This window comes from Eucalyptus grandis, chromosome 7, assembly GCF_016545825.1.
Source record: "Eucalyptus grandis isolate ANBG69807.140 chromosome 7, ASM1654582v1, whole genome shotgun sequence".
Classification (NCBI taxonomy): domain Eukaryota; kingdom Viridiplantae; phylum Streptophyta; class Magnoliopsida; order Myrtales; family Myrtaceae; genus Eucalyptus; species Eucalyptus grandis.
In genome coordinates, this window is record NC_052618.1 from 10,888,888 (window position 1) to 10,960,447 (window position 71,560).

At 39.2% G+C, this 71,560-nt stretch overlaps 4 protein-coding genes and 1 pseudogene across 8 annotated transcripts; 4 read left to right on the forward strand and 1 right to left on the reverse strand.

Moving 5' to 3' along the window:
- Nucleotides 1–5,800: 5,800 nt before the first annotated feature.
- On the forward strand, nt 5,801–12,131 carry LOC120295553 (mitogen-activated protein kinase kinase kinase 9-like). Of its 2 annotated transcripts, XM_039316782.1 has the most exons (8): nt 5,801–6,152; nt 6,775–6,859; nt 7,059–7,121; nt 9,020–9,177; nt 9,626–9,698; nt 9,957–10,016; nt 10,124–10,237; nt 11,750–12,131. In XM_039316782.1, exons 1-8 carry the CDS (start codon nt 5,884–5,886, stop codon nt 11,927–11,929), a joined length of 1,002 nt encoding a protein of 333 aa, XP_039172716.1. In that variant the 5' UTR covers nt 5,801–5,883; the 3' UTR covers nt 11,930–12,131. The 2 variants fall into 2 exon arrangements, with proteins under 2 accessions (XP_039172716.1, XP_039172717.1); XM_039316783.1 differs by lacking the exon at nt 7,059–7,121.
- Nucleotides 12,132–18,423: 6,292 nt separating this feature from the next.
- Nucleotides 18,424–25,673, forward strand: LOC120295252 (mitogen-activated protein kinase kinase kinase 1-like). Its single transcript, XM_039316246.1, has 8 exons — nt 18,424–20,049; nt 20,550–20,634; nt 20,834–20,896; nt 22,618–22,775; nt 23,241–23,313; nt 23,554–23,613; nt 23,717–23,830; nt 25,346–25,673. The coding sequence occupies exons 1-8, from the start codon at nt 19,781–19,783 to the stop codon at nt 25,550–25,552; spliced, it is 1,029 nt and encodes a 342-aa protein (XP_039172180.1). The 5' UTR covers nt 18,424–19,780; the 3' UTR covers nt 25,553–25,673.
- A 2,576-nt stretch (nt 25,674–28,249) lies between these two features.
- On the forward strand, nt 28,250–35,565 carry LOC120295251 (mitogen-activated protein kinase kinase kinase 1-like). 3 transcript variants are annotated; one of them, XM_039316243.1, is made up of 8 exons: nt 28,250–28,833; nt 29,420–29,504; nt 29,706–29,768; nt 31,604–31,761; nt 32,273–32,345; nt 33,359–33,418; nt 33,522–33,635; nt 35,066–35,565. In XM_039316243.1, exons 1-8 carry the CDS (start codon nt 28,457–28,459, stop codon nt 35,255–35,257), a joined length of 1,122 nt encoding a protein of 373 aa, XP_039172177.1. In that variant the 5' UTR covers nt 28,250–28,456; the 3' UTR covers nt 35,258–35,565. The 3 variants fall into 3 exon arrangements, with proteins under 3 accessions (XP_039172177.1, XP_039172178.1, XP_039172179.1); XM_039316244.1 differs by lacking the exon at nt 33,359–33,418; XM_039316245.1 differs by lacking the exon at nt 29,706–29,768.
- Nucleotides 35,566–45,884: 10,319 nt separating this feature from the next.
- LOC120296332 lies at nt 45,885–52,366 on the forward strand (annotated as a pseudogene).
- A 7,910-nt stretch (nt 52,367–60,276) lies between these two features.
- Nucleotides 60,277–66,624, reverse strand: LOC120296331 (mitogen-activated protein kinase kinase kinase 1-like). 2 transcript variants are annotated; one of them, XM_039318182.1, is made up of 8 exons: nt 65,692–66,624; nt 65,369–65,444; nt 65,161–65,223; nt 63,232–63,389; nt 62,684–62,756; nt 62,371–62,430; nt 62,156–62,269; nt 60,277–60,728 (listed from the first exon to the last, which is right to left on the reverse strand). In XM_039318182.1, exons 1-8 carry the CDS (start codon nt 66,000–66,002, stop codon nt 60,549–60,551), a joined length of 1,035 nt encoding a protein of 344 aa, XP_039174116.1. In that variant the 5' UTR covers nt 66,003–66,624; the 3' UTR covers nt 60,277–60,548. The 2 variants fall into 2 exon arrangements, with proteins under 2 accessions (XP_039174116.1, XP_039174115.1); XM_039318181.1 differs by having other exon boundaries at nt 60,277–60,731.
- Nucleotides 66,625–71,560: the final 4,936 nt, after the last annotated feature.

The following is a 71,560-nucleotide window of genomic DNA, read 5'->3' on the forward strand; positions in this document are numbered from 1 at the left end:
TTTGTTTTATATCCTCAAGATCCATGTTATGACAAGTTAACTAAATAAGTTGAGCGCATGTTGTGATGCGTCTATTAAACCGTTATTGTGAGAAAACAAAATGAGCAGAGTGCACTACATAGAAAAGAGAGAAGACAAAGATTATGATCGTGTTAAAGGATATGCATAGTATTATGGCTGACGGTTGGAATTCTTGAGCAGATGGTTAGTAACATGGTCTCAAAACTTGGTTGAATATATCAACCTTGACTTTCTCCTTTAAGTAATTTGGCTTGGTTTTCTATCGAAAAATTAGGAGAAAATCTCAGCATAGGAAATTTTTTGTTTCGATTTGATTTTGAGCACAATTTCACAATTTTATTTTCTTTTATTTCTAAATCCTTAGAATTAGGAAGTAGATTACTAGAATTAGCAAGTAGGAAATCTGATTTTTTTCTTGCTATTTTCTAGCTGTCCCGGGCCATAAATATGTTATCTTCTTTGAAAGTATGATATGCAATAAGATACAGAATAAATCACTTTTCTTCTTTGAAATCCGTATTGTCTAATACTTTTAATTACTCGTATAACTGTACAGTGAGTGTACGGTGGCTTGCGTTCAGATAATCGCCCATTGTACATGTCTTCTCTAAAAGTATGACATGCAATTCCCTGTTTTCCCCTCTCTTTGATCTTTTTTGTTCACAAAGCACAAATGCCGGAGGGAAGCCCCAAGTCGATGGCCACTTCTCCTAGTACTTCCACGATATTAATTGATAAAATGGCCACAGCACTTTATTGGGAGTGTTTTAGCCAAAGTCAACATGCATACTGGATAAATACAAAATCAACCACATTACAGTTCATATCTCCCCGGTTGACAACATACCGTACGTTCGGTTAATGTTTCTTATCTTGGTTCTTCTTTTGCATATACATAGTAACGAGGCCAACACTTAATTACGACACGAATGTGTAGGAAGATCATATTGAGAATTGATATCCACCTCCAATCTGGAAGAAAAGAAAATGGATTAGTCGGGTTGGGTTGGTCCTTAAATCATGGAAACATGTTCGTATGATGTCTCACTCACTTTCACTCTATCATTAAGGCTACATTTAGCAATCGAATAAAATTTAAAATATGATAAAATCTATCATATCCTATATTTGGTGCATGCTCATAATATGATAAAATTGCATATAAAAGGGATATAGGCTGAATAAAATTATCTCATCTAAAACGTGGATAAAGGTAGATAAAATTTTTAATATCAATAATAGGAAAATTATTTTCTCGAATAACAAACTTCTTAAATTAAAAAATTGAAATTATATTTCAATATATATAATATTCGAATTCTACCATAAGAAACTCAAAATATAAAAAAATAACAACATAAGAAATTCAAAATAATAAAAAAATGTTAATTTATTTAATTTTATATTATCTTTATTTATATATTCGAATTTAATTCTATCTTATAATATAAATTCAATATATAATGTAAATATATATTTATATTCATTAGATATTTTAGGTAATTTTGTATTTTAGGTATCTTAGTATAGTTTACTATTTAATAAAATTTTATTAGAGAATATCGAAAGGGAAAAAATAAATAAAAAAAGATAATAATTAAAAAAAGAGAAGAAAATACAATTGAAAATAGAAAAAAATAAATTGTTGCGAGAATTTTTTTATCATCTCTATTTGTAAACTTTTAGATTCATTTACATTGATTTAACATTTTATATCGAAAAAATATGATATTATGTGAATATATCCAATTTTATTATTGTGATTCACTAGATAGTGGAGTGAATATGATATAGTAGAATATTTGAATTTCATATTTTATCATATCCAGTTCTATCATGACTAGAAATTTAGACAACCAAATGTTGTCACAATTTGATCTTGTTGCCCTCGATCCTCCATAATGAGGAAAGAAAGGGGAAAATATCGGGTTTTGAGGTACTCGATCACGAGAGTTCCCTCACGGCTTGCGTCCCAAAAGACCTCATTACCTCGCTTTTCGGGTCAAGCCTCTTGTGAGTTCCCTCTACGAGATCGCGAGCTCTCCTAAACTTGTACCCCACATGACAGCGAAGTGTTGCGATTCATATCCACATAGGTACTTTATCATGGTAGCCCTTTCGATAGTATGTTTTACCCATAAGAATGTCATCACTTCATCCTTTGGGGTACTCCCACATCAAGTATGCTAAAAACCATGGTAAATTTCATCGAAACTCGTACCCCGTGCAACGGGTTCATTTATATGGTCTAATTGTTTATGACAATCTAAAAATAAGATGGGAGTCGTAACTAGCCTCGTTTTTAGGGATTGATTAGAAACTACTCAATCGAGGGTCGGGAGTATTCTCTCGATTCTTATGCAACCAGATATTTAAATCCGATGACTTGGGTTACGTTAATATTTCTATTAGGGCCATTTTAGTACCTAAATAGTATGTTGTATTTACCTAACGTGTCCATGCATTTCTTCTTACATTTTCAAGACCATTTGTCCTAAACTAAGTGATCATGCGTGATTAGTCATTTTCATGCTAATCTATTTCTAAAGAAAATGAAAAGGAAACACCCACTTGAATTGAAAATTGCGAAGTAGTAAGTAAACGATCAAGGAAAACTGTAAATCTATTATGCAATTCTAGAAAATATAAAAGAGAAACACAATTGAAAAAGATAAAAGGAAGAGAGAACTTGCATCTTGTTGGGCTTTATATAATAAAGAGAACCTGAGACATATGTCGGGAAAATGAATAGTACATGATAATAGTTGGAATGGACATCGATCTCCACTATCTTTGCGCTTTTGCCATCTTCAGGGTCGTATTCTAAACCCAATCTATGAAATCTATAACTACATGTATACAATAGAAAGAGACAAACATATACATCAAAACAGTCAAAAATACAACTTCATATTAAGATCAATCACTTAAAGAAAGTTCAATACAAATGACCAAGCTCACAGGTCTGAAAACAGACAAAGCTCCAGAAAATCCAGTCATGAATTATTTTCGGTGATATGAATAGTGACTATGAATAGTGATTTTCCTAGCCTATTGATACAGTTTCCTAGCTATAGGCCTAACTTCCGTCACAAGTATTGTAGTCACAGTCTAAATTATAAGAGCTATGCATTGCAAGAATATGTTCTTCGTATTTCTATTCAAGTTTTGAAAGTTTGATATTAGAGGGGCTTTAGGTGACTTGTGCTGTCAGGGCATTCCACATGTTTATGTCGCTTGATGATGATGCTTCTTCATGAGTCCTGAAGGACTCGGAGTGCCAGCATGCATATTTTGCTAAGGCCAATTTGCTGGTTGAGTATAATAAGATGTGTCTAGTCCGAGGGATAAGGATAAAAGTCCTTGATCATAGGAGTCTTGATGTCAATTTGAGGAGGTATATTACCTTTTTCCTTATGCTTGCCATGGCCCTTATTCTTTCCTTGTGTTGCCAAATGAGCACTTTCTCCCGATTCCATAATCAGTCTTTCTTCCTCTTAAACACATATGGTCATGAGTTCATTAATTGACCATTTATTCTTATATGTGTTGTAAGAGATATTGAAAGGTGCATACTATTACGGAGAGTGTTTAGAATATAATACACAAGAAATGATTCGAATATCTCAATTTCAAGGTTCTTAAGCTGAGCTGTAATGTCGCTCATCTTCATGAGGTGCTTACGCACACGTCTAACACTAGTGAGTTTCAACAATAAAAACTTCATAATTAGGATCATGGCATATGCCTTCTCTGAAGTCTCAAATTGCGCAATAATGGCCTCCAATAAAGCCTTAGCATTGCTATGCTCAACAATTGAACCATGGATACTATGAGATATTTTAGCCCTTATAAACATCGCACTAAGGCAGTTCGATTGCTCTCACGGATCATAAAGGGCTATCTCAGCTGCAATGCTTGAATCAGTAGGAGCTGGTGGTTTGTCTTTCTTTATAGCATAGTCATCATCTATTCACCCCAATTGAAGAAGAACTAACTTCTTTCAAACTTTATAGTTTTCACCATTCAAAGAATTCACAGTTTGCAAACCTGCACATTAAACAATCATGCTTATGTCACAAAATTTGAGGCAAAATATACATAAATCATGTTTTACCAATGTAAACATATTACGAATATGGATCACATAACATAAAAACTGCATGTAGGCTAATTTTTTTAATTTAAATAGATTCATAATTATATTATGAAGAAACTATCATATTATATATCATTTCTTAATCTCTATGGGTAAATTAAGAAAATAATATGATATTTCATCATAATTAATCATATTAATATAATGAAAATTCTTGTGGGATAAAATTCATCACATTAATATAATCAATTACATTCAATGTTCATTTCTAAATATGATCCAAAGGCTCTTAATATATAATTTAATTAATTAAAGATATTGTGGCTTCTCTCTAATTAATTAAATATGTGAATCATTGGACATTTAATTTCATGTATAAAATATTCATAAAAATGCATGAAATGGCAAAAGAGTAAATAAATGCACCATGGGGCAAAACAGTAAAATAAATTCGGCCAAGGATAGAACTATAAATTACAAATGCCAAGGGTAGAATCGCAATAACGGCAAAAGAGAGGGGCAAAACATAAGAAAAGGAAAAAGGGGGCGGGTGTGTGTCGTGCACGAGCCTGTACCATCGCCTAGGCAGTTCCGCACGCGCGTGGCCCCACGTGCTTCTTCCTCTATGCGCACAGAAGGCCTTCTCTCACCATTTTTCGCCCTGACTTCTGCCGTACTTCTCCGGTAACCCATCTCAGACCAAAATAAATAATCGGTTTTAAAGACCACACCGACGGAACCACATAAGTCAAGTTTCGGTGTAAATGACCAAGTAATTGGCCTCGAATCAAATAAAAATTTCCCAAAACGCAAATCCTTAATCACCACGACTTCCACTGCTCGATTAGCATTCGGTGAACACCGATATGCCGAAATAACTTATGGCTATTCTTCCTCATGATGGTGCGACTGTATTAGTCCAAAATAGAGCAGGTCGCCAGAATTTGCCTGGAATAAGCGAGTTTCTCTCTTGGCCCCAAAATTTTGAATTACTGTTCATCTCAAAATGCCCTAAAAAATACACCAAAAATCGACAAAAACAAGGTGGAGGCACTAAACTTGCTTAGCTACCAAATGTTAGACATAAAAAAAGCAAATGTGGAAAAATAGGATTAAATGTAAACAAACTTCCAGCCATTGTTCATTGGAAAATTCATGGAGATTCAACGAGATTACGGACACACTCTACTAACCAAATCGCCTCACGTTGAGGAACCCGAGACGCGTCCCAGCCGACTTGCCCTGTGCTCCCTCAATCCCTGGTGAATCGCCCAGTTTCGGACATTGGGGCACCCTTTTACGTAGGTACATGTGAGCGTGGCCACATCCAACCGAACAAGTAAAACAAAACATAACAATGACGTATAAAGGTCGCGTTTTTCCCACTCTTGATTTGGCTAAACCACTCCCTAACAAAGTTATGTGACCATTTTGTTAATTGGTGAGTCCTAGGTTTCAGCATGCCTTGGCATTTCTTGTTGTGCGAGTCCCACTTGAGCTTGAATTTACATCCTCTGATAGATTTAGTATTCGGATTTCGTTATTTTCTTCTTTAAGTAAATTAATTAAGGAAACTCATAGAAGGAACGAAGGGAAAAGGACATAACGGGAACAAACTTCAATGATTGTCTCCCTTACCCTTTTTTCTCGCAACTTTACATTTTTTTTTAACATTCTTGAAGAGAGAGAAAAAAGGAAAGTGGGATATCCTTTCGATCCTCTAGAAAGGAAAGCGCCAGAAGACGGAGCGAAGCTCCAAGCCAATGGCCACTCCTCCTCCTGCCACGATCTTCTACAGCTGTTCTTCGCATGGAGTGGATCGGTTGGATGGAGATGATTCCGACTGTTTTTTGTCATTTGAAGATGAGTCTAAGGATGAGAATGATGTAGGAAACATCCCGTCTGCCAGCAATTTACAACGATGGCACCCAGTTTCTTCCCACGGCAGTTTCAAACAAAAAATCACCTCATGGAGAAAGTGCCGGAAGTTGGGAAAAGGGTCATTTGGAGTTGTCTATGAAGTCAACACTGAGTGAGATTCCTTTGGTCCTTTTTTTTTCTCCTTTATAATCATTTATTCTTGGTATAAGCAAGCAATCTTTGGGGGCGAATCGGTGTTCTCCCATATTGATGTTTTGTTTGAAGTTCTGATGGCACTTCTTGGTCTGCAATTTTGTGTTTAGAATTAGGAACACTTTATGCAGTAGAACATGTAATCCTTTGACATAGGAAGCGCATTTAAAGAGACATGACAAAGTGTTTGATCTTCATGTTGGGAATTGGAGAGCATTACCGGTATGATACTTATTGAAGACCACTCTTTATTGTCTAACAGATTGATGAAGTAAAGATTCTGTATTTCAAAAATCAGGTCAATTTAGCAGTCCATCATTTTTATGTGACTTTACTAGCTTGAAAAGTGTGCATTTATTTTTCTTTCTCTCTCTATATCATCTGAGTACACGAATTGTCTTAGCCATGTCTGGTCAAAAAACATAAAAAGGTTGGTTTTGTCCCGAATACGATAGACTGTGGAAAAGATATGTTTTCTCCTGTCTGTGGAAGAAGGACATCTCCCCTTCTTCGAGTATGTGTAAGACATCATCACGAAAGACTTGGCATTCATACTCTCTCATGCTTCTCTATATCCACAGGGATGGATCCTATTTTGCTGTAAAGGAGGTTTCTTTGTCAGACCAAGGACACCAAGCCCAGCGGAGGTTATTGCAGCTTGAGCAGGTAACTGCTCATTTCTTTCTTTATCTTGTGAAGTGGCCTTTAGGCATGACTACTTGACTAACCTCATCTTATAACTTCCAAGCTGATGTATATGCAAAACTATTTATAAGACTGCCGTATATACAACCATAGATCGGGTGTGTGTTTAATAGATTTTCTTTTGAATCTTTCTTTCTGTGATACTCTGCTTTCTTTTCAGGAAATTAAGCTTTATAGACAGTTTGAACATGAAAACATAGTTCAATATATTGGCACAGACAAGGTGCGGTTCCTTCTTGCTAAGTTGTTTTCTGTAGTATCTATCACTTTGGCATCAATTATGATATCACTGGAACTGAGCAAAATATTTAGGGGAACATGGCTGTGATTGCAGCCACAATATAGTGGTGGCATCATCATTACTGCATGTGTTAGCTGCGATTATCCTGTGAGTAAGATCATAGCAGTTGCAGCATTTTAGCAGTAATGGGCCACTCATGACAGAGACAAGCATTTTTAGGTCTCCTCCACCAAAAGAAAAGTTTGTGATGGATTGTCTATTAGCCATAATAGTAATTATATGAGACAGAAAATATGTAGAGTAGATGTCAGTTTATGGAGTCTCTCTCTGTCTCTGTCTCTGTCTCTCTGTCTCTGTCTCTGTCTGTCTCTCTCTCTGGGTCTCGCAATGAAAGTAATTTATTTTCTTCCTTCCAAAAAGTGCCTGTTTTGCAGTCAATTAACCCTTTTTTTTCTGGTGGTGAATAATTTACAATATCTTGCAGACTAAACATTCAGGTCAAACTCTGAGGACTAATAAAAAGGAATCAAAGGATGAGAAAGTGAAGTCATTTAATTCTTCATGGGTCATTTAATTGACCATCTGATGGTCTGCATGACTAATGCGCCGACCTTTTCTTCTTCAACTATAACTAGTCATGGCTGTAGCAATAATAATGAAGTTCCTGCACGAGTTGATTTTTTCCATCTATTCTAGTCCAGCATGTCTTTTATTCCACTACTCATTTTTATGCAACATCATATAATTCTTACCTCTACAAATAGAGAAAACTGAAAATGGAACTAATCATTGTTCAGGTGAGGGAAGTAGTTCCCATCTTAGTGGCTTAAATGTTCAAGTACCTGTCTTTTTGTTCTTTTCTAAACATAGTTTGGCAAGAAGCATCAGATTCTAAGAAAGTGCCATGACATAACTTCTATTTGGAAATTAAACATGCAAAAGATTGTTGCTTTCAAACCAAATTAAGTTTACTACTCCTACATTCCACCACGTTGTTTTGCGGCAATGAGGGATTGACAAAATAGGACCTCTCCTTCTTCTGCGCGCTATGCAACATTTTTTGTTGGCACTGTTGCAAGTCAAAACTGGGGTGAACGCTTATAACTTGGATATTTGTGTTGTAAAAGGAAACCAACAAAAGAAGAGCTCGGTCCCATGCGTTCTTGCCTTATTTTCCTATTTAAGTTCACAGAGTTACTTTTAAATTGTCATCTGATGTAAACTTTTACTGAACTAACCCCAATCAAGCAGATTCTCACTAGACACTGATCATTTATTGAGGAGGTCGTCAGTACCAAAGTGCAATTCAACAAGCATAATCAACTTAAGAAAGATTTCTAGTCCCTGTGAAAGTAATTTCCTCAGGGCCTAGTCTAGGAACCTCTGGTCTTCGTACACTTGATTGCTGTGGGAAGGGTGTTCTCTTGATCCAATAATTGGTTAGGCGTTAAAAGAGGCCTAGACGTCCAGGATCATTGGGATGAGAAAACGTAAATGTCACTGATGTTTTTCATTTTATTTGCTATCTGGTGTGGTTGTCTCTAAATTATTTTGTTAGAATATCCTGTACAGTTTGTTTATGGGGTTTTGATGGGCCTTGTGTACATGTAGTCGCCTTTCCACCTAATAGTATAATCTTTTGAGTTCTGACACAATTTCAGAACCAAGTTCTGCCACATTTTATTTCCATACATGACTTCTTTTTCAGCATTCCACGTGCCGTTTTCAATCTGTTTGCACATGAGAGGGGATTTTATAGCAATCCACATTGATTGTTTCTGTAGTTTCAACATGCCTTATATACTTCGTCTCGTTCCACCTAATAGCGTAAGCTTTTGGAGTTGGATATTCTAACGTATATGATTTTCACTCTCTTCCAGGATAAGAAGAAGCTTTACGTATTCCTTGAGCTCATGTCCAAAGGTTCACTTTCAACTCTTTATCGCAAACGCCCCTTGACGGAATCCCAAGTCTCCGCCTACACTAAGCAAATTCTAGAGGGTTTAAAGTATCTTCATGTCCAGAAAGTGATACACAGGTAGGAGAAAGATGCTTGACTTTGCATTAGTAGTTTTGAATAATTGAAATAGTGATTCACACTTCACATTTCTGATGGAAGGTTGATTTTGTTAGGGAAAGAGATCATAACCAAACAAAGAGCACTTTGAAATTTATATATTTTGTTTCGGACACACCCCCATGGTGCCTTTTGAATAATGCATTCTTTTACTTATTCAAATACTTTTTGTGGATTTAAGGGAGTTGTCAAATCTTTTGACCAGAATGTTGTGTTATGAGAATTAGATTTCTTGTGATAATTAGTAAACAACGAAGTAACATTACAAGCTTGTCCAGCAATATTTAGCATAGGCAAGATTATTTTGCTATGTCAATGGTTGAAGGTGGAAGTTGGTTGAAAATTTTAACTTTTTATATATCTTACTTGCATCTATGCTGGTTTCTCATGCTTCCAGTTCATTCTGTAGGGATCTTAAATGTGCCAACATACTCGTTGATGCAAGTGGATCTGTGAAACTTGCAGACTTTGGATTGGCAAAGGTATGTCCCATCAGCGAAAGCAAACTCTCACTCTCTCTCTCTCTATATGTGTGTGTGTGTGTGTGTGTGTGTGTAGAGCAAAGGCACATGCTCAAAAACATATGCAAGCACAAAGCGCTTGTGAGCAACAAAGATACATGTACAAATACTTATGCATGCGCACATGACAAACTCACGTGTAGACATGCACAAAGTGAAGCATGTGTTGTCCTTTACTTTTCAAGATAACATATCACCTTTCTGTGTTTAATCATACAGGCCACCGAAATGAGTGCTGCTAAATCTTTGGAAGGAACTTTTCACTGGATGGCACCTGAGGTTTGCACCCTCCGCTGCCATTTCCCTTTTTTTCCCGTACTATCATTGGCTGTAGAAGGTGCATATCTTTTCGATTTCTTTTTCATCCTTGTTGGCTGTAACTGCAGGTCCTCAATAGTGGAAAGAATGGAAGCTATGAGTTGAAAGCTGATATTTGGAGCCTTGGGTGCACTGTTTTAGAGATGTTGACGTGCAAGCCTCCGTATTCTGACACTGAACTGGTATGTAATTAAGTAACCTTCTTTTTATGTTTTATATCCTTAAGATCCTTGTTATGCTGGAGTTACTAAATAAGTTGAGCGCATGTTTTGATGAGTCCATCACGCTGGCATTCTGAGAAAACAAAACGACTAGGTGCACTACATAGCAAAGAGAGAGGACAGAGAATTCAATGACAGCTATCGAGAGTATGGTCATGTTAAAGGATATGCATAGTATTTATGGTCGCTAGTTGGTTGGGATTCTGGAGTAAATAGCTAGCTAACATGGTATGAAAACTTGGTTGAATATTTGAATCTGGACTTTCTCTTTTAAGCAATTTGGCATTGTTGTCTAATACTTTTAACTACTACTACAAGTGTACACTGAGTGTACGGTGGCATGCGCTTAGATAATCGAATATCGTATGCATGTCCAACCTATAGATATTTGGTACATGTATGACCCTACCATTCAGTCTCAAGAATCTCTCCATCTTCTCCTTCACCGTCACGTGGTAATTGAACAGCCAAGAGAGATTGAAACCCCAATATTGTTATCGCCATCTCTGATCCAGTTCTGGGAGCAGCACTGACATTGATTGCTTTGTGTTCTCTTCTGCGTCCTTTCATCGTGTGGTTGTCCTCTGATCCGCCATTATCAACCTTGGTGATTCCTTCATTGATTTCGTGTGTTGAATCTCCACTGCTCTTCTCTGAATCAATTGTTGACGTGGATGGTTGTCTTCTCTGCTAGGGTTAGTTACTTTGGATACGTTTCAATTTGGTTGGTAACTTTCTGAATTTTGTGACAATTTTCATGTTCTATTACAAGTTGGCAACTTCTCCGTACACATAGTAAGTTTTCCAATAGGAATGGTAATTAATGGCTCTAGCCAGTAAATTACCCATTGATGTTTGAAAGTTACCAACCAATTTTAATGTTCTATGTCAAGTAGGCAACTTCTCCATACACGTAGTAAGTTTTCCAACACGGATGGTACTTACTGGCTTCTAGCCTGTAAATTACCTACTGATGCTATCCCTTTTTAGGGCACGACTTCACAGAAACGCTCGTGTTGATAAAATGGCTGCTGCTGAAGTTTGGAGTGTTCGGGTGAAGGTTTCATTGTTTTGTGCTTATCTTTGAATATTATTTACTATAAAGGAGAAAAAGTGTACCATTCTCCTCAAAGCCATCATAAATTATGCAACTGACGCCCAGTTTCTTTTACTTTTTGGTTAAATCTAGGACACTTAAGAATTTTGAGCAAAAAGCAATAGATATTTTTGCTTCATTGGCAGTAGTTGGAAAGCATTCACGCATTGATCCCTGCAAACTGTTACATATCATCCATGTCTCCCACTTCTGCAGTATACATGATTCCAGAATGATCAATGCAGATGATTGCCTGAAGCATGATGCGCTTAGATTTGTCTACAAATCTTATTGACTTATCCAGCTGTCATATGTTAGCTCCCCTGGATTTGTGATTAACACTAGCCTCTGCTGTGCTTTCGTTCTTGCTGTGGCAGTGGGAAGTATTGAAGAAAATTCGCAAGGGTGAACCTCCTCAAGTTCCCCAATTTTTATCAGAAGATGCTCGAGACTTCATCCACAGATGCTTGCGACGAAACCCGAAGAAACGCCCTTCTGCAGCAGAGTTGCTAGACCATCCTTTTGTGAGGGATCCACCTACTTCTGGTTTTGCTTGACCTCGTTACAAAAACAAATTGTCATGAGGTTTTGCCATGCCATACCTTTCCGGTTCATTGCTCTGAAGGTCTTCCTTTGGGCTAATGGGAAGACATGTTCGTCAACTTACCGCATTTGTACTGTATACTCCAAAAATTCATAACATTAACAGCCTACTCTAAACTTTTAAATAGAGCAAATAGTCCATGTATTTATAGTGTCTATGCTCCATTTCCCGATTCCCTAACAATTTGTCACGTTCTACAGCTTTCTCCATAAGTTTTAATTATTCCCCCAGATCGTCCTGGAACTTTTCATAAAGGTTAACTGGTACGCGATAGGTTAATTGGCATTTCCATAGGGGAGAGGTGTGTGCAATTGATCGTCAAGCCATGAAAACAACCATAATTGCAGTTTCCCATAGCATATATTAGAATCTAGGAAAATCAAAATGAAAGTTTTGGTAGCGTGATGGTGATGACGACAATTTGAGAAGTTTAGATTCTTCCTTTTGTTGTTTTGGTTGCAAACCAAGTCCTCCCAGCGAAAGAGTTTTAACTCATTATGATAGACATTCAGCTGTCTCTGGTGTTTGTGTAAATCTTATAAGCCAAAATGCGAGGGTGTTATCGTAGTTTCTCCTACTTAAATTGTTGGTAGCACACTTGAAATGCGGCTTTAATATTGAACTATTTGATGGTCAGTGAAAAAGTTTTAACATAACAATGACACGGATAATATAAATAGAGGCCGCGATTTTCCCACTCAAGACTCAAGCTCCCTAACAAAGTTTTGTCACCATTTTATCTGTCTGCGTCCCATTTTCCTCCATCTTCACCCTTCTCTCTTTCTCTCTCTTGCGAGAAAAAAGGGCCAAGAACACCGAGATTGAATTTACATCCTCTGTTTGATAGATTTAGTAATTAAAATTCGTTATTTTCTTCTTTAATTAAAATAATTAAGGAAACTCATGGAAGGAAAGAAGGAAAAAGGACAGAACACGAACAAAACTCAATGCATCGTGATTGGCTTAGTCCATTTGACCGGCAAAAGTTGCGTGACATGTCCTGACCCTTTTTTCTCGCCACTTTACATCTTTCTTCAACCTTCGCCAAGAGAGAGAAAGAAGAAATGCAGGATATCCTCCCGATCCTCCGCAAAAGGAAAGCGCCACAAGGAAGATTCGCACAAATGCCGAAGGAAGCCACTTCTCCTTCCACGATCTTCTACCGTTGCCCTTCACATGGAGTTGATTGATTCCGACCATTCTTTGTTTGTTTTCGGCCCAGAAAATGTCTGGCCATATATTTCAGCGACCAGAATTCGATGATTACATGTCACGAACAATGCTTGTTTCTGAATAATTTTAATTAAGTAATTGTCAGCACTCCACGAGCCAGTCTCGGGTTTGAGGTCCCAGCCTACTTGCACTACCTCCCCCTAGTTAATATAGGGGTATTCGCACCGTGCTCCCCATGCCGGACGAAATGTGAAATTTCAGGCACCAAGGCACTTTTTATTATTTATGTAGTTGCATGCTATCACACCCCAAAACCACAAAGAGTGGGAATGACATGGCCGTCCTTCTTTACAAAGGACGCAACCTCAAACACAACCAACAAACTAATATTAATATATATATCATATAAACTAACAAATTGATTGCAACATTAGAGTTTCTATAATCCACCAAAAGAGAAAAGAGATATACGTTTAAAACTCAGACGATCCAACTACTAGTAAGTATCATTTGCACCACTTCCTTAAATCATACCAAAAACAAAATAGAACTCCCCAAAAGTTTCCCACCGACTACGCACTCACTCTATTCGCCGTTAGCTGAGGAACCTGAAAAGATTAAAGAAATAGAACTCCCCAAAAGTTTCCTACTGACTACGCACTCGCTTTATTCGCCGTTAGCTGAGGAACCTGAAAAGATTAAAGGAGGAATGGGATGAGCAACCACAGCTTAGTGAGTAGTACATATCTTCTAAGCAGATCGAACAACCACTATGCATGTATACAAAATAATACCAAATTCCATAATGCCGATTCAATATATAAAATACAAATCGAATCATATAAAAGTTACTTCTCATCATCAAAGATTTATACTAATATGAAAAACTCATTTAAATCGCCATCAAAAGTTAAGTATCAACGGTCGAATCCATTGAATAATCTCCATCAAAAACACATATCAATGGTCTATCCATTGATCAATCTTTTGCTCAATAACTAACCATGATCACGACACTTGTGACAAGGCGACCAAGATTCTCCCCTTGGTAATATCTCCACCTACAAAGTCGGTGGCTAGGCCCAGAAGGATATCCTAAACTTGGTATGCATACCCCAAAAATCCCTTACTGGGTTCACGGTCATATTGAGCATAAATAACCATTCTCTAATACCAGAAATCCAATCCAGAAATCAATATCTTAAATCAAACAAATAACATTTTGCAACATAGCCCATTATCCATTTCATATCCGTTTCTTAAATCATCATAAACCTTTCCATAAATAAGTTGCAAAGCAATTTCATATATATTTTTCCACAAACCTTGTATAACATGCTTTTCAAACATTTACAATCAATCAAAGAGTAGCAATTGATCGATATGGCTTTTATGCAATAAAAATGCTCTTCTTGATTCAATATATATACATACATACTTCAAGACATGATTTTATAAAACCAAAGGAGATATAGTATCACTCACCTCGTCGTCTATGACCAAACGACGAACAATACTGTTATCGTCGAACTCAAAGCTCTATCAAATAACCGAAGAATAATGTTAAAATCTATTTTATCTTGATTACAAAATGATTAAGTTACGCCTTAACTCTAACAAAAGGACTTCTGCGCGCTAACAAATCGCATAACCAAAGCGATTGTTCAAGCCATTCGCAACATGAAGTTTAAGCGCAAAACTTGATCAAGCCTTAACTTTTTCTTCCGAACCCCGATCTGAACGTACTTATAGTCAATAGAGAGCCCTTGAAACATATTACAAGAATCCCAACTTGACCATCCCAAAATCAAGCCGAAAAATGACAAAATACAAGCCCAAAGCTGCTGGACGCGTATTGTTTACTGCGCGCGGGAAACTTTGAAATTTTGTTTCGGACAAACCATAAGCTCAAATCATGATCCGTAAAATCCCACGGCTCCACAACACCCTAAACTACCATTCTTACAAAAATACACAGCTCAAAGACTTCAAAATTAGACTTCGCCGATCGATTTTCCAAAAATTCCGAATTTGAGTCCTAAATCCAAAAATTACTTCAATCGAACAAACAAGGGGCTTGATCTCTTAGCGGGTGTTGTGTTATGGAGTCGAGTCGGCTTGGCGAGGCATTCGAGGCGTGCACGTGCCAAAATTCCTTTCCTTTCTTCCCCCTTTCTCTTCTTCTTCTTCTTTTCTTTCTTTCCTTTTTGGTCGAGGGAACTCTCAGCTTCTATTTAGCCGAGCCCTCTCCCCTCTCCTTTTTGCTTTACTGACTTTTCAGCTTCTTTTTCAGTTTATTCTTTTGGGGCCCACTAACATAATATTACACATGCAGCTACATTAACCTAGACAAGTAAAATAAAACATAATGATAATGCAGAGAATACAAATAGGGATAAGTGTGTAAGAAGTTTTAAAACTTATCAACAAAATGCAATTTAGTCCTAAACTTTTAAAAAGTACAATTTAATACTTAAACTTGTTACGGAAGTGTAATTGAATTCTAAAACTTTAAAAATTGTAACAAAATTCTAAAACTTATCAAATTGGTCAAATTAAGTTATTTTGTTAATATTTTTTTTTTTGAAAATTTAGGATTCAATTGTACTTTTGTGATAATTTTTAATATTAAAATTTCATTTTTTGAAAATTATAGAACTCGTTATACTTTCACGATAAATTTTACATTTTAATTATACTTTTGTAAGTTTTAAGACTCAATTACATTTTTGTAATAAATTTATGATTTCTAGTATATTAGGCTCGTACAAATAAAGGGCCGTACTTTTTGCACTTCTAATTTGGCTAAAATACTTCCCAAAGTGTTGTCATTATTTTATCGTTGTGGTTAGGCTGCGCATGACAACGCTTTTGTTTTTTCGAATAGTTCTTTTCTATTTTTGCTCCGGAACAATTTCGAGTAAAAGAACCCTAGTTTAGTAACGACACAAAATTTCTACTCCCGGAATAAAAAAAGAATAGAAATGTGTTTGGTAACGCAACAATTTCTTTTTTGTATTTATTCATTTTTTATTTTTGCCGACGGATCGCCGCCGCCGCCGACGCCGGCTCGCCAGCCGCCGCCGTTGCACGACCGCTGGCTGCCGATCGTCACCGCCGACCGCCACCGGAAGCCCATCGGAGGCGGCCGGGCGGCCGTGGGGGGGCGGCCGATGGGCTTCCGGCGGCGGTCGGCGGTGACGGTCGGGCGGCGGTGGTGGCCGGCGACGGCGGGCGGCAACGGTGGGCGGCGACGGGCGACGGCGGGCGGTGACGGCAACCGGAGGCGGCGGCGACCGGCAGCGGCGGCGACCGGTGATCGGCGGCGGCGGTGGCGGCGGCGGCGGTGGGCGGTGGCTCAGGCGGTTGACGGTGGTCGCGGCAAGAAAATAAAATTAAAAAAGAAAATCAGCTTACTTCTAGAAATTGTTCCCGGAACAAGAAACAACTTTTTTGCTTCTCAAGACTGTTCCCGGGAACAAAACGGGAACAAAAATTGAGAAATTGTTCCTGAACAAATGTTTTACCAAACAGGTTTTGTTCTTTTTGTTAGGGGAACCAAAGAACATAAATTTTAAGGAACATAAACGTTGTCATGCAGGACCTTAGCATCCTATGCGTTCTCTTCATATCCTTAAGCCTGGTTTCTATTCCATTCTTCTCGTGTCCCTTCGTAATTTATCTTCAACCTGCTCTCTCTCTCTCTTGCTGGCAATTATCTTCCTTCCACGCTGCCTCACAACTCCAACTCTCTCTCTCTCTGCATCCTTCTAAATTCGCCGGAGGATACAAGATTTATCAAAACAGTGTGCCTTGCCAAAAATATTAAGTGGGTTGCAAGCGCCACGTCATTCGCTAATGTGATATGCATTTTTTCATCTTAAACCAATTACCATTAAACATGTATATACTAATGTAATTTAATAAACAAAACAAAATAAAAAATTTCTATCCACCTCACTTTTCTCCTCCATCTTCGGCCACTCGAGCCCAGCCCAACCTCTTGTCTCCGTTCACCCATCGCCACTGGCAGAGTTGCCAATGCCAAGTCCTAGGATAGCACTATCGGGTGGAGTTGCAGATTTGCAAGTCAACTAGGGATGATCGGGTCCAGGGTGAGTAGAGTCTAGACTTGGACCCGACCTCGTTATAATAAGTTCCCATTTTCTGGACTCTATACCCGACTCTGTTTGTATTGAATCCTGTACCCGATCCACCCCGTTTTTTCAATCCGGTTCCAAGGTCAACTTGTTTTCACTGGAACTTGTTTTGCAATCCCCCGATATCATATACGACTTTGAATTTTATATTAATACGCGAGATAATAATGTAATACTCATAATTTGTATTGAAACATTAAGCACCTCTAATAAATAAATACATGAATTTTTTGACTAAAGGAAAAATTAAGGATCCATAGGTTTTTTTTTTTTTTTTTTGGGAAGGGATCCATAGGGTTAATTATAATAAATAAAATCATAGGGTAAATAATTAGCAACAAACATGGATATAATATTAGTCTTATTTTCACAGTTACTGCATGAAGCTACTCAGCAGGTATAACTCTTCCTACAAAAGAGAAATTAGGTGAGTCAATCCATGTGATACACAAGAATTTGACAGCGACGAATATCGTTTGTCCATCAGATAGTGCGAGAGGGAGCCGGTGAGGGAGGGAATGACAAAGGAGGAGCGTTGTGCGTGTTTGAGAGAGCTAAGAGAAAAAACGTTGTGTGAAATAGAAATCGAGAGAAAAAAAAAGGGTTTTGGACCTCTGCTTCCAATCCGGGTCCGGAACTAAGGTTTCCGAGTGGGTAATCACTCGGAATCTGTTTCCGGACTGGTTTAAATCGGTTCTGAATTTTGGGAATCGGTTCCCGATCCTGTGTTTCGGGTGGGTCGGTTCGAGAACCTGGTATACTAGGTTTGGTTGCAGACCACCGTCACTCGTGGCCATGGACAAGCCATTGTCACAGTAGAGTGCGCAGCTTTCACTCTGATACTAATTATAGGGTATGCGACCTTGTAGGATATGCTGAAGCGTTGTGGTGGTTATACGAGAGAATTATAATAAACAATTCAAGACACTTATTATACTTAAACTGCGCTACAAGTATTATACTCTAAATGATCACTCTCGCACAACTATTACAATATACTTCTCTCTTACCACATTCAAAACACAAGCAAGCAACTATTCTATCTTCCTTTCTTGTGATCACGGAGGGACAATTCGCTCACTCAGAGCTATTCTCTTTTATCATCAGGCTGTGTTGCCTTTCTCTTGTACTTCCTAATCCGAAGCTCACTTCTGGAGGCTTTCCCTGAAGCTCACATGCGCGTGGCTTTCCCTGCTGGCCTGAGGCTCTCTGCTTGCGAGTGGCGTGAGACCCTCTCTTTAGCCTGAGGCTCTTCGCCTGCGTGTGGCTGGCCTCTCGCACATTTTCTGTGCACTCCAAGGTTGGCCTTGAGGCTTCTTGGCCTGAGGCTCTTTGGCCCTTTGAGGCTTTACACCCAACTTCAAATGGTTGATGTACTGCCATATTCATAGGCTGAAAGTTTCAAATGATGGCTCATCATCACTTGTGTTCACGTGACTTGGACTTCTCTTCTTTTGCCGACTTCATTTTGAACTTTATCCAACCGCAACTTTTTCTTCAAGCCAAAGTTCAAGCTTTCTTTCTTCTTTTGATTTTTCTTTCACCAATTTGTCAACAATTGTGGCCTGCATGTCCGTTAGCCGACTTAATGGAGAATGGACTTCCATTCTCTTCTTCTTGCAGACTTTCTCTAGAATTCTCCCGTGTGCAGTGGAGAAATCTTTCTTTGCTTTCTTCATGCTTGCAGCTTTTGTTTTCATTTTAAATGTTGACCGCAACAGTCACTGGAGCCATGGTTGCAGTTTTGGAAGTCCCGTCGCGAGCAACGACGGCTCATGGACTGCCATCGTAATGGGAGTGGCCCACCCTCTGCTCGTGGTCGGCCCCGTCTTCCTCCATAGTCGCCCACCCTCTGCTCGTGGTCGGCTTCGTCCACGGCCGAGCCACCCCTCCATCGTCACGGCGGCTCATGGTCTTTACCTGTCCAGATCTGGAATGGAGTCGGGCCTCCAGATCTGGTCTCGTTCATGGCCACAAGCCTAGCTCGTCCATAGCTCGCGAGGAGGTGGCGAGTTCGAGATCCCGACAGCCATGGATTGCGAGCTCAAACAGCAAAAGAAAATACAGAGGAATAGATGTCGGGGGAGACGATGGGAGCTTGATCGCAGTCCATGGCCGGCGAATCCGTCGGTGGGGTTCAGCCTAATTAAGGCGCCGGCGGCGACGGCGGGGCAAGAACGGAGGTCGGGCCAGATCTGGACGAAAGGAGAGGGCGGAAGAGAGAGAAAACCTATTTTTATGTGTTTTTCTAATTCAAATTCGATGTTTACGTGTCAATCTCTAATTGGATATGGATAGAAAGACACGCAGCGACATTTGAAAATCACTAAATATTTTCTACTGTAGAGAAAGAGAAAAAAGGAGGCAGGATGAAAATTAAGGAAGGTGGTACCCGCAATTTCCTTTCTTTCCCTTCTCTCTGATCTTTTCCATACCCAAGCGCACTGCGGAGAGCGGGAAGCTCCGAGTCAATGGCCAGTCCTCCTTCTTCCATGATCATCTGCATCTGCCCTTCGATTGAATTGAATTGGTCGGATGGAGATGATTCTTTTTTGTCAACGGTTGAAGATAAGGAGTCTAAGGATAAGAAAGCTTTGGGGAACACCCCTCTTGCCGGCAATTTAGAACCATGGCGTCCTGTTTCTTCTCAGGGGTGTTTCAAACGAAACATCGCCTTATGGAGAAAGTGCCGGCTGTTGGGAAAGGGGTCTTATGCAGATGTATACGAAGTCATGACTGAGTAAAATTGCTTTGCTTCTCTCTGTTAATGGTTTAGTTATTCTTGGTATAAGCAGTACAATCGTTATCCTCCCATCATGTCTTCTGAATTTTCGCTGATAATTTAATTCTGTGCTTAGAATTTAGAACGCTTGGGCATGCGTATAAACATGTAATTTTTTTTGTTAACGGGAGTTTTAATCTTTTGGTTGACGTAAGAGGAGAATACAAACGGTTTTCCAATTTTTTTGAAAAGCTCGATCTACAGAGTTCTAACTTGACGAACTTATTGAAGTCCTTTCATTCTTATTGAACAGATTGACGAAGCAAAAATCTTTATATTTCAAAATTCACTTCTCTCTATCATTTTTCTGTAACTTTACTAGCTTTAGGTTATTTTTCTTTTTCCTCCTATCTATATGTCATTTGGAGTGCACGAATTGTCAAACTACGTCTGCTTAAGGCATGATTCACGAAAGACTTGTCATTTACATTCTCTGTCATGCTTCTCTATTTCCACAGTGATGGATCCTTTTTCGCTGTAAAAGAGGTTCCTTTGTTAGATCAAGGAAGCCAAGGCAATCAGAGCTTATCGCAGCTTGAGCAAGTAACTGCTGGTTTCTTTCTGTAAATTGTGAACCGGCCCTTAGGCATGACTACTTGACTTACCTTGATATTACAACTGCCAAGCTGATGAATATGCAAAACTATTTATAAACTGCTGTATATATAACCAAGATCTGGTGTGTGTTCGATAGATTTTCTTTTGAATCTTTCTTCCTAGTGATACTCTGCTTTCTTTTCAGGAAATTAAGCTTTATAGACAGTTTGAACATGAGAACATAGTTCAATATATTGGCACAGACAAGGTGTGGTTCCTTCTCACTAAGCTGCTTTCTGCAGTATCTTTTTCACTTTGGCAGCAATTATGATATCATCGGAACTGAGCAAAATATTTAGGGGAACATGGCTGTGATTGTAGCAACAATATAGTGGTGGCGTCATCATCATTGCATGTATTAGCTGCGATTATCTTGTGAATAAGATTACAGCAGATGCGGCTTTTTAGCAGTAATGGCTTCTCATGTCAGAGACAGGCATTTCTGGGTCCCCTCCACCACAAGAAAAGTTTGTGACGAATTGACTGTTATCTGTAATAGTATTATATGAGAGAAAATATGTAGAGTAGACGTCAGTTTATGGAGTCTCTCTTTCAAACTCTCTGGACTAATAAAAAGGAATCAAAGGATGAGAAAGTGAAGTCATTTAATTCTTCATGGGTCCTTTCATTGACCATCTGATGGTTCGCATGGTCATGCGCTAACCTTTTCTTCTTCAACTATAACTGTTCATGGCTGTAGCAATAACAATGAAGTTCCTCCAGGGGCTGATTTTTTCCATCTATTCTAGTCCAGCATGTCTTTTAGTCCACTACTCATTTTTATGCAGCATCATATAGTTCTTACCTCTAAACTGAAAATGGAACTGATCATTGTTCAAGTGAGGGATGCAGTTCCCATCTTAGTCACTTGAATGTCCTAGTACCTGTTTTTTGTTCTTTTCTAAACATAGTTTGGCAAGAAGCATCAGATTCTAAGAAAGTGCCATGACATAACTTCTTTTTGGAGATAAAACATGCAAAAGATTGTTGCTTTTAAAACCAAATTTGGTTTACTACACCTACAATCCACCACATTGTTTTGTCGCAATGAGGGATTAACGAAATAGGACCCCTCCTTCTTCCGCCAGTACACTACGCAACTATTTTTGTTGGGACTGATGCAACTTGAAACTGTGGTAAATGCTCATAACTTGGATATTTGTGTTGTTCAAGGAAATCAACAAAAGAAGAGCTTGGCCCCATGCGTTCTTGCCTTATTTTCCTCTTTAAGTTTGTAAAATTACTGTTAAATTGTCACCTGATGTAAACTTTTACTACATTAACCCCCATCAAACAGATTCTCACCAGACACTGATTGTTTATTGAGGAGGTCGTCAGTACCAAAGGGCAATTCAGGAAGCATAACCAACTTAACAATGATTTCTACTCCCTGTAAAAGTAATTTCCTCAGGGCTTTGTCTAGGCATCTCTGGTCTTCGTGCACTTGATTGCTGTGGGAGGGGTGTTGTCTTGATCCAATGATTGGATAGGCGTCAAAAGAGGCCTAGACATCCAGGATCATTAGGATGAGAAAAATGTAAATGTCACTGATGTTTGTTTCATTTTGTTTGCTATCTGGTATGGACGTCTCTAATCTATCTTGGTAGAATATCCCATATAGTTTGTTTGTGGGGTTTCGATGGGCCTTGTATACATGTAGTCTCCTTCCACTTAATAGCATAATCTTTTGGGTTCTGACACAATTTCGGAACCAAGTTCTGCCACATTCTATTTCAGTACATGACTTCCTTTTCAGCAATTCCATGTGCCATTCTCAATTCGTTTGCACATGGGAGGGGATATTATAGTATTTCACATTGCTTGTTTGTGTAGTTTCAGTGTGCCTTATATATTTTGTCTTGTTCCACCTAATAGCTTAAACTTATTGCATTAGATATTCTAACGTATATGATTTTCATTCTCCTTCAGGATAATAAGAAGCTTTACGTATTCCTTGAGCTCATGTCCAAAGGTTCACTTTCAACTCTCTATCACAAACGCCCCTTGACAGAATCCCAAGTCTCCGCATACACTAGGCAAATTCTAGAGGGTTTAAAGTATCTTCATGATCAGAAGGTGATGCACAGGTAGAACAAAGATGCTTGACTTTGCATTAGTAGTTTTGACTAATCGAAATAGTGATCACACTTCTCATTTCTGATGGAAGGTTGATTTTGTTAAGGAAAGAGATCATAACCAAACAAAGAGCACAATGAAATTTGTTATTTTGTTTTATGGCATTCCATGGTGCTTATTGATGATACTTCTTTTACTTATCCAAATATTCTTTGTGGATTTGAGGGAGTTGTCAAATCTTTAAACCCTAATGTAATGTTATGAGAAGTAGCTTTCTTGTGATAAACAGGAAACAATGAAGTAGCATTATGAGCTTGTTCAGCAATACTAAGCATAAACAAGATTCTTTTACTAAGTCAATGCTTGAAGGTGAAAGTATAAATTTGCATGTGAGGGATGAAAATTTTAACCTTCTATATATCCTACTTGCATATGTGGTGGTTTCTCGTGCTTCCAATTCCTTCATTATTCTGTAGGGATATTAAATGTGCCAACATACTGGTTGATGCAAGTGGATCTGTGAAACTTACGGGCTTTGGATTGGCAGAGGTATGTCCCATCAACAAAAGAAAACTCCCTCCCCCCCCCAACCGCGCACGCATGAGCAGCAAAGACACATGCTCAAAAACATAGGCATGCACAAAGCACTTGCAAGCAACAAAGATGCATGTACAAATACATTTGAGTGCGCTCATGACAAACACATGTGTAGGCATGCACAAAGTGAACCATGTGTTGTCCTTTACTTTTCCAAGATAACATATCAACTGTCCGTGTTTATCCGTTCAGGCCACTGAAATGAGTGCCGCTAGATCCTTGGAAGGAACTTTTCACTGGATGGCACCTGAGGTTTGCACCCTCTGCTACCATTTTTTTTAATGTACTATCGTTGGCTGTAGAAGGGTCATATCTTTTCCATTTCTTTTTTCATCCTCATTAGGTATAACTGCAGGTCGTCAAAAGTGGAAAGAACGGAAGCTATGAGTTGAAAGCTGATATTTGGAGCCTTGGGTGCACTGTTTTAGAGATGTTAACATGCAAGCCTCCGTATTCTGACTCTGAACGGGTATGTAATTAAGTAACCTTCTTTTTATGTTTTACATCCTCAAGATCCTTGTTATACCGGAGTTACTAATTAACTTGTGCTAATGTTGTGATGAGGCCATTAGGCTGGCATTCTGAGAAAACAAAATGACTAAGTGCACTACATAGCAAAGAGAGGACTGAAAATTGAATGACAGTTATTGGGAGTATGGTCATGTTAAAGGATATGCATAGTATTTATGGTTGATAGTTGGTTGGGATTCTGGAGCAAATGGCTAGCTAACATGGTATGAAAACTCGGTTGAATATTTGAATCTGGACTTTCTCTTTTAAGCAATTTGGCATTGTTGTCTAGTACTTTTAATTACTACTACAAGTGTACACTGAGTGTAGAGCAGCGTGCGTTTAGGTAATCAAATATTGTATACATGTCCCACCTATAGATATTTGGTACATGAATGACCCTACCATTCAGTCTCGAGAATCTCTCCATCTTCTCCTTCACTGTCACATGGTACTTGAGCAGCCAAGAGAGATTCAAATCCTTATATTGTTATCACCATCTCTGATACAATTCTGGGAGCAGCACTGACATTGATTGCTTTGGGTTCCCTTCTGCGTCCTTTCATCGTGTGGTTGTCCTTTGGTCTGTTAATTTCCATTATCAACCTTGGTGATTCCTTCATTGATTTTGAGTGTTGATTTTCCACTGCTCTTCTCTGAATCAATCATTGACCTGGATGGGTGTATTCTCTGCTAGGGTTAGTTACTTTGGATACGTTTCAATTTGGTTAGTAACTTTTGAATATTATGACAATTTTCATGTTCTATGTCAAGTTGGCAACTTCTCCATACATGTAGTAAATTTTCCAATAGGGATTTTAAGTAATGGCTTTAGCCAGTATATTACCTAGTGATGTTCGAAAGTTACCAACCAATTTTAATGTTCTATGTCAAGTTGGCAACTTCTCCATACGTATAGTAAGTTTTCCAACAGGGATGGTAAGTACTGGCTCTAGCCAGTAAATTACCTACTGATGCTATCCCTTTTTAGGGCACAACAGCAGAGAAACGCTCTTTTGTTGATAGAAAGGTTACTGCTGAAATTTGGAGTGCGCTGGTGAAGGTTTCACTGCTTTGTGCTTATCTTTGAAATTTATTTATTATAAAGGGGAAAAAAGTTATACCATCCTACTCAAAGCCATCGTAAATTATGCAACTAATGCCCCGTTTCTTTTACTTTTTGGTTAAATCTAGGACGCTTGAGAATTTTGAGCAAAAGGCAATAGATACTTTTGCTTTATTCGCAGTAGTTGGAAAGCATTCACGCATTGATCCCTGCGAACTGTTACATATCATCCACGTCTCTCACTTCTGCAGTAACCTTGATTCCAGAATAATCAATGCAGATGATTGCCTGAAGCATGATGCGCTTAGATTTGTCTACAGATCTCATTGATTTATCCAGCTGTCATATGTTAGTTCCCCCTGGATTTGTGATTAACACTAGCCTGTGTTTTCGTTCTTACTGAGGCAGGCGCAAGTATTATATAAAATTCAGAAGGGTGAACTTCCTCGAGTTCCCAAATTTTTATCAGAAGATGCTCGAGACTTCATCCGTGAATGCTTGCAAGCCAACCCAAACGAACGGCCTTCTGCAGCGCAGTTGTTAGACCATCCATTTGTGATGAAGCCACCTCCTTCTGGTTTTGCTCAACCTCGATACAAAAACAAATTGTCGTGACTAACTTACCACATTTGTACTGTTCACTCAAAAAATTTATGACAGTAACGGTGTACTCGAAACTTTTAGATTGGACGAACAGTTCATATATTTATAAAGTCTATGGTCTTTAAACTTGTTAGCAATGTACAAAGTGCATTCTCTGCTGGATTTGAAATGATGGGTTCGAAGGAAAATATTGAGGAGTCAAAGATCGATGGACGAATGAATCTTCTCCGTCTCGGAAGCGAATCTCAATTGCTACAATAACTGCTCCCGTGAGAAAACTCTAAAGGCTACCTCACAACCCCAACCCTCTCTCTGACTCGTGCTCTGGATCCTCCTCACGTAGGAGTTGTGGATATGGGGAAGAGCCGTTGATTGGTGACGTGCTGATGTTGACTTCGCGCTTCCTGTTTCCTGAGGGATGACAAAGCCCTAGAAGAGGCGGCTAGGGTTTTTGGGATTTCAAGGTTGCTCTTTTAATTATAGGAAGAAGAGCATAAAAAAGTTTTAAAATGGGGATGCCGGGAGGAGGAGGAGAAGGCGGCTAGGGTTTTTGAGTTTCCAAGGGCGCGTTTAGCAACGATTCTGTTCTAACCGATTCGACAAGAAATGATTATTTTTGATTCTGTTCCTGAACCGATTCCGAGTAAAAACGTGTTTAGAATCGTATAAAATTTTGATTCCGGAATGTAATCGTTTGATAACGTGTCCATTGATTCTGCTCCAAATTATTTTTTTTATTTTTAAATAATTTTTTCTACTTTTTTTTTCTTTTTTTTTTTTTACCTTTTTCCTTTTTTTCCTTTTCTTTTTTTCATTTTTTCTTTTCATTTTTTCATTTTTCTCCTATTTTTCTTTTCTTCTTGTGGCCGGTCGCCGAACCGGGCGACCACGGATGAGGGCTGGGCGACTCACCGAGCGTCGCCGCCCCCGCGAGGCCGGGCCCTCGTCGGCCGAGCGTCGCGGCACCTCGCCCAAACCGCGGCGATTCGCCCAGCCTCGCGAGGCTCGGCCTCGCAGTCTGGGCGAGGCCGAGCGTCGCCGGTGGTGGATTGGCGGGCCTCGCCGGGCCGGGCGAGGCTCGCCGGGCCGGGCGAGGCCCGCCCGGCCACCGGTCAGCTAGGGCGAGCCCGGCCGGTGGCTAGGCGGGCCTCGCCTAGCCCCGGCGAGCCTCGCCAGCCCCGGCGAGCCTCGGCCTCGCCAGATCCGGGCGAGGCCTCGCCGCCGGTGGACGGGCGGGCCTCGCCGGGCCGGGCGAGGCCCGCTTGGCCACCGGTCGGCTAGGCGAGCTCGGCCGGTGGCCGCGGGCCTCGCCCAGCCCCCGGCGAGGCTCGCCGGAGGCTCGGGCGAGGCTCGCCAATGGTCGGGCGAGCCTCGGGCGAGCTCGCCGGGACCTCGCTGGCCGGGCGAGCCTCCGGCGAGCTCGCCGGTCCGGCGGCCGGCAGGAGCCTCGGCGAGATCGCCGGACCCGCCCGGCTGTGCGAGCCTCCCGGCGAGCTTCCGCCTGGCCGGCGCCGGCGACCGGCGGCCGGCGACGGCGGGCGGTGGCAGCGGCGGCGGACGGCGGAGGGCGGCGGTGGGCGACGGTTGCGTGATGGATGGAAGGAAAGAGGAAGAGTTTTATCGTGTTGATTCTTTTTTGATTCTCGGACGTAGAATCAAATTTTTTTGATTCTCAAATCTACTCCAAAATCGATTCTGGGGAACAAATTTGTTAGGGAACAAAATTTTTACCAAACGCGATTCTCGTCCCAAACCGATTCTAACAAAAATCGAAATAATCACTGTTTGGAGTGTTGCCAAACAGGGCCCAAGTTCCTCTTCTATCTTTAGGAAGAAGGGCAGAAAAATAAATTAAAAATTAGAATGCCCACTTGGCAGGATTGATTCCTTTTCTTTCCTTTTTTGGAGGGAGGGGAGGGTGGACGGTGGAGGGTGATTTAAGAAAGGAAGTGACAGGTGATGCTAGAGAAGAAACGAGAGGGTCAAATAAATGGATTGGGTTAAAAAGTGATTTCAAGAAATAAAAGTATTGAATATTGAATAATAATAAATTTCGTTTATCATAGAAGATTATAGATTTATTTAAATAAGTTGACTCCAATCTTTACTTTTGTTAAAGTTAGAAACACATCTCCAAACATTGATATGCATTTCTTATAAATATGTCTTTCAAATTTCTTGCAAATAGATTTATTAATATTATTAATATAAATTTATTTAAAGCTTTTTTGTATTATTTATTTATTCCAAGGGTGTTAGCTTCAAAAGACGTCTTGTAAGGTGAGGGAGTTGTGGTAATTATTAACAAAGCTAAAGGACTTCTCCCAAGTGATGTAGGACATTTAAGATCCTTTTAGCATGCACCTAAATGCACATTGACTTGGCTCTAATGCCAATCTAGGAGATGTCACTCCTAAAAGACGTCTTCATGTACATATAAAATATTTATTTAATATATAATATGTTTGAATTCTTTATTTTATGAGAAATGAATTATTGACATATTGTGCTATGTTGTGCTTTGTTGCATGTTGGTATCGGTATCAATACTGAGGGGAAATTGAAGAAACACCAATACTGAATGTAACTCCCCAGGGATAAAACGGTCTCAATACTATATTTTGAGTTGCGAACGTTCTAGCGAAATTCTGAAATGTGGAACCCACTTTCGATAAAATGGGCAGTGCCAGCCAAACCATAAGCCCAACGGCTGTTGGCATGGGAATATTCGTCGGACTTGGGGGCAAATACCTCCTCACTTTGAAGTGGTCATACAAAATCAGCCACAATATTATCCTTCCGATCAGTAACTATTTTGAACCCATTGCAAATCCCTTTTTCCCTTCTTAGATCTTTCTCCTCTGCGCGTTTTGATCTTCTTCGTCTGCAAAGCGCGCATGAGGCAGCCTAGCGCAAATGGCGGAGAGAAGCGCTGGGTCGATTGGCTCTTCTACTGCTTCCACGATCTTCTACAGCTGCCCTTCCACGATCTTTCACAGCTGCCCTTCGTCTGAAGTGAATTGGTCAGATATAGATGATTCCGACCATTCTTTGTCAATTGCTGCTGAAAATGAGTCTGAGGATGAGGATGATGTGGGAAACACCTCTACTGAAGATGAGGAGTCTGAGGATGAGTCTGAGGATGAGGATGATGTGGGGAACACTTCTACTGTCATCAATTTGGAACCATCGCGCCTTATTTCTTCTGAGGGGAGTTTTAAAGAAAAAATCACCTCATGGCAAAAGTGGGGGCCGCTGGGAAAGGGGTCATCTGTTTATGAAGTCAACACTGAGTAAGATTCCTTTGCTTCTCTTTGATAACCGTTTAGTTATTCTTGGTATAAGCAATCTTAGGGTAAAGTATAATCGTGTTCTCCCATCATAATGTTTCTGTGCTTCATGTTGGGATTTGGGTCACATGTGGGGAATTGGTTCTAGCTTGACCCATCATAATGTTTCTGTGCTTCATGTTGGGATTTGGGTCACATGTGGGGAATTGGTTCTAGCTTGACCTGTGTCGAATTTACGGAATACCTTTCTTTATTATTGAACAGATTGATGAAGTCTTGTACTTCAAAAATCATTGTTCTCCATAGTTTTTCTGTAAATTCTCTTAGCTTGAATAGCGTGCAATTTTTTTTTTTCTTGGAGAGTGTGATAAATCAGTGTGTGCGGGGAACATACTTTAGAAACTGTGAAATGATTGTAAATTCAAATGCTGAAAGATATGGAACTATCCTAGTCATTAATAACTCTTTTTTTTTTTTCCTTTTTTTTATATCATCTGGAGTGGATTAATTATGTTAACAATATCTGGTCAGGCATCATTCACGGAAGAATTGGCATTTAAATTCTCTCTCGTGCTTCTCTATTCCACAGTAATGGATCCTTCTTTGCTGTGAAGGAGGTTCCTTTGTTAGATCAAGGAAATCAAAGCAATCAGAACTCGTTGCAGCTTGAGCAGGTAACTGCTTGTTTCTTTCTGTATCTTGTGAACGGGCCCTTAGGCAAGACTACTTGACTAACCTCGATCTTATAACTGCCAAGCTGATGTATGTGCAAAACTATTTATAAGACTGCCGTATATACAACCATAGATCTGGTGTGTGGTCAATAGATTTTCTTTCGACTTTTTCTTCCTAGTGATACTGTGCTTTCTTTTCAGAAAATTAAGCTTTATAGACAACTTGAACATGAGAACATTGTTCGATATATCGGCACAGACAAGGTGCGGTTCTTTCTTGCTAAGTTGCTTTCTGCAGTATCTTTCACTTTAGCATCAATTATGATATCACTGGAACTGAGCAAAATATTTAGGGGTCTTATAGCAGCCACAATATAGTGTTGGCATCATCATCACTGCATGTATTAGCTGCAATTATCCTGTGAATAAGATCATGACAGTTTCGGCTTTTTGGCAGTAACGGGAACTCATGACAGAGACGGTCATTTTTAGGTCCCCTCCACCACAAGAAAAGTTTGTGATGAATTGACCATTGCCCGTAATAGTAATTATATGAGAGAGAAAATACATAGAGTAGACGTCAGTTTATGGAGTCTCTCTCTCTCCCCCTCTCAATGAAAGCAATTTTTTTTTTCCTCCCTTCTTTAAAGTGCTTGTTTTGGAATCGATTAACCCTTTGTTGGTGGTGAATGATTTACAATATCTTGCAAACTGAAGATTCAGGTCAAACTCTCAGGACTAATAAAAAGGAATCAAAGGATGAGAAAGTGAAGTCATTTAATTCTTCATGGGTCCTTTAATTGACCATCTGATGGTCCGCATGACTAATGGGCTTCCCTTTCCTCCCTCAACTATAACTGGTCATGGCTTTAGCAATGAAAATGAAGTTCCTCCACGAGCTGATTTTTTCCATATATTCTAGTCCAGCATGTCTTTTATTCCACTACTCATTTTTATGCAGCATCGTATAGTTCTTACCTCTACAAGTAGAGAAAACTTAAAATGGAATTGATCATTGTTCAAATGTGGGAAGTAGTTCCCATCTTAGTGGCTTAAATGTTTAAGTACCTGTTTTGTTGTTCTTTTCTAAACATAGTTTGGCAAGAAGCATCAGATTCTAAGAAAGTGCCATGACATAACTTCTTTTTGGAGATGAAACATGCAAAAGAACATTGCTTTCAAACCAAATTTGGTTTACTACACCTACAATCCACCACTTTGTTTTGTGGCAATGAGGGATTAACAAAACAGACTCCTACTTCTTCCGCCAGTTCACTGCACAACTTTTTTGTTGGCACTGATGCAACTTGAAACCGTGGTGAATGCTTATATTTGTGTTGTAAAAGGAAACCAACAAAAGAAGAGCTTGGTCACATGTGTTCTTGCCTTATTTTCCTATTTAAGTTCACAGAATTACTTTTAAATTGTCATCTGATGTAAACTTTTACTAAATTAACCCCCATCAAGCAGATTCTCACTAGACACTGATCATTTATTGAGGAGGTCGTCGGTACCAAAGTGCAATTCAGGAAGCATAACCAACTTGACAATGATTTCTAGTCCCTGTGAAAGTAATTTCCTCAGGGCCTTGTATTGGGGCCTGTAGTCTTCGTACACTTGAGTGCTGTGGGAAGGGTGTTGTCTTGATCCAATGATTGGTTAGGTGTTATAAGAAGCCCGGACATCTGGCATCATTAGGATGAGAACAAGTTAAATGTCACTGTGTTTGTTTCATTTTATTTGCTATCTGCTATTGTTGTCTCGAATGTGTCTTGTTAGAATATCCATATAGTTTGTTTATGGGGTTTCAATGGGCCTTGTATACATGTAGACCCCTTTCACCTCATAGTATAATCTTTTGAGGTTTGACATAATTTCGGAACGAAGTTCTGCCACAATTTATTCCCTTACATGACTACCTTTTCAGCAATTCCATATGCTGTTCTCAATCCGTTTGCACACGAGGTGGGTTTTTACAGTATTCCTCATCGCTTGTCTATGTAGTTTCGGTGTGCCTTATATACTTTGTCTTGTTCCACTTAATAGCTTAAACTTTTGAGTTGAATATTCTAACGTATATGATTTTCACTCCCTTCCAGGATAACGAGAAGCTTTATGTGTTCCTTGAGCTCATGCCCAGAGGTTCACTTTCAACTTTTTACCACAAATACGGCTTGAGAGAATCCCAAGTCTCTGCATACACTAGGCAAATTCTAGAGGGTTTGAAGTATCTTCATGATCAGAATGTGATACACAGGTAGAAGAAAAATGCTTAACTTTGCATTAGTAGTTTTCACTAATTGAAATAGTGATTCACACTTCTCATCTCTGATGGAAGGTTGATTTTGTCAAAGAAAGAGATCATAATCAAACAATAAGAGCACATTGAGATTTATATATTTTGTTCCATGGCACACTCCCAAGGTGCCTTTTGATGATGCCTGTTTTACTTGTCCGAATGCTTTTTGTTGATTTAACGGAGTTGTCAAATCTTTTAACCATCTGACCCCAAAAAAAAAAAATCTTTTAACCAAAATGTAGTGTTATGAGAGGTTGAATTCTTGTGAAAATCAGGAAACAATGAAGTAGCATTATGAGCTTGTTCAGCAATATTTAGCATAGACAAGATTCTTTTACTATTTGAATGCTTGATGATGAAATATAAATTTGCAATACTGTTAACCGTGAGTGATGAAAATTTTAACCTTCCATATATCCTACTTGCATATGTGCTGGTTTCTCATGCTTCCAGTTCCTTCATTCTGTAGGGATATTAGATGTGCCAAGATACTGGTTGGCGCAAGTGGATCTGTGAAACTTACTGACATTGGAATGGCAAATGTATGTCCCATCACCGAAAGCAATCTCTCTCTCTCTCTCTCTAACACACACACACACACACACACACACACACACAATGAAAGTTATTTTTTTTTTTCCCTTCTAAAAGGTGCCTGTCTTGCAATCAATTAACCCTTTGTTTTCTGGTGGTGAATGATTTGCAATATCTTGCAAACTGAAGATTGAGGTCAAACTCTCAGGACTAATATAAAGGAATCAAAGGATGAGAAAGTGAAGTCATTTAATTCTTAATGGGTCCTTTAATTGACCATCTCATAGTCTGCATGATTAATGTGCTGACCTTTCCTTCCTCAACCATAACCGGTCATGGCTGTAGCAATAACAATGAAGTTCCTCCATGAGTTGATTTTTTTCCATCTATTCTAGTCCAGCGTGTCTTTTATTCCACTGCTCATTTTTATGCAGCATCATATAGTTCTTATCTCTGCAAGTGGAGAAAACTGAAAATGGAATTGATCATCATTCAAGTGAGGGAAGTAGTTCCATTTTAGTGGCTTAAATGTTCAACTACCGGTTTGTTCTTTTCTAAACATAGTTTGGCAAGAAGCATCAGATTCTAAGAAAGTGCCATGACATAACTTCTTTTTGGAGATGAAACATGCAAAAGATTGTTGGTTTCAAACCAAGTTTGGTTTACTACACCTACAATCCACCACATTGTTTTGTGGCAATGAGGGATTACCAAAATAGGACCCCTCCTTCCGCCAGTACACTACGCAACTTCTTTTGTTGGCACTGAAGCAACTTGAAACTGTGGTAAATGCTTATCTGTAAGTGGACAAAAAATCACTCTCTTTGTGCGCAAGAGCAGCAAAGGCACATGCTCAAATACATACGCATGGACAAAGTGCGTCCAAGCAGCAGATATGCATGTACAAATACATACGCATGCACGCATGACAATGCATGTATAGACATGCACAAAGTGAAGCATGCGTTGTCCTTTACTTTTTTTAAGATAACGTATCAACTTTCTGTGTTTATTTATCCAGGCCATTGAATTGAATGATGCTAATTCCTTTAGAGGAACTATTTTCTGGATCGCACCTGAGGTGTGCACCCTCTGCTGCCATTTTTTTAACATACCATCATTGGCTTTAGAAGGCATGTTTCTTTAACATTTCTTGTTCATCCTCGTTGGTTGTAAAACTGCAGGTCATCAAAAATGGACGCAACGGAAGCTGTGGGTTGGCAGCTGATATTTGGAGCCTTGGGTGCACTGTTTTAGAGATGTTAACAAGCAAGAGGCCATATTCTGAATTTGGAGATGTATGTAATTAAGTAACCTTCTTTTTATGTTTTATATTATTGAGATCCATGTTATGCTTCAGTCACTAAATAAGTTGAGCCCATGTTGTGATGAGTCCATTAGGCCGTCATTCTGAGAAAACAAAATCAGTAAGAGCACTACATAGAAAAGAAAGAGGACAGAGAATTCAATGACAATTATCAAGAGTATGGTGGTGTTAAAGGATATGAATAGTATTTATGGTCGATAGTTGGTTGGAATTCTGGAGCAAATGGTTTACCAACATGGTATGAAACTTGGTTGAAAATTTGAATCTTGACTCTCTTTTAAATAATTTGGCATTGCTGTCTAATACTTTTAATTACTAGTACAAGTGTACGCTGAGTGAACAGTGGCATGTGTTTAGATAATCGCCTATTGTGTACATGTAAATAGTATCCCACCTATATATATTGGGTACACATATGACCCTACCATTCAGTCTCAAGAATCTCTCCATCTTCTCCTTCACTGTCACATGGTACTTGACTAACCAATAGAGATACAAATGCTAATATTGTCATTGCTATCTCTGCTCCAGTTCTGAGAGCAGCACTGACATTGATTGCTTCGTATTCCCTTCTGCGTCCTTTCATTGTGTGGTTGTCCTCTGATCTGTCACTCGCCATTATCAACCTTGGTGATTCCCTCATTGCCTTTGGGTGTTGATTGTCCACTGCTCTTCTCTGAATCAATCGTTGACCTGGATGGTTGTCTTCTCTGCTTGGGTGGGTTACTTTGGATATGGAAGTTAGGTACTTTTCAATTTGGCCGGTAACTTTTGAATATTATGACAATCTTCATGTGATTTGTCAAGTTGGCAACTTAATACACGTAGTAAGTTTTCCATCGGGGATGGTAATTACCGGTCCAGCCAGTTAATTACCTACTGATGCAATTCCTTGTTAAAGCACAACAGCACAGAAATGCTCTTTTGTTGATAGAATGGCTGCTGCTTAAGTTTGGAGTGCTTTGGTCTTGTGAATGAATTGTGAAGGTTGCACTGCCTAGTGCTTATCTTTGAATTTTATTTATTATAAAGGAGAAGAAGTAATACCATCCTACTCAAAGCCATCTTAAAACATGCAACTAATGCCCCCTTTCCCTTTATGTTTTTGTTAATTTAGGACACTTAAGAATTTGAGCAAAAAGCAATAGATACTTACGTTTTATTGGCAGTAGTTGGAAAGCATTCATGCATTGGTCCCAGTGAACTGTTACATATCATCCACGTCTCCCACTTCTGCAATAACTGTGATTCCAGAATGATCATGGCAGATGATTGCTTGAAGCATGATGAGCTTAGATTTGTCAACAGATCTTATTGATTTATCCAGCTGTCATATGTTAGTTTCCCCTGTTATTATGATTAAAACTGGCCTCTGCTTTAATTTCTCTCCTATTGTGGCAGGAGCAAGCATTGGAGAAAATATTCATGGGTGTACTTCCTGAAATTCCTGAATATTTGTCAAGAGACGCTCAAGACTTCATCCACAAATGCTTGCAAGTAGACCCGAAGGATCGGCCTTCTGCAGCACAGTTGCTAGGCCATCCTTTTGTAAGGAAGCCACCTACTTCTGCTGGTTCTGCTTCACCTCGTTAAAAAATCAAATTGTCATGAGGTTTTTCCATGCCATCCCTTTTCGATCCATTGCTCTGAAGATCTTCTTTGGGGCTAATGGGAAGATACCTCCATTAACTTACCACATTTGTACTATTTAGTCCAAAAATCATAACATTTACAGTCTACGCTAAACTTTTAGATTGGAGCAAGTGTATTTATGGTGTCTACGGTCCGTTTCCCAATTCCCTAACGAACTCGTCACGATCTACCGTTTTCTCCATAAGTTTTAATTAACTCATTACGCTAGACATTAAGATAGTAATAACAGAATGGAGCAATATTCAGCTCTCTGCTGTTTTGTGTAAATCTTATGAAAGCCAAAATGCTAAGGGTGTCATCATAGTTTTTCCTACTTAAAATTGTTTGTAGTGCGCTGGTATATCTGCTGCAATTCTTCGTACCACTCAATGGTCAGCGGCATATTGATGGCTTGCAACCACTCGCAAGGCGTCGCCAAGCTTGTAATTTGATACTTTTTCTGCCAGGTAACATCTCTTTGGCAGTGACTGCCAAAGATCGACTGCCCTTGAGAACGGCAGTCCTGGGCTACAACTGATTTTCTGGTGTCTTTATTCTGCTCGAGTTGAGCACGCGTTGCTCATCTGGGAACTTTAAATAGCTCATGTTGTGTATTTTCCGTTAGCTAGGAAGGAAGGAAACATGGATGTTGATGACGAGCCAGGCGTCTCCGATCATGGGTTTTCTGGTTTTCTGCCTCTAGGAAGCGTAGACAGGTGTGCGTAACTTCTATCGGGTTAGCAGTTGATCCAGATTGGATATAGTCGGGATTTGCAATGGAACACGTGTTTGCCTCGTTTTCTGCTTGTTTGATACTAGGCAATGTTTGGTAAATGTAGAGTGTTTTTACTAATGACACGTCGCTTCAAGATAAGCGCTTGTATCGTGCGGGAAAAGTTTTGTACCAACAAAAATCAAGCCTGTCGATGTAGGAGTGAGTAATGATTTAACAAACTTTTCTTTTGTTTTGCGTTTTTCTTTCGTTTATTTCACGGGCTCCAATATGAAGAAAACTAAAAAAGCTCAACTCGCATCAACACCCGCCTAGCGCCTTGCCTTCGCCCCAGCAAAGCGATCACGTCGACTCACTGTTGGATATTGTGGAGTTTGATGAAATTAAATTAAAAAAGGCAACGGATTTAAAGTTTGGGTCAGACTTGATGAAATGAAAGCGAAGAGCAGTGGTAGAGTTGGGGCACCTTCGGCTTTTACATATCGTCACGCTGAGGAGTGACTGGAAGTGGGAGTGAATGCTGGGCAATTAAATGAATAAACATTAAACGGGAAAAGTGCTAAAAAAGTTCTAAACCTTTTGTATTTGTACCAATTTAGTCATTTCCGGCCAATTTTGGCTGGATTTTGCTAACTAGACACCGGGCGATCGACGTGAATAATTTTTAATAATATTTTACTATATGAATTTCTTTTTATTTTTATTTTTTATTTTCCTTCTCCTTCTCCTTCCTCCAGCCGGCATTTGGACCTTGGCGATCGGCCGAGGCGACGGTCGGCAAGGGCAAGGTCGACCTCGCCGGCCACCTCGCCAATGGCCACGAGGGCAGCCTTGCCGGTGGTCGTGAGGTCGCGAGGCTTGCCCTTGAGGCCTAGGCGGCAAGGCTAGCTTGAGGCATGAGGGCGACCTCGCGCCAAGCTGGTGGAGCTTACCCTTGCCGGATTAGGCGAGGTAGGCCGGCGCAAGGCTAGCTCGAGGTCGCGAGGCCGGCATCGCATCGGGCTGGCGGGGCTTGCCCTCGCTGCCCAGGCCTCAAGGCGGCCTTGCGCCGGGCGAGTGAGGAGGTGGTGAGGTCGACCTCAACCTCGCCGGCCGTCGCCTTTGGCTAGTCACCGAGGTCCGGCGGTTGGCTGGAGGAAGAAGGAGGAGAAGGAAAAAAATAAAAATAAAAAGAATAAAAAATAAAAATAAATGAAAAAGATAGGGTCTAGATAGAACAGAAGTTTGAATAGCTCAAAGATAGGGTCTAAAATTTATATTTTGGCCTTTAGTTTTCAATACTTTATGCATTCATGCGAGATAGTACCTTCCTCATATGCAAAACTAAGCATCATCTTGGAAGAGTCTGACATGATCCCAGGAATCATGACTGGCTGGTGGCAAAGTATCTCGTGGAATATATTTGCAGATATATCTGACGGATTACTATTGACCATCACTATTGCAAAGAAACAAAGCTAAAGAAGGAAAAAAAAAAAAAGGCATCACAGATGCAAAGGCAAAAGGTAAAGAGAGGATTATTTCGACATCATTTTTTTGTCTGCCGGTACTATATAAAATATTTTTGCATGTATTATTAGGAGAAATTAACATGCGTCTAACTAATTAAAATCTCAAAAAGATATTGATAATCATTTCAAAATTAACCAGAGTCAAATTAATCGAAATGCTGAAAAAATCTATGAGATCCTTTCATTAACTTTAGTCGCATACGCATGCGACCTCCTATATTTCTATGCAAAAACTTTTTTCCATATTCTTGGAAGAGAAATATGCTTTCCCGGCTCTTTACCAAAAAATATATGCTTTCCCGGCTAAGGAAATGATCATTGGCTGACCTAATAAATGATCATAGGTTATAGTGGTTATCTCTTTCGAGTTCGGTAAATTCAAGGGTTGTAGATGATGAGGCAACTACAAGTTGTTGATTTGGTTAGAGCGATGGTTATGCCATATTAGTTTCGCTTGAAGGAGTGAACACAACTTGGTGATTTAAATTGAGTAAGTCTATTAATGTTGATGAGTGCATTGGGAATGCCCAAAAGTTTGAATTGGGTAAGTCTAGTCATTCATATTTCTTTGTTACTTGTTAATTTCCTTTGTATATCTAATGAAATAAATTCTTTTTTTAGGTATGAATTGTCTTACCAAGAAGATTACCATCGATATATAGAGTTTAGACAGTGAATTTGAATGAATATAAGTGGTGAGAGGCTCTATCAATTAAACTAGCAATAATTTCAATTTAAAACTATTATTAAGTATTAACTGTGTTTGTTGTTTGTTTTGCTTTTAGGTGTTAAAAATCTAAAGCAATTTTTTATGAATGAACAAGATATGAAGTTTTGTAATTCATGTTTTATGTTATGTATTTTGAACTTTTCATTATATATTTTATTTTTTGTGTTTGTCTTCCATAGTTTGCTCCTTTTAGTAAGTGGAGATTTTAGTTGTTGCCTATTCTTAGATTTCTGTTTGATTTGTACTGATATTCACCGTAATATAATTTCAAAGAATACATTTGTCCTCCTAAAGAATACAAGACTAAAGAAAAAAAAAAGAATTATATGGTTCTGGGTTGACCTTGGAACCGGACCAAATCTATAAGATTAGTCCAGTCCTCGATCCTAGACTTAATAGAGTTAGTTTGTGATCCCAAAAATTAGATACCAATACTATGCGGTTTGGTCCTTGGATCAGGAGCAAAATTGGCTCAATCCGGACATCCTAACCCCTAATCAGAATTGGGAAAGCTGAGAAAGCCCGAAGGAAAAGATCATTTTTGACCTTGGCGAAGAGAGAAAAAAGAAAGTAGATATATCCTCTCGATCCTGCAAAAGAAAAAGATCTCCTTGAAGCTTTCAAAGCATTTGTAGTGCCCTTTTAATTTTCCTCCCTTTGGTCTTTTTCGTCCACAAAGCGCTCGAGAGATACTCGCGCAAATGCGGACGCAGGGGCCCTTGTTCCATGTCCTCTCCTCCTCCTCCAGCAGGTTCATTTCGAAGTTCAGCGGGAGGTTTCTCAAGTCCCACCAGCCCCCTGCATTTATCCTCGCCCTTCCATCAATCGGTCTAGATATCCGTTTTCTGCCGAAGCATGTCCAGTTTGTGAATATTGTAGTTTTCTTGTTAGATTGCCAGCAGAAGTGTTCTTCTTTCGGGCTAATGGGAAGATACTTTCGTCAACTTACCACATTTCTCCTGTTTACTCCAAACATAGATAACTTTCAATAGTCTACACTAAACTTTTAGATCAGAGCAAATAGTTCACGTATCGATTGGGTTAATGCTCAGTTCCCCAATTCGCTTACACACTTTTCAAGTTTTTACTGTCTTCTCTAAAATTTCCACCCGATCGTCCTGAAACTGTAAATTGAGTTATCCGTGGTAGTTAATTGGTACGCCATAGGTTAATTTGTTTTTGGCCAAGGGGAGAGGTATGTGCAATTGATTGTCATGCCAAGAAAACAACCATAGTTGCAAGTTCCCTTAGCATATATTATAATATAGGAATACCAACATGAAAGTTGAGATTTGTGAATGAAGAGAAAAATAATATTCTGTTCATTAACTAATAAATAGTACATGTGTCTATTTATAGGCTTTACATAATGACTATCTAAAGTAACATATAAGAATAAATCAAGGAGAATATATAGAATCATAGAATCAATATTATCCTAAATATATCTCTAACATCCCCCCTCAAACTCAAGATGATTTGAAAGAAGTAAACTTAAGTTTAAAAAATCATTCCAAAAAACTCCTGAGTGAATGTGTGTTTGTGAAAACATCAACAGTTTGTTCAGTGGATGAAGTAGAGACAAGTTGAACGGAGCCATGAAGAACATGATATTGGATTAAATGACAGTCTATCTCAATGTGCTTGGTGCGTTCATGAAAAACATCATTATATGTAGATTGGATAGCACTCTGGTTGTCACAGTAGATGATTGTTCCGCTATGATGAGGCACTCCTATATCTTCTAGTGACCATTGTAACCAAAACAACTCTCATATTGATTCAGCAAGAATTTGATATTCTGCTTTTGTACTAGAGCGAGCGATAATGGTCTATTTCTTGCTATGCAATGATAAGTGAGTAGCCCAAAAAGACACAATAGCCCATGGTGGAGCGATAATTGTGAGGGTCACCAACCCAATCAACATCGGGATAAGCTGTTGACTCCAAGGTAGAATGAGTAGAAAAATGAAGATTGTCAAATACGTACCCTTGACGTAGCAAAGAATTTGAAGAACTACAGCGAAATGAGTCATATGAGGCACGGTCATATATTGACTAAAAATGTGAATAGCATAAGCGATGTCAGAATGTGTAAAGTGAGATACATAAGACTGCTAACCAATTGCTGATAAAGTGTAGAATTTGAGTTCCATCCTTGTCATAGAATTTTGCATTCAACTCAATGGGTGTAGAAGCAATCTTGTTATTAGTGAGCCTAGCTTGAGAAATAAGATCAATGGCATATTTTGCTTATGAGAGATAATAACTGGAAGCATCAAATGCAACCTCCAAGACTAGAAAATCTGAGTCGCCCAAGATTTTTTTTATTTTGAATTGATTACTAAGATATTGTTGGAGTTTGGTAATGCCAGACTGATCATCTCCAGTAATAACTATATCATCCACATATAAGAGCAGCATAATGTATCCACAATGCGTGCGCTGAACAAATAGAGCGTGGTCATAAGGATTGGATTTAAAACCAAGAGATTGCATGATAGAACTAAATTGGAGTACCATGCATGGGAAGCTTGCTTCAATCCATACAATGCTCGACATAATTGGCACACATCAGATGAATAAGTGTAGCCAAGAGGATATACCATATAAGCTTCCTTTGTGAGATCGCCATTAAGAAAAGTATTTTTGACATCCATTTGAAAATAGAGGCCAACACTTAATGGTGGCAACATCAAGAAGACTGCGAACAGAAGTAAGACTAGCAACAAGGGCAAATGTCTTATTGTAATCAATGTTGTACTCCTGAAGAAAGCTTTTTGCTATTAACCGAACTCTGTAGTGATCCACAATACCAACTACCTTGGTTTAATATTATATACCCATTTACTATCAACAGCAGACTTACTAGGAGGCACTTCAACCAAATCCTATTTGTGAGAGTTTTCCAAGGCTTGCAACTCATCTGCCATTGCTTGTTGCGAAAGAAGATTGGTACTAGCTTCTCTATAGGAACGAGGTTCGTGAAGAAATGCAATGGTGGAGTAACAATGATAATCCCGAAGATGAGTTGAAGGTTGACTTACTCTAGTGGAATGACAAATTGAAATAGATGGAATGACTAAAGGCATAGGATCCTCGGTTGAGGCAAACGTGTCAGAAGTTGGCGAAGTGGGATCGCCAAACGAGCCTGCATTAAGATGAGAAGAAGACAATTGTGGAGAGGAAGATTCACCGGTGGATGGTAGTATAGGGTCTTTTGGGAATAAGTCCATTGAAGGATTGGTAGAGAAAGGGATATGAATAGAAGATTCGAAGGGACGAAGGGATGAGAACATCTTATGTTCCCAACATGAAACATGACAAGACACACGAAGACGATTAGAGATAGGGTCCCAACATCTATATCCCTTGTGCTCAATGCCATATCCAAGGAAACAACATAAACGAGCATAGGGTTCTAACTTCGTGCGTCATGCGGAAGAAGATGCACAAAACAAGTACTGCCAAAAACTCTAAGACAATTGTAAAAGGGAACCTTGCCATATAAGCGCTCACAAGGAGAAATGTTGTCCATGACAGGGGACGGGGTACGATTAATAGTATAAACAGCAGTAAGGCAAGCTTCCCCCCAAAACTTTTCTAGACAAGAGGTAGAGATTAAAAGAGTTCGAATAACATCTAAGATATGCTTATGTTTACATTTCGCACGACCATTTTGTTGGGAAGTGCCTAGACATGAATGGTGAATAATAGTGCCTTGTTGAGAGAGAAGTCTAAGAAATTCAGTGTCTTGATATTCCATGGCATTATCAGTACAAAAAACCTTGATGTCTTTCGAAAATTGTGTTTTAATCATGACAACAAAATCATGGTAGATACAAATAAGCTCATATCGATTTTTCATAAGATAAAGCTTGGTATAATGAGAATAATCATTAATAAAAATGATAAAATAGTGAGAGCCTCCCATGGTGGGTGTTGGAGAAGGTGGCCAAATGCCAAAGTGAATTAAATCAAATGGAACATGAGAAATAGATTCACTAAGATCACGTGACAAGGCATGATGTTTTCCTAATTCGCAAAGCAAGCAATCAATATGTATGTCATGGACAAATCCTAAATGACCACTATAAATTAAATATTTTTGTCTAGAAGAAGGATGACCTAACTGAAAAATGCCAAGTTTTAGAAGACACTTTGGTAGCACAACCAACAAAAGAGTTGGGAATATTTAAGGAAACGAGCTCAAATAGGCATCCTACTCTATGGCTAGTTCCAATAGTCTGTCCCATCCATGGATCTTGCACATGACAACCATGAGGAGAAAAGTGAACTTCAAAGCCAAGCTCACATAATTGTCCAATTGAAATTAAATTTAGAGAGAATTAGGAACCATAAAAGTGTTAGGCAATGACAAGGTAGATGTAGAAATTTGTCTTGTATGACTATTGTGCATTAGAGAATTATTAGTTGTATGAATAGTGGGTTAAAGGAACCAAGACCCACCCAGACCGCTCGAAAGTGGATTGGTCCCACCCGAAACCGGTAGTCCTTAAGGGAATTGGTCTGATTCCTAGTTCTAATTTATGGGAACTGGTGGGTATCGGTTTGGTTCCCGGTTCCTTGGGCGGATCCATTCACCCACCCACTTGGACTAGACCAGTTATATTATAATCATATATTAATTTTTACTACTAAAAAAATTCGAAATCAGTGAGTCTAAAATTTAGGGCTCATGTTATTCTCTTCTAGTTTTTAAGTTGCTTTTACTTGAATAAAAGAGATGAGCTTCTTATAAAGTCAAAGAAGCAATTGTCTAAATTTATTCGCTATGCTTTTGCTCTAGAGGGTTCCAAAGCTTCTTATCTCTAAATCAAAAACCTTTATCTTAGCCGAGAAAATGTTATTTTGGGTAAATCATGAATAAGATATGAGGATGACTTTTTTCTCGCGCATTCTCATTCCAGTACTAGAGTGCCAAATTTGCCCACTTGTTCCTTACAACATTATTAAGTGCATAGAATTTTTTTCTCATTATATTGCCAATTTTGGTTTCCCTCATTTGGGTTGTGCAAGTCTAGATTGGCAATATTTGGTTGATTTGGTGAGACCAGTTCCATGAATCCACCCAGGAACCAGATTGGACCGACGGTCCGATTTTCAGTTGGATCCATGCAACCAACAGGCGGCTCTCGATTCTAATTTTTGGAACCGGTCCATAGTGGGTGGTTCCTGGTTCTGGGGTGGAAACCAGCCACTCGAACCATGCACACCCCGAATAATGGGTGCCTGTGAAAGGAGGGATTTTGATTGAAATAAACTGGAGTTTGATGTCATATGATTGCAGCAATTGAAGTCAAAATACTATGAATTGGAATTACTTGAAATGGTAGACATAGTAGGAGAGATAGAGGAGCTACAAGTAATAGATTCTCGGAGAACAAAACGAAAATCCTCTATTGAGAAAGTGATCAATAATCCATTGGGAGAAGACTTTGTAGTAGCAACATTTGGGAGATGCATGTGCACCTCGGCTTTGGAGGTGACTACTTGGCCTTGTAGGTTACTTGTATTGTAATTGATAGCAATGGGATGCCATATGACCATGTCGATGACAATGCTTAAAAAATTTGTCCATTTTATGTACTTTACCATTTTAAGCACAGTAGGTTGGACAATAAAAGTGATGAAAATAGTACCTGGAGAGCACACATGGAGAAATCGAGGCCAAAAATGAATTTAGTGTATCGAAATACCTTAGGAACTGGTCACCGATCACCAAAAACCAGTCTGAAATCGATCGAACCAGCCAAAAAAAGCAATGGAATCAATCCGACTGGTTTGGTCTGAACCCGTTAACGGTTAAGATGACGTGGCACTTACGTGTCGGATGACGTCAGCAAATCATTGGTGATGTGGCGATGACGTTAGCCGAGCGGAAAGTAGTGGCACATGTCCCTGGCGAGGCGCATGGATCTCACGCGCAAAAACTTCCGGCGGTGCGTGGAGGTGCATGCGGCAGTCTTTGGTGGTGAAACTTCACAAGTGGCATTGGAGGACGACGGTGAGTCGTGGGCTGGTGTTCGTTTTTCCAAAACCCTGTCGGAAAGTGTCAAGTCACGACGGAACCGTGGTGGGTTTCCTAGGTCCGAGATGCGACGGCGCATTATGGCGCATGTGCCGGCATCTAGCGGCGGTTGGCGATAAAATATCAGTATTCCTCTTGTTTGAGGGCGGTGAGTCTGATGGTCGTGACCTTTTTTTTTTCTGAAATAAACAACGAAAGTGTGCCGAACAGCAACTGAAAAGCTTCGATCTTGATGAAGAATCGGTAGAGATGCGGCTGGTGCAGCTAGCGTGGTGGCGGCCACCCTGTAGCAGACTCAATGGGCACACCTCAGTAAGTTGAGATTTGTGAATGAAAAAAAAAAATGATATTCTGTTCATTAACTAATAAATAGGCACGCGCCTATTTATAGACTTTATATAAAAACTATCTAAAGTAACAGATAAGAATAAATCAAGGAAAATATACAAAATCACATAATCATAGATTATCATAAATATATCTCTAATAATGAAATTTTTGATAGTAGCGTGACATGACAACGACACTCTGAAAAACCAAAGTGGACAAATATGCCTTGTTCTTTGCGGTTGCCAAGTCTCCCCGCAAAGTTGCCTCATGCCCTAGACTAATTTAGGGAGCAACTTAAATGAATAGCCTCGTCTTCTTTTGTGGGTGGATGTCTTTTGGAAGAGTGTTTTAATCTCCCGAAACAACTGATCCAGTGTTTTAAAGCATCGGGATGGACATGACGGTTATTGGACATTTTTCATGTTGCCTCCTGTCTTTTCTTAGCTGCCTTGATAGCGTTGAAATTCTTTGATTTTTAGATTCCTCCTTTTGTTGTTTTGATTGCAGGCCAAGTCCTTCCAGCTAAAAAGTATTAACTCGTTAAGCTAGACATTCGGATAGGAAAAACAGAAAGGAGCGATATTCAGCTTTCTCATGTGTTTGTGTAAATCATGTAAGTTAGAATGCTGGGGGTGTCATCCTAGTCTTTTATAATTGAAACTGTTTGTAGTGCACAGGAAATGCTGCTGCAATTTTTTAAACCGATCAATGATGGGCCGCAAGTAGAAAAAGGCTCAACTCAGTCAGACGGAATCTGACCCTTGTTAGACTTCTGTCTCTCTCTCTGTTAATCTTTCCCTATCTCACACTCGCGAAGCGTGACTGGATCAACAGGTCCATTTTTAAATGAGCGCAATAGGACATTCACCAATGAAAGAAGTCAATCTCGCCCGCTGGCCATCGTTGTCGACCTTGCTTGTCATAGTAGGACTCCTTCCCCATGTTTTCTTCTATAGAAGTTTCATTTATGGCGAATGGAGAGGAAGAAAATCAGATATATCCTCCCTGTCCTGCAGAAGAAAGGGATCATCTCGAAGCTTCGCAAAGCCTTTGCAAGTCCCTTTCTTTTACCTCTCTTTGACCCTTTTCGGTTTGCAAAGCGCACGGCAGGGACTCGCGCAAAATGGGGAGCAGAAGCTCCAAGGTCGTCGATTGTGACTCTTCCTCCTCCTCCAAGCGCATCGATCGTCGCCCTCGTAGAAGTTGGCTTGAATTTCTGTTTTTTGCTTTAAAATTGGAGAATAAAGAAGGATGGGGAAGGAAATAGGAGATTGAGGCCTCTAGTTCTTTCCCGACCGCCAGTTAAGGTGCAGCCTTTTGCTAACAATTCCAGGCGGGATTTGTTGAACTCATTCGGTCCTCAAGAAGGTCTCGGAGGAGACGAGGATTCTCCTGTTCGCCATGATTTGGACTCTTCTTTGTCAACTTATGTTGAAGGTGAGGGGTCTGATGATCAGAATGATGTGGGAAACGCTTCAGAACCAGACCACAATGTTTCTCCCAACGGGAGTTTCAGACGAAGGATCACCTCATGGAAAAATCGCAAGCTGTTGGGAAGTGGGTCGTGTGGACCTGTTTATGAAGCAATGGCGGAGTAAGATTCGTTTGTTTTTCTCTATTTTGAGTTTCCATGGCACTTGAGTGCTGGATTCTGTGGTTAGAATTAGGAGCACTTGGGCTAATCATACACGGAATTAGAGTTCCAGCATGATTAGTATGGAACTTATTAAAGAGCATTGTTGATTATCGAACGGATTGATGAAGTAAAGATCTAATATTCCAATAATCGTGTATTTTCAGTTGTTCTCCATTGTATTTCTGCAGCTTTACTAGCTTGAATAGCGTGCAATTCTTTCTCTGTGTGATAAGTCAGCGTGTACAGGAAATATGCTTTAGAAACTGTTAGTTGATTCTGATTGCAAATGCTGAAAGTTAAGGAACTATTTTAGTGATATTGATGAAAATAACTCTTTTTTGTTTTTTTATTCTTTATATCATTTGGGGTGCAAGAATTATCTTAACTATATCTTATCAAAGCATCCTTTGCTAGAGAGTTCGCATTTAGGTTTCGTTTGTTTCTTGAAAAATGAATAATTTAGAAAACATTTTCTTAAAAATAATTGTTTCGATTTCTTGAGTTAATTAGTCAACAAAAAACATTTTCATTACTAACAACAATTTATGTCCATCTATTTTTATAGACAATGGAAATATTCTTGTTCTTTCATTTTTGTAAGCAATACAAGCTATCATTTAAAAAAATATTTTTTAAATTATTTATTTTCCACTAAACAATCACACCTCTTATATTTTCATCTTTTATCTCATGATTCTCTGTTTCCACAGTGATGGATTCTTTTTGCTGTAAAGGAGGTTTCTTTGTTAGATCAAGGAAGCCAAGGCAGGAAGAGCCTATTGCAGCTTGAGCAGGTAACTCCTTGTTTCTTTCTGTCTCGTTAACTGGTCCTTCGGCATGACTAATTGACTCACCTCTTTCTAATAACTGCCAAGGTAATGCATATAGAAAAATTATCAAGAAGACTGCCATATATGTAACCATAAATCTGGTGTGAGTTCAATAGATTTTCTTTTGACTCTTTCTTTTTAGTGATACTCTGCTTTCTTTTCAGGAAATTTCTCTTTTGAGTCAGTTTGAACATGAGAACATAGTTCGATATCTCGGCACAGACAAGGTGTGTCCTTGTTCTTAAGTTGCATTCTGCTCTATGTTTCACTTTGGCATCGATTATGATATCACCGGAACAGAGGAAAAAATTTAGGGGAACGTGGCTGTGGTTGCAGCCACAAGATAGTGGTAGCATCATCATCACTGCATGTATTTGCGGCAATTATCCTGGGAGTAAGATCATAGCGGTTGCGGCTTTTTAGCGGTTGCGGCCACTCATGACAGAGACATATATTAGGACCCCCTCCCGCCACAAGAAAAGTTTGTGATGAATTGACTATTACCCGAAATAGTAAATATATGAGCAAAGGAAATACGTGGAGTAGACGTCAGTTTGTGGAGTCTCTCTCACAATGAAAGCAAGTTTTTCCCTCCTTCTAAAGAGAGCCTGTCTTAAAATCAATAAACCCTTCGTTTTATAGTTGTAAATGATTTTACAAATTAGTTTTCTTGCAAACTGAAGATTCAGGTCAAACTCTCAGGACTAATAAAAAGGAATCTGAGGCTTAGATAAATGGCAGCCCCCTCAAATAAAATATAAATTGGGGAAAATAATAGAAAATGAAGTGATTTAATTCTTCAGGTATCCTCTAATTGACCATCGATGGTCCCCATGACTAATGTGCCAACCTTTTCTCCCTCAGTCAATAATTGATCGTTGCTGTAGCAACAACAATGGATTTCCTCTTTATCTGTTTTCAGGGCACGGTGAAGCCCAAGTCCGAGCCTATCAATATATCCAATTGACCTCACATTCACTTAAAAAGTTTAAGCCAATAAGTTATTGGTCAACTTAGATATATTAACTACTCTATACTACTCTGATTCTCCAATATGAGATTTCTCTAACATAACTCACTCCCACGTGCATCCTAACACTCTCATTGGTATGCAACATCATATAGTTCTTAGCCTTTACAAGTAGAGAAAGCTAAAAATGGAATTGATCATTGTTCAAGTGAGGGAAGTAGTTTCTCTCTTAGTGGCTTAAATGTTCATGTACCTCCCAGTTAATTTTCTATAAACATAGTTTGGCAAGAAGCATCAGATTCTAAGAAAGTGCGATGACATAATTTCTTTGTGGGGACGAAACATGCAAAATATTGTTGCTGTCAAACAAAATTTGGTTTGCTACACCCACAATCCACAGCATTGTTTCGTGGCAATGAGGGATTAATGGAATAGGACCTCTCCTTCTTCTGCCAGTGCACTTTGCAACTTTTTTTGTTGGCACTGCTGCAACACGAAACGTGGTGAACGCTCGTAACTTACATTGTGTTGTACAAGGAAATTAACATAAGAAGACCTTGGTCCCATGCATTCTTGCTTTTTTTTCTTTTCAAGTTCACAAAATTGCTTTTATATTGTCATCTGATTTGAACTTTACTAAACTAACGCCGACTGAGCAGATTCTCACTCAATACTGATCGGTTATTGAGAAGGTCCTCAAAACTAAAGTGCACTTCAGGAAGTGTCGTGATTTCTTGTCCCTGTTCGTCATGGCCTTGTCTAGGGGCCTCTTGCCTTCGTACACCTGATTGCTGTAGGAAGAGTGTTGCCATGTTTTGATGATCAGATAGCTGCTATAAGAGGCTTAGACATCGAGCATCATTAGGATCAACAAAATGTAAACATCACCGATGTTTGTTTTGCTTTCTGGTATGGTTGTCTATGTATCTAGTTAAAATATCTTATATTGTTTGTTTATGGGGTTTTGATGGGCCTTATTTACATATAGCCTTCTTTTACTTAATAGCCTAATCTTTTGGGTCCTCACATAGATTGGGAATTAGTTTCTACCCAATTTGTTTTCGTGCTTTGTTCTCTTTTCATCGATTCCATGTGCCGTTGTTTGTCCAGTTTACACACGAGAGAGGGTGTTAAAGTATTCCACATGCTTGTCTATATGGTTTCAATGTGCCCTATGTACTTTTAGTCTTCCTATACTTAATAGCTTAATTTTTTTAGTTGGATATTCTAACATATATATTTCTTTACTCTCTTCCAGGATGTTAAGAAGCTTTACGTATTCCTTGAGCTCATGAGCAAAGGTTCACTTGCAACCCTTTATCGCAAATGCAAGTTGAAAGATTCCCAAGTCTCCGCATTCACTGGGCAAATTCTAAATGGTTTAAAGTATCTTCATGACCAGAAAGCGGTACACAGGTATAAGAAAGATGCTTGACTTTGCATTAGTAGTTTTGACTAATTGAAATAGTGATTTACACTTCTCATTCCTGATGGAAGGTTGATTTTGGTAAGGAAAGAGATCATAACCAAACAAAGAGCACACTGAAATTTATATAATTTGTTTCATGGCACACTCCCTCGGTGCTTTTTGATGATACTTCTTTACCTTATCCAAATACTTTTCTGGATCTAAGGGAGCTGTCAAATCTTTGAATAAAAAATGAAGTGTTATGAGAAGTAGCTTTCTCGTGATAATCAGCAAACAACAAAGTACACTACGAGCCTTTACAGCAATGTTTAGCATAGACAAGATTATTTACTATCTGAATGATTGAAGTCGTTTATATATTTTACACAAAATTATGCTGTTTTCTCATGATTCCAGTTCATTCTGTAGGGATATTAAATGTGCTAACATATTGGTTAATGTGAGTGGATCTGTGAAACTTGCAGACTTTGGACTGGCAAGGTATGTCTCATTGTCGAAAGTGAACTCTCTCTCTCTCTCTCTCTCTCTTGTGCACATGTGCGCGAGCAACGAAGACACATGCGCAAAGCACCTACAAGAGCAATAAAAGGTGATGTACTACATACGCGTGCAGGAATATGCGCGGGCATTGAAATTGTGCAGCACACATACAAATGGATGAGCGCATGACAAACACACGCATAGACATGTGTTGTCCTTTACTTTTCCAAAATGACATATCAACTTTCTGTGTTTATTCATACCGGCCACCGAAACAAATGCTGCTAAAACATTCGTAGGAAGTTTGTTTTGGATGGCACCTGAGGTTCGCACCGTCTGCTGCTATTTTTTTAACATGCTATCAGTAAGCTGTAGTAGGTGGATATCTTTTCCATTTTTTGTCTTCCTTGTTGGTTGTAACTGCAGGTGGTCAATCCAAAGGGAAGAAGCTCTCAGTCGAATGGATGCTATGGGTTGCAAGTTGATATTTGGAGCCTAGGGTGCACTTTGTTAGAGATGTTAACACGCCAGCATCCCTATCCTAAATTAAATCCAGTATGTAATTGGGTAACCTTCTTTTTATGTTTCATCTCTTCGAGATCTGTGGAATGCCAGGATTACTATCTAGTCTCAACTTTTTTGTTACTGCTACTTATTATCTGAGTTAAAGCTAAGTTGACTGCATATTTTGATGAGTAAATTAGGCCGGCATTCTGAGAAAATAAAATTAGTAAGAGTACTGTGTAGAAAAGAGAGAGGACAGAGAATTATTGACATTTATCAAGAGTATGGTCATGTCAAGGGATATGCATAGTATTTATGGCCAACGGTTGGTTGAGATCCCAGAGCAAATGGTTATCGAACATGGTACCCAAACTCAGTTGAATATTCAAATCTTGACTCTCTTTTTAAGTAATTTGACATTGTTGTCTAATACTTTTAATTACCGGTATAAGTGTACATCGAGTGTATGGTAGCATGCATTAAGATAATCGCATATTGTATATATGTAAATAGTATCCCCATTAGATGTGGCGTACACATATAACGCCACCATTCAGTCTCATGAATCTCTTTATCTTCACCTTCACTGTCACATGGTACTTGAGCAACCAAGAGAGATTGAAATCCTAATATCGTCATTACCATCTCTGCTCCAGTCCTGAGAGCAGCACTGACATTGATTGCTTCGTGTTCGTTGCTGCATCCTTTATTGTGTGGTTGTCCTCTGATCTGTTACTTGCCATTATCGCTCTTGGTGTTTCCCTTATTGCCTTTGAGTGTCGATCTCTGCTGCTCTTGTTTGAATCAATTGTTGACCAGGGTGGTTGTCCCCTCTGCTAGAGTTAGCAACTTATCAATGTGGTTGGTTACTTTCGAATACTATGACAATTTTCGTGTCCTATGTCAAGTTGGCAAATTCTCCATGCATGTAATAAGTTTTCCATCAAGGATGGTAATTACTGGCTCTAGTCAGTAAATGACCTACTGATGTTATCCCTTGTTAGGCCATGACAGCATAGAAATGCCTTTGTTGACAGAATGACTACTGCTGAAGTTTGGATCGCTCTGGTATTGTGAGTGAACTGTGAAGGTTGTACTGCTTTTGTTTTTAATCTTAGGAATTTATTAAAAGAGGGGAGTGAACATGCAACTAACGCCCCCTCTCTTTTACTTTTTTGTTAAATTTAGGACACTTAAGAATTTTGAGCAAAAAGAATAGATACTTGTGTTACATTTGGAGTAGTTAAAAGACATTCGCATTGTTAGTCCCTGTGAACTGTTACATATCATCGAAGTCTCCCACTCTGCAATAACTGTGATTCCAGAATGATCATGACAGATGATTGCTTGAAGCATGATGTGCTTAGATTTGCCTACAGATCTTATTGATTTATCCAGCTGTCAGGATTTAATATTAGCCCTGGCCTCTGCTACATTTTCGTACTTATCATGGCAGGCGCAAGCATTGTGCAGAATTGGCAAGGGTAAACATCCTCATGTTCCCCGATCTTTATCAAGCGACGCTCGAGACTTCATCCTCACATGCCTGCAGAAAAACCCAGAAGATCGGCCTTCTGCAGCGCAGTTGCTAGACCATCCCTTTGTGAGGTAGCCACCTACTATTTCTGGTTTTGCTTCACCTCTCTTCAACGACTGATAGTCACAATGTTCTGCCAGGCCGTCCCTTTTCAAATCATCGCTCTGAATGTAATTTTATACTTCCGTTTGTTACTTTGTCGTTGCATTGCTAGTGGGAGTATTCTTCTTTTGGGCTAGTGAAGAGATACCTTCATCGACTTACCACATTTCTTCTGTTTACTTCAAAAAAATTTAAATTGGAGCAAACAGTCCATGTATTTATAGTGTCTATGGTCCGTTTCCAATTCCTTTACAAACATGTCACGTTCTACAATTTTCACCATAAGCTTTAATTATTCCCCAGATCGTCCCGAAGCTTTGAATCGAGTGAGTTGTCCATCGCGGTCAATTGATACGCCATAGGTTAATTAGCTTTTCCATAGGGGAGGGGTGTACGTAATTGATTGTCACACGCCAAGAAAACAACCATAGCTGCAGTTGTCCCTCAGAATAAATTGGAATATAGAAATATCAACATGGAAGTTTCGGTAGGATGACAGTAGCGACGACAATTTGAGAAACAAAAGTGGATATATGCGCTTTGTACTTCCTGCAATTGTTGAATTTCCTCGCAAAGTTGACTCATGTTCTAAGAGCTTTTATCGGACCCAGGACGGAAGCCCCAGACTACTTCAGGGACCAACTTAATTGAATGGCCTGGTCTTCTTTCGTGGGTTGGCCTCTTGTGGAAGATGTTATGGCTAAAATATCACCTAGAGGGAGGGGTGAATAGTCATTCTGCGGAAATGAAGTAATTTAAACTGATATTGCAATGAGGCAACTTCTAATGAAGTGATAAGATCTTATCAGTGCACAATTTTATTAGAAAATTAAAAGAGTAAGGGATAGAGTATTGCACACTCAAGATTATAATGGTTCGGCTTTTGTAAGCCTATGTCCACTCTCTCATGCTACAACGAATTGGCTAGAATCAACTTATAAAAACCAATAAGAGGTTACAAGATCTGAGTACCAAACACTCAAGCTCGTGTGTAAAACACCTCACACCCTCCGACCTCAAAAAGGTTACACAATTTTACTGACTAAATCAATTGTAAATGATTACAAACACCCTTCAGACTTTAGAATTAAAAGCTCTAATATTCGTGAAAGCGAATTATTTTCCTTCTGCTTTGAGACCTCTTATTCCCCTCATAGTCCAAGCTGACCATTGGACATATCTCCAAGAGTATCATCTAGCCAATCCACTCGTTGGTCTTGGATCTGGTTGAAAAGATATGATGGTGTGAGGATCACCGAGATTGAAGCTTCCCGTAAGATTTGTTGCCCATATAGTAAGTCAAGTTTCCAAAAATCAAGTGTCTATCTCTATAAAGAATAGCTCGCCTTCGAAGTTTGAGGAAAGTTTAGAAACTTGAAGATTTAATGAAAACTTCCCTTTTATAGCTCCTCCAAAATGTAGTAAGTAATTCAATCAATTTTCCACTAGCCGTTGCATGAGAGATTTATTCCTTCATAGCCGGTTGATTATCCGAATAAGAAAGTATCATCCACAACTTTGATTCTGATTGCAATCATCAGACTTTCCTTTCTGAAAAATACTTTTTATCAAAATTAAATGGTCTCCTGTTGTAAAGCATCGTGATGGGCATGATGGTTATTAGGTAACTCTCACGTTGTGCATGGCTTTTCATTCGCCACCTTTATTGTGTCAAAATTTCTTCATTTTTAGATTCCTCCTTCGATGTTTGGATTGCCAAGTGAGTCTTTTCGGCCAACTGAAATGGGATGGAGCAAATATCTAGCTTTCTCCGGTGTTTGTGTAATCTAGCCAAAAGGCAAGGGGGTCAACATAGTTTCTCCTACTTAAATTGTTGGTAGTGCACTCGAAATGCTGCTGCAATTCTTTGAACCACTCTAGGTCGGCGGTATATTGATGACTTGGAAACACTCCCAAGGCATTGCTAACTTATAATGTGATACTTTTCTTGTCAGGTAACATCTCTTTGGCAGTGAGGGGCATCTATTATATTGGAGCTTCTCAAAAGACCGATGGTCCTTTTGGGGCTGCAACTGATTTTCTGGTGTCTTGTTGTTCATCTGAAAATTGTAAATAGCTTGTATATTTTCCGTTAAAAAGGAAAGAAGGAAACAGATATGTTGACAACGACACAGGTTTTCTGCTTCTAGGAAAAGCTTAGATAGGTGAGTGCAACTTCTAGAGGATAAGCAAACAATAGAGAAATGCTATCCTTGAGTTCCGTGATGGAACGAGCATTTGCTTCATTTTTGGTTGTTTGAAACTTTGATATTAGGCCATGTTGGGAAAATTCAAGTGTTTTTATCGACAGCATGTCGCTTTAAAATGAGCGCTTGCATCGAAGGATGAAAATTTTGTACTGACAACAATAATGTCGTCAACGCAAGGAGCAAAGACTGAATTTGCAATGTGGTAGGGAATGTTCTTGGAAACCTCGTGGTGCTTCCAAGTCCTTCCATACCCATTTTTTTCTTTTTTCCTTTTTGTGAATTTCGCAAACACCAAAATGAAGAAATAATTATGCCTCGCCAAAAGAAAAAGGCTCGACTTAACCATAACCTGACCCTAATTACACCTCTCTCTCACGCTCGCATCACCATCCTCTACTGCGTCGCCGTGACCCTCGCCTAGCGATTATGTCGCCCCACTTGAACTTTAGAGTAGTCATTTCCAGTGTTTCACCGTCAAATATTGCAATAAATGCAATAAATTGACCCAGCAAAGTTTTGACTGGATTGATAAATTCATTTCCAAATTGAGTGCAAGAAGACATCGACTAATAAACGAGACCAAATAACACACCGCTTGTTTCAAGTACAAAATGGCATGTTACCAGATTGGACGAAATCGTGTTACCCAAATCATAGAGAAACCGGTCAGGTGAGAAGCAAGAGCAGTAAGGCAGTTGCTTAAGCAAAAAACAAAAAAGACCGAGGAAGCGAGGATTTACGATGGTATTGCTTAATTTCCTGTTTTCGACAATTCGCATGCTTCCCTTCATCAAGCTCACTTGCGCAAACAAGGAAGAGACTCCGTAGTCCAGCCGATCTTGGACGCAAAACGTGCAACTTAAGATCTCCATTACTAGAACAAGAACATAGATGATTAATTAGAAAGATGAACGCACTTGTTTTGGAATCCATCGTTCTTGAAGCAGAAGCGAAAAGCGATAGTCCTTGCCTTCTATATCACTGGCTCAATGAGACGGCCCCCTCACATTTTAGCGCTAGGTTAACGCTATTTATGTGAGGATACATGTGAGAATTAGGGTTGGAAGAGAGACTTACATTATTTATAGAGTTTCCAACCAGACCCTCTCATTACGAGCCAAGCTCAACTTGGCCCACACTAGCCAGCCTTATATTAGACTAATTAAGAAACTTTATATCTTATCTTAGACCAAACCCGGTAACCGTAAAACGGTAAATTACAATATCAATTAATGCAGTCCAAATTAAGAAAACTCTTACATTCTTCCACTTGGACTATATTAATTGAGATTGTACTGTATGTGCGTATCTTGGTATAGAGATAATTCTTAATAGTCAATTCCATCCCATAAAGTCTTAAACACTAAATCATGATAGTAACTGCATGTATACACATAACATTCCATGGTCACGAGTGCTTTCAACTTTATTGATATGGATTTAATATGGTAGTGTGGCAAAAGGATAATATCTCTCATAGAGAGATCCCATTTGTCAGTTATCATTCTTTTACCTTAAGCGTCACAAAAAAACTTGTGCTACTAGAAAATGTCTTTATGGTTTTAATGAACCCACTTATTTTACCACCGCTCGCGGTGGCCTCGGTGGCCTAGTACTTAGTACCCCATCGCTGGGGGAGGAGTTCGAACCTCGGGGTTGCAAAAACGCGCGATTTACCTGTGGTTGGGTCTGTGGTGGTGGCCCAGTTCACCTCAGGGTTTACTCCGCCACGAAGCGGCGCACGGAGGTTCCCTGGTCACCAAAAAAAAAAAAAAAAAAAACCCACATATGCATTGTCTTTACGGTTAACATTTCGTTATGTATAACAAGACATATGCACAAGGCTAATAACCGGATGCCCCTAACCTTCACTCAAGGTTTATATAATACTTTGAGACTTTTATCAATATGTATTCAACTTGATGACAACATATTCAAAAATATATTATTGAATGCAAAAGTTGATATATATCAAACCGTTACTAAGTGTAACGAACACAGATTTAAACTTTATTAAAGTAAAACCAAAATGGCTCCCATTAAATAACATCTCATGATACTCTTAAGCTCATATTAATGACATGTTATTCAAGAACAAAAGAATAAAATCCTTTAGTTAGTGGATCTGCAACCATATTATTTGTAGATATATGCTATATTATAACGTCATTTTTTGTACCGTTTCTTTTGGTCAAAACTTTGACTGCCAAATATTTAGACCCCTTGAGACTTCTGTTATTACTACTATAAATTTATTGTATCAATATAACCGTATGGGTCAATCCATAAAGTTAAAAATGGTCAACTCCTTAATGAGGTTCCAGAGCCTAATAGCCCAAATAACAATCTAAAAGAATATTACAAACTCTACTTACATAGTCGAAGATAACATAAAACTTTATTATTGCACTTCCTGCTAACATAAATATGTATTCCGTTATTGATCTTAAGTCATCCTAATAGCCAGCAAAGTTTATATCTAAATACTTTACTAGTTGCAAGAATTAAATATGTCTGTAAATTAGCATATAATCTATTGTCTTATTTAAGTACCTTAAAACATTTTTGGCAGCATCCTAGTGATATATTTGCCTAGAAGTCTTGTCGCAAATGCGTTATTTAGTCTAGTGCAAATTTGAGCATATATTATATTTTTAAGTGCATTAACACAAGGTACACCCTTTAACTAGATTTTTTCAATATCTAAATAAGGACAATGTAATAGATTCGGTCAACCACTCTTAATGACAAGAACAATTTTTGGCTTACAATGATGTATATTGAAGATTTCCAGCAAATATTCTCTAAGATAAATCTAATACATATGGCGATAATAATCCTTACGAATTTTAGTGCAAAGAACAAAAGATGCCTCAAGGTCACTACCTACAAGCGAAATATCATGTGAGTATGAGAAAAATAAATTTCCTCTCACTTACCTTACAGTATATATATACTGAATTACTTTGTTCCCAACTGAACAAAATGACAACACTATGAACTTTAATAATATTGTTTAGAAATTTGCTTAAAACCATGAATAATACTTTTCAGTCTATACATAAGTTTACTTAAATCATGTGCTGCAAAATCATCCGAGTGCACTATATAGATTTTGTTACTTTGTTATCTACATGTCTATTTGAAAAGATAGTATGTATTTGTCATAACTTCATATAAAAAATAAACTATTAATGACACGTTCACACTGAAAGAATCTTTAAAAATACTAGAAATAAATAATTATTTTTTTACTATTAACTATCCGCCCCTCTTTTAGAGTGAAAAATTTAGCTACTAGTTTAGCTTTAAACTCCACAGTCTTTAAAATCATTTTAGTTTTGTACATTTATTTGCAACTAATGAGCTTGTGTTCTTTAGGCAAATCAGCAAATTTCCAAACACTATAATATTTCATAGATTGCATATCGTCTTTTATGACATCTAAGCATGTACCTAATTGAGGATAAGAAAAAATATTTATATATAAATGGTTAAATCAACCATGCGATAGATATTGCAGTCATGCTCTCATAGATAAACTATATAGTTTGATGGTATAACTCTAGAAATTTTACTGTCTGTGATTGCAAAATTCTTATACCTTCATTAATGCCATAAAATTGATACCTCTTTGAACAATCTCGGCAAGATATAAAATAATTCCAAGTGGATCTAAATTCCAATACACTTAATATTGGATTATATGACATCACTTCTGCATGACATCTCTAAATTTTAATATGATTCAAATCAAAATTTATGTTTGGTCCATAACTCAAAAGAAGTTTAAGGAACAACTTTGGTAAGAAACATGTTTTGTATGTGAAAATGTTTGCTTTCAAAATATCAACCCATAGAAGACTGGATAAATTAGTTTTACTCATCATACTCATCACCATATTAATTATGGTGCAAATATCCCTTTCGGCCAAATCATTTTGTTAGGATTTCAAGCATAGTAAATTACATTACCACCCCAGAATTTATGTAGTATTTGACAAATGACCCTTTAAGTTATTCAGCATTACCATACTTGCCAAAATATTCACCGCTACTGTTAGGCCTGACAACTTTTAAGACTAACTCTAACTGTTTTATTTTTTGTCTTGGTCATTTTATTTCCACAATAATCAATGAAGTCTTTAAATAACTGTTAATAGTAAACAAAATATCAACATTATCTCCTATTCTACTCTTTCTTTAAACATGTATGAGATTATTCTTTAAATAGATAACTTTTGGAAACAATATTTTCAACCGTATACGAGACGTAAGATATAATCTCAAGCCACTAAGACTTCCATAATCTTTTAGTAGTATAATCAATTGGTAAACTACTTTTCAAGTGTTCTTGAATGGAACACTTTATGGACAGTAAGCAAATTCTATTACTATTTTCCCAAACAACAAATCATATATCTACAACTTAAAATTTGAACTAGTAAAAACATCAATAATAATGTAATTATTAATTATAGAAAATATGATTGAAGAACAAGTAATGTATATAATTAGTATCATGTGAGCACTGTATAACTTGACGTACAAGTACACATTTAGAGAGTTATATGCAAAATCATATAATCACATTTGAGCATAATACATGACATGCAATTATACACTCCATACATGATAGCGGTTAGGAGAATATATTCTAATTTTTTTGAATTCATCACCTTTGAGCATATGAACCACTAGGATTAGTTACTCCCCCACCATACCATCATGTATCTCTCCATAAACTAATATACAATCACATTTTTTGGGATTATAACTACGCATTAGACTAGAAGACATTCCAATCATTATATGAGATGATATTCCTCAAACCTAATCAAGTGTGTTACTTTGGCGTTCACTACTCAATTAAATTTTTGAAACTCTCATATCGGGGATATAAATCTTACTTCTCACATATACCATATACATGTGATTTTAACTTTAGTGATAGAGACAATAAATCACTAAAATCACATATCATGCTAATTACATTAATTTATTCATTAATAAAAGTTAAACTTTATATATGTAATCAATGAATTACACTTTTATAATATTTATGTGATAACATACCTGTAAACCAACACCTGTATTTCTAAAATCACAGAAAAATACAAGAAAAATACGTGAAAATATACTAAAAATATACGTATTTAGGGTTTCGTATATATTTTCACATCCATAAAATCATTAAATATGTAAAATAAATACACCACAAGATAGAGGATGACCATACGAATCAAACGCCACCACCCACGCGTCGATCATAGGCTCCACGCGCTCACATGTGCTACCTGAATGCGTGGCGCGTGGAGCTCCCACGTGAGTGTAAAAGGCTAGTCAAAACCGGTCCGACCGGTTCCCGGCTCAATCGACCGATTGACCAGTCTCGGGTCAACAATTGGTTGGGTCGGGTCAGTCAACGAGTCGGGTTGGATCCTTGGGATGGGTTGGATCGAGTCGGGTTAGGTGCGTATTGGGTCGGGTCGAGCTTGGGTCGCTAACGTCATCATGACGTCAACACCCGCGTTCGTTGCACGCGCGAGTCGCGACCCACGCATCGGGCGCATCTCCGACACCCTTAGGTCACGTGACTAGGCGAATATCACCCCTCATTGATACTCGTGTTTTTCTCTTTTGCCCTAATAAAAACACTATTCATCGTTTCTTCCTTGGACTTGTTGCTCAACAGGCCTGTGGTCATGAGACACAGGCGAGCTCAGGCGAGCCACCTCTCTACCACCACCACCAACTACCCCCAGCTCGAGCCGCCTCCCCATGATTTTGCCCCCTTCCCCATGATTTTGCCCCCTTCGACGCATCTACATCTCCTCCGCTATTTTTCTTCTCTTTTCTTTTCTTTTCATTTTCTTTTCACCTCAAAGTTGCTTTACAAAATATACGAGTATCCAAACACTCTTACTTCCACCAAATATCATTCATTCAAAGATACTTAGGGAGATTTGGGGAAAAACAAAGGTCTTTGCCCAAAGTAGAACCAAACGGGCCATTATATATATACATGGACTGTTTGCTCTAACTTAAAAGTTTAGTCTAGAAATGTCAATACTTAGAAGTTTAGAGTAGAAATGCCATAAGTTGACATCCCATTAGCCCCGTATAAGACATTCTGAGCAATGAACCCGAAAGGGATGGCATGGCAAAACCTCACGACAATTTGTTTTTGTAACGAGGTCAAGCAAAACCAAAAGCCGGTGGCTTCATCACAAAGGGATGGTCTAGCAACAGCGCCGCAGAAGGCCGATTCTTCGGATTTCGTCGCAAGCATCGGCGGATGAAGTCTCGGGCGTCTTTTGATAAATATTTCGGAAGTGAAGGAGGTTCACCCTTGCGAATTTTCTCCAATGCTTGCTCCTGCTGCAATAAGAATGAAACCATAGCAGACACTAGTCTTAATCACAAATCTAGCAGGAACGAACATATAACAACGAACATAAAACGGCTGGATAAATCAACAAGATCTATAGACAAATCTAAGCGCATCATGCTTCGGGCAATCATCTGCATTGATCATTCTGGAATCATGGTTACTGCAGAAGTGGGAGACGTGGATGATATGTAACAGTTCGCAGGGATCAATGCGTGAATCCTTTCCAACTACTGCCAATAAAGCAAAATTATTTATTGCTTTTTGCTCAAAATTCATAAGTGCAGATATTTAACCAAAAAGCAAAAGAAATGGGGCATCAGTCGCATGATTTACTATGGCTTTGAGTAGAATGGTATTACTTTTTCTCCTTTATAATAAGTAAAATTCATAGATAAGCACAAAACAGTGCAACCTTCACAATTCACTTGCAAGACCAGAGCACTACCAACTTCAGCAGCAGTCATTCTATCAACAAAAGAGTGTTTTTGTGCTGTCATGCCCTAAAAAGGAATAACATCAGTCGGTAATTTACTGGCTAGAGCCAGTAATTACCATCTCTGTTGGAAAACTGACTATGTGTATGAAGAAGATGCCAACTTGACCTAGAACATCAAAATTGTCATAATATTCAAAAGTCAACAACCAAATTGAAAATACCTTCCATATCCAAATAACTAACCCTAGAAGAGAATCCAGGTCAATGATTGATTCAGAGAAGAGAAGTGGAAAACCAACACTCGAAATCAATGAGGGAATCACCAAGGTTGATGATGACGAGTGACAGATTAGAGGACAACCACATGTTGAAAGGATGCAGAAAGGAACATGAGGCAATCAATGTTGGTGCTGCTTCCAGAACTGGAGCAGAGATGGTGATATCAATATTAGGATTTGAATCTCTCTTGGCTGCTTGAGTACCACGTGACAGTGAAGGAGCAGATGGAAAGATTCTTGAGACTGCATGGTAGGATTATATGTGTTCCCAATATCCATAGATGGGATACTATTTACATATATAGATTTGTGATTACCTACACGCATGCCACCATACACTCAGTGTACACTTGTAGTAGTAATTTAAAGTATTAGATAACTATGCCAAATTGCTTAAAAGAGAAAACCAAGATTCAAGTATCAACAGAGTTTTCATACCATGTTAGCTAACCATTTGCCCCAGAATCCCAACAATCAGCCCTAAATACTATGCATATCCTTTAACGCGACCATACTCTTGACAATTGTCATTGAATTCACTGTCCTCTCTATTTTCTATGCAGTGCCCTTACTCAATTTGTTTTCTCAGAATGACAGCCTAATGGACTCATCACAACATGTGCTCAACTTCTTTGCTAACTCCGGCATAACATGGATCTCGAGGATATAAAACATAAAAGGAAGGTTAATTAAATACCGGTTCAAAGTCAGAATATTGACCCCTGCGTGTTAACATCTCTAAAACAGTGCAGCCAAGGCTCCAAATATCAGCTGCCAACCCATAGCTTCCATCGTTTACATTTTTGAAGACCTGCAGTTACAACCAATGAGGATGAAAAGGAAATGTAAATAATATGCGCCTTCTACAGCCAACGATAGTATGTTAAAAAAATGGCAGCAATAGGCGCAAACCTCAGGCGCCGTCCACAAAAGTGTTCCTTTTAAGGATTTAGCAGCATTCATATCGGTGGCCTGTACACAAAAATACAGAAATTTTTTATGTTATATAGGAAAAGTAAAGGACAACACATGCTTCACTTTATGCAGTCTACAGGTATGTTTGTCATGCGCGCACGCGTACATATTTGTACATGCATCTTTATTCCTTGCCCACACTTTGTGCATGCATATGCATTTGGGTACGTGACTTTGCTGCTTGTGCGCGCTTGCAGGCACAGAGAAGAGAGAGAGAGAGAGAGAATTTGATTTCGCTGATGGGACATACCTTTGCCCATCCAAAGTCTGCAAGTTTCACAGATCCACTTGCATCAACCAGTATGTTAGCACATTTAATATCCCTACAGAATAAAGGAACTGGAAGCATGAGAAACCAGCACATATGCAAGTAGGATATCTAGAAGGTTAAAGTTTTCATCCCTCACAGTTAACAGTATTGCAATTTTATATTTCCACCCTCAAGCATTCACATAGTAAAAGAATCTTGTCAATGCCAAATATTGCAGAACTTGCTCGTAATGCTACTTCGTCGTTTCCTGATTATGACGAGAAATCTACTTCTGATAACATTATATTTTGGTTTAAGGATTTGACAGCTTCCTCAAATCCACAGAAAGTATTTAAGTAAGTAAAAGAAGTATCATCAAAAGGCTCCATGGGATGCCATGGAACAAGATATACAAATTTCAATGTGCTCTTTGTTTGGTTATGAACTCTTTCCTTAACAAAATCAACCTTACATCAGAAATGATAAATGTGAATCACTATTTCAATTAGTCAAAACTACTAATGCAAAGTCAAGCATCTTTCTTCTACCTGTGTATCACCTTCTTGTCATGAAGATACTTTAAACCATTTAAAATTTGCCTAGTGTAAGCAGAGACTTGGGATTCTATCAAGCTGTGGTTGCGATAAAGAGTTGCAAGTGAGCCTTTGGTCATGATCTCAAGGAATATGTAAAGCTTCTCATTATCCTAGAAGAGAGTGAAATTCATATATGTTAGAATATCCAGCTCAAAGTTCTAAGCTATTGAGTGGAACAAGACAAAATATATAAGACACACTGAATCTACATAAACAAGCAATGTGGAATACTATAACAGCCCCTCTTGTGTGCAAACGGATTATAAACAGCACATGGAATTGCGGAAAAGGAAGTCTGTACGGAAATAAATTGTGGCATTACCTGGTACTGAAAATATGTCAGAATCCAGAAGATTATGCTTTTAGGTGGAAGGGGGCCACATTTATATAAGACACGTCTAAATCCCATAAACAAACTATATGGGATATTATAACAAGTTTTGCTAGAGACAATCATACCAGATAGAAATTAAAATGAAACAAACATCAGCAACATTTTACTTTTTCTCATCCTAATGATGCTGGACGTACAGGCCTCTTATAACACCTAACCAATCATTGGATCAAGACAACACCTTCCCACAGCAATCAGGTGTACAAAGACAAGAGGCTCCTAGAAAAGGCCCTGAGGAAATTACTTTCACAAGGACTAGAAATCATTGTTAAGTTCGTTATGGTTCCTCAATTGCACTTTGGTAATGAGGACCTCCTCAATAAATGATCAATGTCTAGTGAGAATCTGCCTGATGAGGGTTTAATTAGTAAAAGTTTACGTCAGATGACAATTTGACAGTAATTTTGTGGACTTAAGTAGGAAAATAAGGCAAGAATGCATGGGGCTGAGCTATTCTTTTCTTAATTTCCTCGAATACCACAAATATCCAAGTTCTAAGTGTTTACCACGGTTTCAAGTTGCATCAGTGCCAAGAAAAAAAGTTGCATTGGTCCTATGTCATTAATCCCTCATTGCCACAAAACAATGAGGTGGATTGTAGGTGTAGTTAACCAATTTGGTTCAAAATCAACAGTCTTTTGCATATTTCATCTCCAAAAATTTAAGTCACGGCACTTTCTTAGAAAAAATACAGGTACTCGAACATTTAAGCCACTAAGATGGGAACTACTTCCCTCACTTGAACAATGATCAATTCCATATTCAGTTTCTCTACTTGCAGAAGTAAGAACTATATGATATTGCATAAAAATGAATAGCGGACTAAAAGACACGCTGAACTAGAATAGATGGAAAAAATCAGCTCCTGGAGGAACATCATTGTTATTGCTACAGCCAAGACCAGTTATAGTTGAGGAAGAAAAGGTGGGCGTGTTAGTCATGTGGACCATCGGATGGTCAATTAAAGGACCCATGAAGAATTAAATGACTTCAAATTCTCATCTTCGATTCCTTTTTATCAGTCCTGAGAGTTTGAACTGAATCTTCAGTTTGCAAGATACTGTAAATCATTCACCACCAGAAAACAAAGGGTTAATTGATTACAAGACAGGCACTTTTTAGAAGGGAGAAAAAAATACTTTTATTGCGAGAGAGACTCCATAAAATGACATCTACTCTGCGTATTTTCTTTCTCGTATAATTACTAATACAGGTAATGGTAAATTCATCACAAGCTTTTCTTGTGGTGGAGGGGACCTAAAAATGATCATCTCTGTCATGAGTTACTGTTACTCCTAAAAAGCTGCCACTGCTGTGATCTTATTCACAGGATAATTGCAGCTAATACATGCAGAGATGATGATGCCACCCCTATCTCGTGGCTGCTATAACATGCCTAAATATTTTTTGCTGAGTTCCGGTGATATCACAATTGATGCCAAAGTGAAAGACACTGCAGAAAGCAACTTAGCAAGAAGGAACCACACCTTGTCTGTGCCAATATATTGAACAATGTTCTCATGTTCAAACTGACCTAAAAGAGAAATTTCCTGAAAAGAAAGCAGAGTATCACTAGAAAGAAAGAGTCAAAAGAAAAAATTATTGAACACACACCTGATCTATGGTTTTATATATGGCAGCCTTATAAATAGTTTTGCATATACAGAAAGATAACAGAAAGACACAAGCAGTTACCTGCTCAAGCTGCCCTAAGCTCCGATCGGTATGATCAGACAAAGAAATCTCCTTTACAGCGAAATAGGATCCATCACTGTGGAAATAAAGCAAGGATTCAATAAGCTCCATAGCACTCAACTAGAACTACAATGTGAAGATCCTTTAAGCAATTGGAAATGCCAAGCGTTTGGCATACATCTCTGCGAACTAAAAAATTACATGATTTGGGCCCCAATGTTCCTAATTCTAAGGACAGAATTGCAGCATGACATGGAAAACACCCGATTATACTTCGCCCCCAAACATTAAACGATAATCAAAGAGAGAAAGAGGAATCTTACTCAGTGATGACTTCGAAGACGTCTCCGTACGAACCCTTTCCCAACATCCGGCACTTCCTCCATGAGTTGATTCTTCGTTTGAACCTCCCCGCGACAGAAACAGGGCGCCATGGTTCTAAATCGCCGGCAGAAGGGATGTTCCCCGCACCATCTTCATCCTTAGGCTTCTCATCCTCAACTGACTCCTCGTCTTCGACAGCAGTTGATAAAGAACAGTCCGAATCATCTCCATCCGACCAATGCAATTCATTCGAAGGGGGGCAGGTGCGGGAGGTCGTGGCGGACATCCACTCGGAGCTTCCCTCCGCCATCGCGCGATCAAAGAGGGGGAGAAAGCTTTGAGAAGAGCGATAAGACACCCTAATACGAGAAAATATTGGTTGAAGCTGGGATTTCAACGTGTCAACTTACGTGTCCATTTATAATGCGACACGTGTCGCTCGAGCCCCACCGCACCGCGTCAGAACCTCTGACCCACGCTCCTCTCACCTCTGTCGCCTCTCTCTCTTACCTCTCTTCTTTTTTCTTCTATTTTTTCTTCTTCATCTTCCCTCTAGCCTTCCCTTTCAATCTGTTGCGTAGCACGCAGGCCCGGCGAGGTCCAAGGGCAGCGAGACCTTCCCGAGAAGCCTCCCAGAACTCACCCTGCAGGTCGCCCCACACTGGCCCGTGTAGACGGAGACCTTCAGGCAGACCTTGCCGGAGAAGATGGACTTCCCAGCAAGCCCGTCGAGGTCGGACTTGCTGAGGTGGAAGGTGGCGCCGCCGCCGTCGAGGGGGTAAGCAGCGTCGACGGGAGGTAGGGGACGAGGGCTGTCTGGAGGGGGAAGCTCTTGAGCTTGATCTTGCAGAAGAAGCACGGGGAGGAGGAAGGGCGGACGGTGGAGCGAGCGGGCTTGGCGACGACAGGGATCCCCACCGTGAGCAGAGGCTTCCCACCATGAGCAGAGGGAGGAAGAAGAAGGAGAGATAAAAGGTCAAAAAAAGGAAGAGAGAGAGAGGCGACAGAGGGGTGAGAGTGTGTCAGATGCGGTGGGGCCCATACGACACGTGTCGTCCGGTAAGTGGACTAGTAGGTTGACACGCACGAATTCCAGTTTCAGCCAATATTTTCTCCCCTAATACGGTTCATCTTCTACGTGTTGAATATGTGTTGGGGGGGACCCACACAAAATAATCGCAATATTTTGGGGGGCGTTTCAGCCAAATTAGAGATAGCGGAGGGAGCGCAGTGCTGAAAGGTAGGGGTGTAAACGGTTCAGTTCGGTTCGATTTTTTGAAAAATCGAACCGAACCAACCAGCTTAAAAGATTTTCCAAGCCAGGCCAAACCGAAGCCAACCCAGAATACGAACCGAAATTATTTCGGTTCGGTTCGGCCTTGGTTGATTTGGTTTTTTGTTTTCGGTTTTAGCTTTGGTTTTTGGTTTTTTTTTTTTTTAGCTTTCGAAATTTCGGTTTGGACGGGCGGGGCTTACCTTCTGTATATGCTCCTTAAAAAATTATTAGATTAATCCCTTTATCGATGCTCCAAAGAATCCCGATCCCAAAAAAGCCCCTTCGAAGAATGTTACAATGATAATGTTGGTACATTGCTGCTTTGTTATTGTGAAGTTCTTCAATGATACAATGTCGCAATGCTACTAGAAATGGTTAACAGCATCCATTTTTCTATCTGTTTTTGTTGCTTTCTTAAAGTGTGCTTCCTAGTTTCTCAAAAGATGATCGAACCGAACATTTTAACTCAAACCAATCACCAGAGAATCGTCCCCTTCTCCTTTCCCTCGTATTTCGATCTTTGAGATATTGCAATATACATCGAACATTCCAATCTTGTTCATTCGGTCAAGCATCGGTACTTCATAATATGCCGATCGGGATGCTTTGAGATATTGCAATATATAGCAATGAGGGTTTAAAAGTCGACTCCCATGACGTCGCAAATTGTTGGTTCTAGGTTAGAACTTAGTTGTTACTCTTTGATATCCTGTTCTGGCACTAATTGTATCGTCCATTTTTCAAGTTGTATCCCCTGAAGAAGAACTTGAATGATAACCATTTGAAATGGACCGGCAGATTAACTATATACCAGTTGAATCACTTCGCCTAGACGTGACCGGATAACCGCCTACCGACAATGTAATTCATTGAGAAAACTAAAAGATCACACTTCTAAAATTAAGACCAACCGACAAATCGAGTACGGCTACTAGGAACCATTTAGACTTTCTAATGTTTTGTTTTTACATCTCGCACCGTGTCTTGGATAACACACGTTCAAATAAGTGAGTAGTGGATGCGGGTACATGACATTTTTTTATACAAGTCACAAACTCGTTCATGACATAGCATAGTTTGTATGGAGCAGGACATATCCCATCTTTGGAAAGGCACACATCCCATTCTTGGTAATAAAACAGCAATCAAAAGAACGAGAACAATGTGGAGATGTGATAAGTAAACGCCGATAACTAGGGAATAGCCGAATGGGCCGGAGAGGAAATACCTTTGTTGAGAATCTGAATCATCATCCGTTGTGCATAATTTCCCCACAATATTAGTTCTATTGTGATCAAAAGTCAACCACCACCAGGGTCATACAAAGATGCAAAGAAGCATATGCTAGCACAAATATGTATAAAGAGGTGCATTTCCGCCGGACGACATACGATTTCTATGTAAATGCCTCTTCAAATGTCACAGCTTGACCACACTCGGAGATCTCGGTGAGGAGAGACTACGACAAGCTCGGCAAGTGTGATTAAACAATGAGCACACCCGCTAGTGAATCGCCCGCACTACTTTCTTTACCGCACCCGGATATGTGGAGAGCAAATGACAACCGAGATTTGCGATCTCGTTGTGTATGTTGAGTATCTACCGGTGCCTCGAAAGGGATTCGGAGAGGCAAATTATCACTTAAATTGGCAAAGTAGGGAAAAGGGCTAGCAGAACGAAAGTATTTATGAGAATGCCAAAACAATACAAGCAACGAAGGAAGCATCAACTGCTTAGAAAATCTTCTAGTTGTCCCTTAGAATCGATGAGGTCTCATAAACTTCCACATTTCATCATCCTGCCTTTTCTGCTTTGAGATGACAATTTGAAACAAAGTAAATGATTCCTTGATTCCTTAAGACTCAAAATAACAAAAAGATGACAAATATTTGTGAATGGCCAGATCAAACTTCTATAAAAAAAAAAAATGAGAGACTCTACCTCACGCAAGACCGATAATTGGGACTTGGAAGTGTAGAATAAAATGTGATGATCCAAAGAATTTGAGAAGCCTGCATTATTTGTCGAAAAATAAAAATAAGGTTTAAGACTAGCAATGCAATAAGAACTAACAGCTTGATCTTTCCTATTAGATATCCCGATCACTCTTCCAATCCAAAAAAATGTGCACGCTGCTGTAAATGAGACAATTTAAATGAAAACAAAGACTTACAACAAGAAAAGCTAAGACCCCGCACTGACAAGAACAAAGTGTAGATTTTTTTGGTCTTCAAAATAGAAGGATGGAAGGTCCTTTGCAAAAAAATATAACCCATATCGGTTCATATTCACCACGAAAGAAACCAAACAAAGACCGGACTATACTCATGAACGACACCATCGACAACAACTAAACTAAAAGCTTCTTGCACTAGGTCAGTTTACTACAAAAGTTTTGTATGTAGTTAATGCTAGGCATAGTCAGAAGAACATTTGAAATTGTTTAGAGCTATTTCAGCATATTTCTATAGGGAATATGAGTGGCAAAAGGAGTAAGGAAATTAGTAATCTAAACTCTTGGTGGACAGTGGCTCTCACCCAGCAATGCATTGCTCAAACACCACAGAGCACCTAATAGATTGAACATGTAAAAGGATCTCGAAGGATATAAACAACACCATGATCTCTAAATTACAGAATATGCGGGGACTGCAGCTACCCCAAAAGAAGATCTCCTAAAATAAAGTCCCTAATAGATTGAAATACACTAATTTGAAAGAGTCGGTTTTAGCATTAAGTTCTTCCTCGATTAGAAATACAACCTTGCTTGCATGCAGTAGCGAACTTACAATACAGTTGACTAGTTGAGAGGCCATTAGCTACTAGTGCTCCATTTAGAATCAATTAAATCATGCTCGTGGCTATTAGCTTATAATTCTGTTTCGAACTACCCATGAGAGAGAGACGAGATAGAGGGAGAGGGTGGAGAGAGGATTAGAAGTGGCCTCAGATTAAACCGAGATCTAATCCGGCAGTAACACTCGCACCTCAAATACCGCACCTTTAAACTAACCTCAAACAAAAATTCACCCCTTTCTTTCACACCCTGTAATCCCAACCTCAAATTAACTCCGAGTCTAATACAGAAGAACACTCACATCTCAAATGCTGCACATTTACACTAACCTCAAACGCAAACTCACCCCTTTCTTCCATACCCTGTAATCCCAACCTCAGATTCTATAGAAAGCGGAACAGTAAGATTTGCAGACATTAAGAGAGAAAACCACGAATTCAAGAGACCCAAGAGACCCACCTTGACATCTTTCGGGACCGAGATCAAGCCTAGCCTTAGGATTCGATAGAAAGCGGAACCCCGCCCGCATTCCTAATCTCCCTCAAATGCCCCAAGTAATTACAACCGTCGTCCGGAAACCCAAGCTCTAGAATCTCCCTCCGATGGTAGCCGGCAAAGTGAAGATGGCGGTGGGCTTCCAGAAATCGCCGAAGCCGCCGTCGCACGTCAAGCTCGAGCTCCCCGAGCACGAGGTCGTCCTGAGACAGCGTTCCTCGTCCCGGTCTTTGGAGGGCCCGATCTCGCTCCAAGAACGCCGAGATTGCCAAGTCGGTGAGGCGAATCGAAGAGGGAAGCGTCGGATGAGAGGATGAGTCGCGAACCGGAGGTGTATAGCCGGCAAAGTGAAGATGGCGGCCCCTCGCCCAGAGCAGAGCGCACGCAGACATGCTTGCCGTCGCCATCGCGAAGGAAGAGGGACGAAGGAGAGACTTGCGAAGAAAGGGGCTTTGTCCCTCACTCGATCGCCATCGCCGTCGCCGTCCGCAGCCGCCGTCGCCGTCGCCGTCGCGTCGCCGTCGCCGTCGCCGTTGAGAGAACTCGACGGGGAACCGATAAAAACCAAGAGACACGAGAGGACCGAGAGACGGAGTCGGGAGAGAACCGAATTAGATTGATTTTATCGGTTCGTGCCTTGTGGTTCGGTTTCGGTTCGGTTAACCGATAAAACCGAACCGATAAAAAAATTTCGGTTTTTGATGAAAACCGAACCGAACCGAAAAAATCAAAATTTTCGGTTCGGTTCGGTTCGGTTCGCGGTTCGGTTCGGTTTTCGGTTCGGGTCTTGACACCCCTACTGAAAGGGTACCAATGCTCCGCTTTGCCGAGTATTAGGGAGCCGCACCCGCTCGACTTATTCTCAATTCATACCCAACCTATTTAACTAAATTTAAAAAATAAATTACTTTGTAAATTTTTAAAAAAATAATATTACTAAAACACTTTCATGAGAGTGTTTAGTGTTTTGTTATATCATGTCAATTATTTGATGAATCGCAATAATATGCTGGAAATATTTATATTCTATTATTTTCATTGTTTCGTATTTTACATTATATCGGTATAATAAACATAAAAATGCATAAATGGAGATTGTAAAAATCTCCTACAATAATGAGGGAAGTATTTATTTTCAAGAAAATTACAATATTTTTATTGTTTGCTTGAAATCTAAAAATAAATTAAAAAATATTTATCATTGTTTGATATGAAAATATGATTAAATTTTCCTCCGTGCATTTCCTTTAATAATTTTTATTTTTTAAAAATATCGAATTTATAATTATAATTATTTTCT

Coding starts and splice junctions, on each gene's coding strand:
- LOC120296331 (XM_039318181.1), bottom strand. CDS start 66,002: ATGGCGGAGGGAAGCTCCGAGTGGATGTCCGCCACGACCTCCCGCACC. Junction 62,270..62,370: donor TTTTGTGGACGGCGCCTGAG/GTTTGCGCCTAT, acceptor TTGTAACTGCAG/GTCTTCAAAAATGTAAACGA. Junction 60,732..62,155: donor AATATTCTGACTTTGAACCG/GTATTTAATTAA, acceptor TTCTTATTGCAG/CAGGAGCAAGCATTGGAGAA.
- LOC120295251 (XM_039316243.1), top strand. CDS start 28,457: ATGGCGGAGAGAAGCGCTGGGTCGATTGGCTCTTCTACTGCTTCCACG. Junction 29,505..29,705: donor ACTCGTTGCAGCTTGAGCAG/GTAACTGCTTGT, acceptor CTTTCTTTTCAG/AAAATTAAGCTTTATAGACA. Junction 33,636..35,065: donor CATATTCTGAATTTGGAGAT/GTATGTAATTAA, acceptor CTATTGTGGCAG/GAGCAAGCATTGGAGAAAAT.
- LOC120295252 (XM_039316246.1), top strand. CDS start 19,781: ATGGCCAGTCCTCCTTCTTCCATGATCATCTGCATCTGCCCTTCGATT. Junction 20,635..20,833: donor GCTTATCGCAGCTTGAGCAA/GTAACTGCTGGT, acceptor CTTTCTTTTCAG/GAAATTAAGCTTTATAGACA. Junction 22,776..23,240: donor GATCAGAAGGTGATGCACAG/GTAGAACAAAGA, acceptor ATTATTCTGTAG/GGATATTAAATGTGCCAACA.
- LOC120295553 (XM_039316782.1), top strand. CDS start 5,884: ATGGCCACTCCTCCTCCTGCCACGATCTTCTACAGCTGTTCTTCGCAT. Junction 9,178..9,625: donor GTCCAGAAAGTGATACACAG/GTAGGAGAAAGA, acceptor TTCATTCTGTAG/GGATCTTAAATGTGCCAACA. Junction 9,699..9,956: donor CAGACTTTGGATTGGCAAAG/GTATGTCCCATC, acceptor TTAATCATACAG/GCCACCGAAATGAGTGCTGC.